Source organism: Halichoerus grypus, chromosome 6, assembly GCF_964656455.1.
Source record: "Halichoerus grypus chromosome 6, mHalGry1.hap1.1, whole genome shotgun sequence".
NCBI lineage: Eukaryota > Metazoa > Chordata > Mammalia > Carnivora > Phocidae > Halichoerus > Halichoerus grypus.
In genome coordinates this window covers 38,441,773-38,502,188 of record NC_135717.1, presented here as the reverse complement: position 1 = coordinate 38,502,188, position 60,416 = coordinate 38,441,773, and the positions used below count along the sequence as shown (strand labels likewise).

General features: G+C 58.3%; 4 protein-coding genes, 3 long non-coding RNA genes and 1 other non-coding gene across 8 annotated transcripts; 5 read left to right on the top strand and 3 right to left on the bottom strand.

The window, feature by feature from the left end:
• Positions 1-3,708: 3,708 nt before the first annotated feature.
• Positions 3,709-3,781, top strand: TRNAN-AUU (transfer RNA asparagine (anticodon AUU)). Its single transcript has one exon. It is a non-coding gene; the product is annotated as a tRNA-Asn (tRNA).
• A 6,097-nt stretch (positions 3,782-9,878) lies between these two features.
• LOC118530039 (brain-specific serine protease 4-like) lies at positions 9,879-22,188 on the top strand. The gene is made up of 8 exons (XM_078074949.1): positions 9,879-13,295; positions 13,935-13,961; positions 14,249-14,420; positions 14,659-14,936; positions 16,010-16,167; positions 16,666-18,170; positions 18,867-18,995; positions 19,215-22,188. The coding sequence occupies exons 1-6, from the start codon at positions 13,214-13,216 to the stop codon at positions 16,894-16,896; spliced, it is 948 nt and encodes a 315-aa protein (XP_077931075.1). The 5' UTR covers positions 9,879-13,213; the 3' UTR covers positions 16,897-18,170; positions 18,867-18,995; positions 19,215-22,188.
• Positions 22,189-27,078: 4,890 nt separating this feature from the next.
• On the top strand, positions 27,079-33,632 carry LOC144382304 (uncharacterized). Its single transcript, XR_013448943.1, has 5 exons — positions 27,079-28,495; positions 29,375-29,488; positions 29,683-29,766; positions 30,866-31,162; positions 32,529-33,632. It is a non-coding gene; the product is annotated as an uncharacterized LOC144382304 (long non-coding RNA).
• Positions 33,633-33,899: 267 nt separating this feature from the next.
• On the bottom strand, positions 33,900-36,024 carry ZG16B (zymogen granule protein 16B). Its single transcript, XM_036089451.2, has 4 exons — positions 35,993-36,024; positions 35,821-35,903; positions 35,427-35,526; positions 33,900-34,458 (listed from the first exon to the last, which is right to left on the bottom strand). Exons 2-4 carry the CDS (start codon positions 35,873-35,875, stop codon positions 34,101-34,103), a joined length of 513 nt encoding a protein of 170 aa, XP_035945344.2. The 5' UTR covers positions 35,876-35,903; positions 35,993-36,024; the 3' UTR covers positions 33,900-34,100.
• LOC118533972 (uncharacterized) lies at positions 34,374-42,579 on the top strand. The gene is made up of 4 exons (XR_004916452.2): positions 34,374-34,555; positions 35,531-35,662; positions 35,835-35,887; positions 39,927-42,579. It is a non-coding gene; the product is annotated as an uncharacterized LOC118533972 (long non-coding RNA).
• A 1,989-nt stretch (positions 42,580-44,568) lies between these two features.
• LOC118533916 (testisin-like) lies at positions 44,569-49,063 on the bottom strand. Its single transcript, XM_036089400.2, has 7 exons — positions 48,917-49,063; positions 48,782-48,811; positions 48,667-48,693; positions 48,310-48,475; positions 47,296-47,579; positions 45,217-45,371; positions 44,569-44,916 (listed from the first exon to the last, which is right to left on the bottom strand). The coding sequence occupies exons 1-7, from the start codon at positions 48,981-48,983 to the stop codon at positions 44,674-44,676; spliced, it is 972 nt and encodes a 323-aa protein (XP_035945293.2). The 5' UTR covers positions 48,984-49,063; the 3' UTR covers positions 44,569-44,673.
• LOC144378812 (uncharacterized) lies at positions 45,371-47,443 on the top strand. Its single transcript, XR_013448942.1, has 3 exons — positions 45,371-45,766; positions 47,173-47,238; positions 47,322-47,443. It is a non-coding gene; the product is annotated as an uncharacterized LOC144378812 (long non-coding RNA).
• Positions 49,064-52,870: 3,807 nt separating the features above from the next.
• LOC118533884 (serine protease 33-like) lies at positions 52,871-56,826 on the bottom strand. The gene is made up of 5 exons (XM_078074046.1): positions 56,706-56,826; positions 56,011-56,173; positions 55,233-55,510; positions 53,863-54,029; positions 52,871-53,140 (listed from the first exon to the last, which is right to left on the bottom strand). The coding sequence occupies exons 1-5, from the start codon at positions 56,824-56,826 to the stop codon at positions 52,871-52,873; spliced, it is 999 nt and encodes a 332-aa protein (XP_077930172.1).
• Positions 56,827-60,416: the final 3,590 nt, after the last annotated feature.

The window sequence follows — 60,416 nt, the reverse complement described above, 5'->3', positions numbered from 1 at the left end:
AGAACATAGGGCATAGTAAAAAGTAGCACAATAATTAGGAAGAGAGGTTTTTATTTGCTTTGTTTTAACGTAACTTATTTAGTTGTAGGTCTACAGAATTGTTTTTAAATAATGGCTTTTAAAGATCATGCACATTTGACAGCCAGCTTGCAAAATTCTGAAAGTTTACCCGGGGGCTCTAGGGACTCAGCACTAACGGGTGGCAGCACGCCCTCGGCTGAGCTCCCTACTTCTTGAACCGGGGCAGGTAAGAGCTGGGGGGGTTCCTGGCCTAGCGGAGGCACGCGGCCGCCGGGCAGAGGCCTCAGCTCCGAGTCCGGGGGGGGCCCCCTCCCTCCCTCCAACTCCGGCCCAGGTCCCCTTGTTCTCTCCCCGCCGCTCCCCGCCGCTCCCCGCCGCTCCCCGCCGCTCCCCGCGTAGCGGCCCCGCGCGCACACCCCCCACCCAGCAGCCTCTGCGGCCGGATGTAGGCCGGCCGCCTTCCCGGCACCCCCCGCGCGGTGGCCGCACTTCCGCCGGCTGGGGAGCCGGTCAGAGTGCGCGTCGTCCGTCGCTAGGAGTCCATTAGTCACCGCGGAGTCGCCTTGTGTTTTCCCGGGTCCTGAGTCCGGCTGGATTAGTGCGGAGGGACGAACGACCAGAGCTTCCTCCTGAGTCACCCTGAGGCAGCGGCGCCCAGGGGATGAGGCAAGGAGGCTGCCGGTGCAGGCGCGGGCGCGGATGAGGGCAGGGCCCGCGGGCGGGAAGGCCGGGGCCAGGGGGTTGCCTTCTTCTCCCGGGGCGCAGGCCCGTTCGCGTGACCGTGGGCAAGGCACTGCACCCTGCTGGGCCTCGCTTTCTGCAGCAGACGCCGGTTTTCTTCCTTGCTGGCACGCAGTGCTCCCCGGTGCAGAGACGTTCGCGCCAGCGCGGCTGCCACCGAGTCAACTGCTGACAACAGCGTCGAAACAACCTGTTGCTTGTCTTGTTCAGGAAAAGAGTTCTGAGTCGAGAGGAGGTGGGAGGGCACAGCTGAGGTATTGAGGTTTGGGACCAGTTTCAGGAGGGCTTTTGGTTGCAGGATTTAATTAGGATTGGGTAAGTCTCGGGCTACATAGTTGAGGATTGTTAGGCACAATAGTTCAGGATTTGTGGTCCCAGTGAGGTGAGGGCTTCAGTCTTGGAGCTTCAACTGTTGTTTAATGCCACCTGTTGAAAGTTGTGCGTGTTTTGTTTTTTTAAAAAGTTTTATTTATTTGAGAGAGCACGAGCCGGGGGTGGGTGGGGGTGGGGCGGAGGGAGAGAGAAGCAGAAACAGACTCCCTACTGAGCGGGGAGCCCCACGCAGGGCTCGATCCCAGGATCCTGAGATCATGACCTGAGCCGAAAGCAGAGGCTTAACCGACTGAGCCACCCAGGCGCCCCGAAAGTTGTGCGGTTTTAAATGCATTTTTGTAAAGTGGGAGAGTCAGGTTATTTGCACCTTTTGTTTCCCTGGACAGGTGTTACTGGCATGGTAAAGTCCCAATAATAGTCACGTTATTTTGCCTCATTGGGTGTGAGTCACGGTCCTTGGTTATTTGCACCCAGAGGAATCTGTATAGGGTTTGTTTGTCTGTAGAATGGGGATCGTATTGCAGGGGAAGGGGGAGGAGCTGGGCATGCCCTTAGAAGACCAGGGTTTCAGCCTGTGCTAGCCTTTCAGTATTGCAGCACCATGGGACTCATAAAAATGGCGGAGTCCTGAAAAACAATTCTTATTCTCAAATAGGAAAAGGGAGCTGCCAAATTGAAATGAATAGATCCTTAATAATATCTCGAAAGTGTTACTGTTCACCAGCCAGCTGCAACTCAAAGCCTATAGTTACCCGTCCGTTGCATTTACTCTGTAGAGAGAGGTGCTTGTGCATGTGATTGATGCCATATGGTCAGGGCTTAAGATCTTAAAATGGCCCCAGAGCATTTGACTCCTGGCCTTGTACTTCCCTGCTGCTCCCCTCTCTGAGCTCGTTTCCTCATCAGTACAGTGGGGAAGACGATGCTTTGAGCAGAGCCAGAAGGAAGTGAGGCCATGTGTTGAGTATGGTAGCCAGCTGTTGTTGGAACTGAAATCCACTTGATCCTGGAGCAGTGTCAGCCATCACGGTGGGGCTCCTCTGCATATTGTGGGTCTAGAACAGACTGAGTGCCCAGAGTTAGCAAGTTAGGAAGGACTCGGAGGGTTAACCAGGTTGGGAGACAGCAGGAGAAATGGATGGGATATTAACCACTCTACCAGCTCAGTCTAGTTTCCTCCCTTTCCTGTACTGCTCCCCACCCCTGCCTCCCCAGGACAGGTGCAGGGGCAACGTTAAACATATTCAATAACTAGTTCCAAACAATCAGAACAGGCTTGCTGGAGAGGTTTGGAGGCCCCCTGCCTCAACAAGCATTAACTTTTTTTTTTTTAAGATTTATTTATTTATTTATTTGAGAGAGAGAGCAGGGGGAGGGACAGAGGGAAAGGGAGAGAGTGTCCCTCAAGTAGACAGACTCCCCGCTGAGCAGGGAGCTTGACATGGGTCTCATGGGGCTCTGTCCCAGGACCCTGAGATCATGACCTGAGCAGAAATCAGGTCAGGAGTTGGCTGCGCAACTGACTGAGCCACCCAGATGCCCCCAGGCATAAACTTTCCAGTTGCTAGAGTTTGGGAAGGTCTAGGGGAGGGCTGGAGCAGCTGGCCATTTAGGGGCAACTGGGGCCTTAGGGAAGTGGCTATTTACCAATCCGTAGTTGATACTCAGTTTGGGCCCTATCAGCGTCCTGGCTGAAAATCTGCCTGCTTAGGGAGGTGTGGAGCTCCACTCCAGGCCCTGACGCCTGAACGACAGGGTCCTGGTGAGAGCTGGGATCTGCCAGTGAAGCCTCGGCTTCCGGGGGGTGCTCCTGGACATTTGAGCGGCATCCTCATGGAACTTTGCTAGGTTTGCAGGCCCGCCCATCTTAGACTTGGTGAAATCTTTACCCTTTCCTGTTCCTAGCTGACACATTTCCTGTCTCCTCTCTCTCTCCATACCAGTACTCCCCTCTTTCACAACACCTTGCTGGTGAATTCAGCCTTGACACCACATCATTAGCAACTGGAGAGCTAGTTCTTTCCTTAAGGGCAAGGAAGACTGAGCCTTCAAACCCTGCCAGGGTATGAGGGAAAATACTTGCATTCTATTTTTCCATGGTAAAGAAAGGGGAAAAAAAGAAATCACTACACAACTCTAGAAGAGTGTTTTTAGAAAAGAGAGTAGTTTGACAATACATATCAAATAAGTTTATGACCTAGTGATATCCCTACTAGGAACATAACTTGAGGAACTAATCAGATGTTTTTTAAGGATTTATGAACAAGGTTGTTTACTGAAGTATTATATACAACAATAAAAAGAATGTCCAGTATCAGAGGACACAGCCTTGGGTAAATTATACAGTGGAATATTACATGGCATTAACAGTCGTGTTATGAATGAATAGTTTACTGACATGGGATACCAAAATATGTTAAATTTTAAAAGCAGATTAATATAATAGCATGATTGAAATAATATAAAAAGGAAAAAATAGAATTTGCAACCTGCTTTATTAATTAAATACAAATTTGTAAACTATTTCATTTAATTAATTTATTCAACAAAATTGCCATTACATGCCAAGCACTGGGGATATAATAGACATTAAAAATGTAATTTTCAAAGGGCACCTGGCTGGCTCAGTTGGTGGAGCGTGTGACTATTGATCTCAGGGTTGTGGGTTTAAGCCCCACATTGGGCATAGAGATTATTTAAAAATAAAATCTTTTTTTTTTTATTTTTATTTTTATTTATTTATTTATTTGACACAGAGAGAGAGATCACAAGCGGGGGTGGGGGTGGGGCGGCGGCAGAAGGAGAGGGAAAAGCAGGCTCCTGGCCGAGCAGGGAGCCCGATGTGGGGCTGGATCCCAGGGCCCTGGGATCATGACCTGAGCGGAAGGCAGACACTTAACCGACTGAGCCACTGAGGCGTTCCTAAAATCTTTTTTTTTTTTAATGTAATTTTCAGAAAGGTAAAGGCATGACTTTCAAATAAATACAAAATGGGCATGTGTCAAAAATTTTAACTCATTAATGAATGAGGAAACCAAGAGGTTGTCAAAACTGGTTTAAAAGGGAATCTGAAGAGGACACATAAAGGAAATCAGGAGTGCTGAAATCTGAAAACTGGATGCAGAACTGGTCAGTATCCTACAGAGCAAGAAAACGTGATATTGAGAATCCTCTTTTTCACAGGTTGGAGGGGAAAATGTAGTGGTAAAATAGCCTAGTGGAAGACAACAGCACAGAGACCCTGTAGAATTGGGTAGCTCCAGAGGACCTGCTCTCTGTGCTCAGCCCCTGCTGGAAGCACAGCCTGTTACCTTCTTTGCACGTCTCAAAGTCTTTCACGGTTTTTCCCAACAAGCAAAAGAAGTTCCTGTCCTCATGGAACTGATCGTTCACCAAGCTAGTTTCTAACAAACATATAGTAACTTTTATAAGAGAAATGTACAGGCTGACATTGAATTTTTTCACCAAAAGGTAAAATGATTTTCCTAAGATCATCTCGGAGATTTTTTTATCAGTTAAGGAGGGAACCAGTAAGATATTAACTTGTTCAAAAGAGGGCTCAAAGCAGCACACATTTATAGTCCGGGAAGGATTGCTGAAATGAATTTGCCAACTGACGGAAACTGGCAAAGCTGTCAGGACACGGAGGAAGCAATCCATTTGCATTGGTGGGACGTGACCTGCTTTTCTAGAGACAAGAATTACTGGCCTTACTGTCTGTTTTCTGCCAGTTAAGTTCTGTCCCTACAGAGTTGTGAATAGCCTCATCAGAGACAGAGAAAGGCACACACCCCGTAAGATCAGGTCATCTCTGGAGGCGCCAGCACTGCCATCAGGGATCTCGTGTGATCTTGTTTGCCCAGGGCAGATCTTCGCACTTGTACCCCCAGGGCCGAGTAGAAGAGTCGGGAGAGAATGCCACTTGAACTAAGCCGTGGGAGAAGGTGCAGACTCTGAAGATGGGGTTAGGGCCTTCCAGGTAGATGGAAGAGCACATATGGAGGCCCTCAGAGGGCAAAGGGCTTCGAAGACAGGGAGGGCCCGTGCGGTGTCATGTGACTGGACAGGAGTGAGCCAGGAGGCGAGAAAGTGCGGGAGAGGACTGCAGGGGGCCCGTCATGCAGAGCCTGAGGGAGGAGTCTGGAGCTCCTTCCAAGCACAGTGGGCACCGGCAGAGTTTTAAAGGAGGAAGTGTCCTGCTCTAACTTGAGTTTTGTTAAACATCTCTGGTTGCTATGGGAGGAGACTGGCGAGGAGGCCGTTGCCGCGTCCAGGGCAGAGCTGATGAGCTGTGCGGCCGGGGAGAAGGGCCTGGATGCCCAGCTCATGGCTGGAATCCCCACCCCCCCCATTGGCAGCCCCCCCGCCGCCCAGACACATTGCGGCTGGTTAGGCCTTTGTGGTTCCTATGATTGATTGCAAGATGCACCTCAGCAACAACCATCAGGAAACTGGAAAAACAAAACAAAAAAACACCAGATTTGTTACTCACAAGCCCTGAAGGGGACATGGTATGCCTTAGGGCCACCCAGTGAGGTCTCGGGGAGTCAGGGAAGAGCACCAACCAGGGCTCTACCTTTACTAGAGTCCGAGCCAGAGAAGGCTGGGGTCTCACTGTTTACTGGTGAATTTAAACAAAGAGTGGGAATTAGGGTGCGGGAAGGGAGAAGTGGGGTCATTCAAAGGGCCAATTATATAGCTCACCCAGGGCTTTCCACAAGGGTAATGGACTGGCTCCTTGTCTAGTTGTAACTGGTAGCTTTGTCGTGCAGCTGGTGATACGTTTATTCCAGATGGATGTCTTTGAAATGGATGCCCTGCGATGTGCGATCCTGCTACAAATACACACTCTGGTCTCTGCCCCGCCCCCAGTGCCTGACCCAGAGCTCCTAAATCCCTTGGGATTTCCTGAGTGGCAGGGATGTCTGTCTGAGGAGGTAACTCTTGGCGGGTTCTGGATAGCTCTAGGATGGAGGCCGGTCACCAGAAAGACCAAGCCTCCAGGGGACGGGAAGGGGCTGGAGATGGAGTGAATCATCGTTCACGCCCACGTGATGAGCCTCCATGAAAATCCCTAAAGTGTGGGGTTCAGGAAGCTTCCAGGTTGGTGAACACGTCCACATGCTGGGAGCATGGCGCACCCCAACTCCACAACACGGTAGCTCCTGCATTCAGGATCCTTCCTGATTTTGCCCTATGTGCCTTTTCATCTGGCTGTTCACCTGTATCCTTTATTATATAATAAATTGGTAAACATAAGTGTTCCTTGAGTTCTGTGAGCCATTCTAGCAAATTATTGAACCTGAGGAGGGGTCCTGGGAAGCCTGGACTTCTAGCCATGTCGGACAGAAGTGTGGGTGACCTGAGGACCTACTACCGGATTGGCACGTGAAGTCCAGGGGATTTTGTGAGGCTGAGCCCTTACCCTGTAGGGTCTGTGCCAAGTCCAGTTGGTGTGTGAATTGAGTTAAATCAGAGGACACCCAGTTGGTGTCCACAGAAAATTGGAGAACTGCTTGGTGAGCAAAATCCCACACATCTGTTGTCAAAAATCATTCTGCGTGTACAGAGTAGTTTTTCCTTTTCAGTTGGATATGGGTGGGGAGGCACAGGATGAGTCTGGGATGGCTCGCCTTAGGGCTGGACCCCCCAGGCGGATGGTAGTGCTCTTTTCTGAGGTGGGGGGTTGGGGGTGTCAGGGTTCGAGGGGATGTCAAGGTCCCCTAGTTGGAGATGCCCCTCAGGAGTCCAAGTCCTCAGCACCCAGACGGGCTTAGTTGGAGATGCCCATCAGGAGTCCCAAGTCCTCAGCACCCAGACAGGCTTAAAGGATGGGCAGTGATAGTAGAAGTGGGTGCCTTATACCTTACTAGGTGCTCTGGGCCTCCCCCTCCCCCGACTCCCAGCACAGACAGGGGTCCCCATCCCAGCCGCCGCCCTATGCCCCAGAGCTGTCTGTCTTCCTGGCTGGAGAAACCACACCGACTTAACCCAGAAGCCATTCATTAGCAGTAACCAACAGTCACCCGTTGCCCTAGAGGGGTGAGGAGGAGGAGGAACGTGGTTGGAGGTGGCTCTCCACCCTGCGGGGGAGGCTGGGGCTGGTTTTCCATGCTTCCTCTCTGTAGGCATGACTCGGCTGCGCAGGTCACCTGGGGGGCTGGGTCACATCTCCGTAGGAAGCCCTGAAGGAAGGCTGGGGGGACCTGCAGCTCCCAGCTCTGGGACCAGCTCCCCTTGGGAACTGGACTGGGGCCCCTCATTCTGCACCTGCCCTTAGACGTGGCTGATCCTATGCAGCATTCACTTCCTTTCCATGAGCCCTTGGCTATGACTTCTGACCTCAAGACTGAGGTCCTGCCCCCTCTCCTTGGTCTGTGAGTCACTGATATGTCACCAAGAGTGCTGGGAGCTACCCAACCTGGTGATGGGTACCCAGCCGAGTCAGCTCAGCCAGCTTGCCCGTTGCCCTCTGCCCTTCTTCCCAGCAGGCTCCTCTGGGCCTGGCCCTGGCCCTGGCCCTTCCCAGCCCGGAGCTCCCCTCTGCTTCCTGGTCACAGAGAAGCGCAGCCCTTCCAGACCGATGTCAGTGTTGTGGTTAGAGTAGGCTCCAGTCCATCCAAGGTGGAAGGAGACATGGCTGAGTGCTGGGGAGTCTGGCTCTAGCATAGGCAGGTCATGTGGGTGATACTCGGCATGCGGGTCAGAGCTTTGCAGCGGGCCGTCTTGGGGGAAAGGCCTGTTCGTGGCCTTTGCTGATTTTGGTGGTGTAAATTGTCCCGTGCACGCCTGATTTCAGAATACGAATGTGATGTCAACCACTTGAAGACTTCCTGGAAACAACGATCGGCTCTTGCTGGCCAGTCAGAGCCCTTGGGAACACATCCCTCTAGTAAACGTGCTGTTCTAAAGGTAAACAGAGCAAAGAGGGCTCCAAGTTTACCTGTGATCTGTCAGCTTAGCCAGACACAAGGAGGAAATTCTTGTCATGGTGGTGGTGTGTGGGGGGCAAAAGAAAGGATTCTCCCCCCAACCAGAGAAGTGGTATATAGACTAGGGAGTGGAGGTAAGGGGTTCTGGCCCCCAGAGTGGACAAGCCCAGTGACATTTCTGTAGGAGGACTGACTACCTTCCTCCCCAGTGATTCGCAGCCCAGACTGATGGATTATTTTTCCATGAGAAAGGTGGGAGTCACTGAGAAAACGTGATTAGCCCTAAGAAACCCAGCGTACAGCCAACTTTTCTGAAGGAGGAAACTGTTGTGAACAAAACTTAGGAGAGTGCTCTAAGGCATGGAAGGAAAACTCTGGAGCAAGCTGACTTAGAGATGAGCCGTAGCAGAAGAGAGTAGATCAGTAAGGGATGGGGGAGCAGCTGTAAGTGTAGCCTGGAAGATGCCTGAAGGTCTTAGTGGACCACAAGAGCTAACAGTGCTTTCTATTCCAGGAAGACATCAGCCAGCACAAAGATACCTGACTCATATAATCAACACCTGGACCCTGGAAGTCCAGCATTCAAAGAGTCAGGTAGCTGGGGCTCTGCATTTAGAAAGTGTGGGAGTGAGGAAGGGTGTGGGGAATTGGGGACCCCTGAGAGAGAGAGAGAGGAAGGCTGGGCAACAAGGGGTGCTCAGCCTCCACTTCATGGAGATGTCACGAGGACAGACAATGCTGTTATAAGGTGGAGAAAGCTTTATTTCCGAGTTTTAGGTGGGACGTGGGTGTGGGCATGCCCAGACCACACAGGCCAGGGCTGGAGAGCCAGAAGATGGGGAGAGGATTCGGCGTGCTTGACACTTGAGGCTTTGGTGGAACTACCGAGTATCCCAAGACGCCATGCATGGAAGGGAGCAGGGGCAGAGCTCTGCGGCCAGGACGGGGATGGGCAGAACTGGGGAGACCGTGAGGAGCCTGGGCAGAGGCAGAGGAAAATGGGAGGCCCAGGCTGTGGGGGCTGGGCTGGGGTAGAGAGGGGGCTCTGGGTGGGACCTGGGACAGGGTTGGAGACATATGGGTTCCTAGGAGAGTTCAGGAGTGTGGTTAGACCAGAGGAAGGACATCACCAATGACGGAACACCAGCCAGTGAGCCGTGTCCTTGAGCGTCTCCAGGGCCAGCCAGCCAGCCAGGGACGAATGGTTCCAGAAAACCTTGCCTGCAGATGCGCGGCCTGGTGTTGCTCAGCCAGCGCTCACACCTGAGCAGCTGTGGCTCCCGCGCTTGTGACAGGCAGGGCGGAGGGCTGACCAGTCCTCTTCACCGATGGATAAACTGAGGCCCGGGGTGGAGGAAGGAGCTCCCGTTTAGCTGCTCCTGTGAGTGCTCTGCTCGCTCCCACGGCGGGGCGGCGGGGCCGCTGCTGTCCTGGGGGCTACCAGGGCACTGGCCACTCCCCTCTGCAGCCCAGTGTTCACAAGAGGGGGGACATTCAGATTTTCTTCCCCATTCTTTTAATTACAGTATTACTGTTTCCGCCACTGCTAAGGGTATGGCTCGGGGGCATTAAATACGTGCAGACGGCCCGCCTTCGCCTGCAGACCTTTTCCATCTTCCTGAAGGACTGTGTCCCCGCCGAACCCTAACTCCGGGCCCCTCCCTGGCCCCCAGCACCCCCTCTTCCACTTCCTGGGGCTGTGGCTCTGCGACCTCGGGGACCTCCTACAAGTGGAATCCTGCAGTATTTGTCCTTTGCCGTCCAGCTCTTGTCACAGCACAGTGTCCTCCGGCTTCCCCCACACTGTGGCAGGCATCCGGCGCTTCATTCCTTTTTATGGCTGGGTAATGAGATAATACTCCATTGGGCGGGTGAACAGGCCACACTGTGTTTATCCATTCATCCACAGATGGACGTTGGGCTGCGTCCACTTTGGGGCTCTGTGGGTCCTGCTGCTGTGAATGTGGGGTGCAGGACATGTTGGGGGCGGGGGCTCAGGCACGAGGGCCACGTGTGTCCCAGCACCCTCTGCTGAGAGCCGTCAGCTGCCCCCCGCACCCCCGAGCGCTCGCCCCTGTGCCCACGAGCTGGTTGGTCCCTGGAACAGCCTCCCCACCTCTCCCCATCTGGTTCCCTGGAGCCCAGGTCAGAGTCACCTCCACAGAGAGGCCCCCCCCGCCCTGTGCCTCCCCTTTGCCACAGCTCGAATCTGCCAGTCCCACCCAACGGAGCCTTTGCTGGTGCTGTTCTGGGGGCTGGGATGACCTCCAACTGCACCTGTAAGACTCAGCCAGAGAGTGAGCACTGGAGTGAGCACTGTCCTGAGTTCCTGACACAATGGCCACCCTCCCCCCGCCCCCGGCCCCATCCCCTTCCTGGTTTGGCTTCCCCGGGACTTCATCACCCATCAGACTAAATGATTTCTTCCTATAGTTTATCCTGGCTTTCCTCCGGCGTCCCTGACACAAGGGCCGGGGTTGCTTTCGGTTTGCTCGCTGCAGCACGCGGCAGGCACTGGCAGATTGGGGTTGGGGATGAACGGATAGCCCAGTGCCGACGTCTGCCCTGTCTGAAATGGTGGTGGCGGGCCCCTGCTTCAGGGGCAGCATGGCCAGCTCTGCAGCCCCGTGCATCCTGCGCACCTTGCTGCACATCGTCGGTGGCCCTGAGATGGCGCCACGGCCACATGGCCGGCAGGATTGCGTGCCCAGGCGACGAGGTGCCCAGCCAGCACGCCTGGCATGGCTCCAGCATACAGTAGGCGCTCCGTAAATCTTTTGTTGAACGTTGGATCACGCCAAGGTCCCCACTCTCTGGGAACCGGGGAGCCGGTCTCTAGGGCCTTGCTTAGGGCCCGTGCCAGAGTCTTCATTGGCTTTTCAGGATTTCCTGTGGCACCTGCCAGGCCCTAGCCACCCCGTCCTGGGGACAGCGACATCTCAGAACACATGCCTGCCCCTTGGGTCACCTGGGCAGTGACCCAGGTGCCAGGAAAGGCTGTTACACAGAGGACACTGGGGAGGCAGCAGTCTGGACCAGTTCGGCCCGGCAGAATCCTCCAGACTCCCCTCGCCCTTGTCCCTGACTCCTCACCATCGTCACCTGCTCCGCCGCCCAGCCCCGGGGAGATGCGTGCTGCCTGAGGATAGGACCTGTGTCTTACCCACCGCTGTGTCCCACTGTCCAGCACAGGGCCTGGCATACAGCAGTTGCCCAGTAAATGCTTATCAAATGAGCTGGGGAGGCCAACCACCGTAGTTGCAGGGAGGAAGTGGGTTGGGGGAGCCTGAGGCTAGCCATGGAGTATAGGGGTGACCCAGGATCGGGGGCAGGTGGGGAGGGGAGCACCCACAGAACCAGCCCTCACCTTGGCCTCTGTGTGAGGGTGCTCTCCAGCAGCCCTCTCCTCCCAGTCCTGGGAAGAGCGCATCAGCTGGGGGCTGTTCGGGGCGGGCGGGGTGCGACAGGGGGCTTGCCCTGATGCGGAGGGGTGGTTCTGGCTGCAGTTTAACCCCTGGCTGTCTCCTGCCCTTCCCACCAAAGCAGGTTTGGCATGGGGGGCCAGTAAAACACCAGTGATCCTTTGTGATGTCGCAGTCTCCTGGGTAGGTGGTCCGTTGCTGACTCCCGCCACCCTTCCATCCTCGGGGGGAGGCAGCAGCCTCAGGGGGCCCCCCACAGGCTGTGGGGGCAGAACATGTTGGCCAAGCTGGGGAGCTCCAGAGAGGCCAAGGTGGTGTACCCAGCGGGGTGCACTGAGGGTCGGTGTGGAGGGCCCCCACCCCTCCCAGCCCCAGACTCCCCCTCTTCTGCGAGGAGCCCTCCTTCCTGAGTCTCTGCAAGGCCCACTCCCACTTGCCCTCCAGGCCTCTGTTTTGAGGTCCTCCATTTCTGGGCAGCCTTCACTGGCAGCCCCACCAGAGTCAGGTGCCTCCTTGGGCCCCTGAGACTCCCTGCCCCCCCGCACCTAGGACCTTGGGTGAAAACTATCCATCCTCTGGACCAAGAGCCTTCCGGATCTACTGTGTCCGGACCAGTCACCTGCCTCTGGATTGAGGTTCAAATCCAGGCTCCGCTTCTCCCCCCAGCTCCACCCCTCCCCCCCAGCCCCAGTTTCCTCAGCTGCAGAGTGGGAACGGTGGTAAGGGGATTTGAGGCTGAGATGCAGCGATGCAGGGCACACCATACGCTCCCGCTGTTTCGCACCGCTTCCCAGCACCTGGCTTGTTGATCAAATGAACAAAAGGACAGAGATACACAGTGAGCCTGCGCCCCCTGCTTGGGGTGGGGGCATCACAGGAGCAGGGAGCTGAGTCAGGGAGGAACTCGTGGGAACCCCGGGTCACAAGGTCTCATCTGGTGCATCCCCAGGCTCCCTGCTCCAGTGGAGCCTCGCTGCCCTCTGACCGGAGTGCAGGGGCCAGGCTGGGCGTGGGGGTGGCACCCCAACCCTGCCCAGGCAGCCACATCAGTCAGCCACCTGGGCACCGGGCTGCCCCACCTGGGCTTCCCTGCAGTCCAGGTGAGGGGTGAGTTGTTCGTCACCGAGTGACAGGACCCACATGACAGGCGGCCACTGGGGGCCTGATTCACAGCTTTCTGGGAAGTGAGTTAACGGGATCCCAGAGCCCAGGGCTCAGTCAGGTCTCCTGGCTGAGTCATGGTGGCCCCTGGAGGAAGGAGCCATTACTGAGCCTCTGGGCAACCCCCTTTTCCCCAAGACCCTGGGACCTTAGCAAGACCCCGTACCCTAGCCTCCAGCTGCTGCAGACCCAGACTTTCCCTTCCCCTCCCAAACTGGGGACCTTTCTTAGTCAATGTCAAGGCCATTGGCCTAGATCTCTGGGTCTGGGTCCTGTTCCTCCAGGGGGTAGATCCTGGGCCCACAGCTAGAGCCAGGGTCCTGAGCCCCTAAACCAGAGCCCTGAGTCCACTCCTCCAGGGCAGAGGTAGGGGTCTCCGCTAGAGCCCCCAGTCCCCTTAACGGCTCATTTCCTCCCAGCAGTCCCAGCCCTCCTGTGACCTACAGCCCGGGTGGCAGGGACTGAGCCACTCACTTACTTGGGGGACTGGTCCAACGGCATTCCACCTCCCAGGATAAAACCTGGGGTGACCTGTAGGGAAGTCTGCACACTCCTGTCACAGGCAGGACTGCTCTCCCAGCTGTGCCCGTGCCCCCACTGGCTATGGTAGTTTCCAGAACTCCCCCAGCCCAGGGTGGGGGCTGTCTCAGGATCTTAACCCCCCTGCTGCTTCTGGCTTCTGCAGGTGAGTCCTGAGGACCTGCCGCCCCTCCTTCCTCTGCCCCCCCCCCCCCCGGGCCACCCCCTCCCTTCTCCCTACTCAGCACCTTCCCGCCCTCTCTCCCGGCCCTGCCTGCACCCGGTCTCTGTGCCTCTCCCCCTTGCCTTCTGTGCTTCTTGCTCCTCTCTGCCATGTCCTGTGGCTGCCAGCAGGACTGCAGGACGCACTGAGGCAGGCGCTGGGCAGACCTGAACAGCCTCAGCCCTCCCGTTGCTGCCCCCTCCTCCTCGTCCTCCTCCTCCCCCTCCTCCCCCCTCCCTGCTCTTGGGTCCACACGCTTCTGTTCCAGGCCTTGGGCTTGGGGTTGAGAGGGTCTTGGGCCACAGACTTGGGTGTGGGGGGGAGCCTGAGAGGGTCAGGCATGTGCTCCCCGACTCCTCCGTGAGAGGCGCCCAGGAGTTAGCCGCCCTCCGTCCTCCACCAGGTCGTGGAATGGAGCACAGGTGGTGGGAGGGTAAGGCTGCAGCTTAGAGACAGAGCCCAAGGTTTCTGTCAGCCCTGCCCAGGCTCCAGGAAATGCCCCACGATGGGGGTCTGGGGAGCTGCCCTGGACACTGGGGGGCTCCTCTCCACTGGCCTGACCCTTCGTTCCCTTGCCCTCAGCCTCCCTCCATGCTGCCAAGATACCTGGTGAGTGGGGCCGCCCTGAGTGGTGGGGGCAGGGGAAGTCTGTGTCTGTCTGGGCGGGGGGCAGGTCAGAAGGGGTGGTCGGGCAGGAGCGGAAAGCAGGCAGCCAAGGGGGCCTGGAAGGTAGAGCGGAGACTCTTGAGTAGGAGAGGGGCGCAGGGCAGGGCAGCAGCAGGTGAGAGGCGTGCAGAGGGAAGGCCAGCCTGAGGGGAGGACCAGGGAAGAACAGCATGGGGCTGGGTGGGAGGCTTGGGCCCTGGGGGTGACAAAACGTGACCCTCCTCCACCAGCACCCCCAGCCTGTGGGAAGCCCCAGCAGCTGAACCGGATCGTGGGTGGTGAGGACAGCACTGATGCCGAGTGGCCCTGGGTCGTGAGCATCCAGAAGAACGGGACCCACCACTGTGCAGGCTCCCTGCTCACCAGCCGCTGGGTGGTCACCGCCGCCCACTGCTTCAAGGGGTATGCACGCCGGTCCTGCACTTGATACCCCAGGCCTCTTGCCCCGGACCCCGGGCTCCCCACTCAGCCCCAGCCTCCTGGTCTCTGTCCAGTCTCAGGGCCTCTCAGAGAGGAGAGACCCTGCTGCTTCTTGTGGGCCTCCATAAGCATGTTGTCCCCCAGACACTCCCTGACCCTTCCCAGCACCCCCCCCCCCAGGGTTCCTGACTGACCCTACCCCCTTTCCTCTTCCTGCCAGCACTCTGAACAAGCCATCCCAGTTCTCTGTGCTGTTGGGGGCCTGGCAGCTGGGGAACCCTGGCCCAAGGTCCCAGGAGGTGGGTATCGCCTGGGTGCAGTCCCACCCTGTGTACTCCTGGGAAGAGGGCTCCCGTGCGGACATCGCCCTGGTGCGCCTTGAGCACTCCATCCACTTCTCTGAGCGAATCCTGCCCATCTGCCTGCCTGATGCTTCCATCCGTCTCTCTCCCAACATGCGCTGCTGGATTGCAGGCTGGGGGAGCATCCATGATGGAGGTGCGGCTTCTCCCTTACTGGGTGGCCAGGGGTGGCTGGGGACAGAGGCTAGCAGGCTCCTGGAGACACAGGTACAGTGGACAGCAGAGGGTAGAGGCCAGAGGCATAGCAAAAGGAAAAAGACTCTTCTGACAACAGACACAAAAGAAAAAGTGAACTGCAGCCCAGAGGTGGGAAGTCTCAGAAAGCTAGATGGACGCTTGTAGGTCTCTTCTAGTTAAAAGGGATCTGTGATGATGTTCTGGGGTGGCAGCAGCCAGATGGACGAGGCTATTAGGTGATGGAGGAAAGGCTGGAAGGAGCATGTGTTGGGCCAGGCTGACTGTGGGGGAACAGGCATCTCCTGGTGGCAGCGTGCCATAATTGCAGGCGAAATTTCCAGAAGGACGTTGTGAAAATGAAATTGTCAGACCAGGTCTGGAAAACATCATCTAGAAACACAAGGCAGATAAAGTAAGAGGCAGAGAAGCAAAAAAAGATGATAGATAGATAATGGGGGGGGGGGTGGTTAGGAGGAAAAAGTTTAAGAAAAATGATTAACCACATTTCAGAAGAATTAAGAGAAATGACCCCAGGTGCCTGGGGATCCCCCTGAGTCCGAGGTTACAGGCAGCCTCCCCATAGACATCCTGCAGGGATCCTTCGAGAACTGGAATTACGGGCTGGGGGGGGGGGGGTCTACAGACCAACCCCAGGGTCTGCAATCCCCCTAGGGTTTGGGGGACTCCTCAGGTCCTGATAATCTCCAGCATGGGGTGATCATTTATTGAACACTTCCCTGTTCCAGTCCCCGTGCTGGACAAAGCGGTGCCTGAGGCAGGACAAGCTAGGACCAGTGGTTCTAACCATTTTGTGGGCCTCAGAAAGCTCTAAAGATTCAGGATCTCAGGATGCACACTTCTGTTCGGATTCAGTAGGTCCAGAGGTGGAGTCTTGGAATTCGGGTTTTCCACAGGCATTTGGGAGAGCCTAACAGGGTTGAGCCATTAGCCTTTGAGAACTGCCTCGGAGGGGGCCGTCGGGACAATGAAGAGAGGGTTTCCCAAGCCTGATCCTCTGCTCCCTGCCCCCAGTGCCCCTGCCTCATCCCCAGACCCTGCAGAAGCTGGAGGTTCCCATCATCGACTCAGAAGTCTGCAGCCTCCTGTACTGGCGGGGAGCGGGGCAGGGGGCCATCACCGAGGACATGCTGTGTGCTGGCTACCTGGAGGGGCAGCGAGATGCCTGTCTGGTGAGCACCCCACCTTCTTCCCATCACTGCCCGCTGCTCATCTCCCCAAGACAGCTGGGACCCGCGAGTCCCCCAGATGCCTACAGAGCCAGGCCTCCATCCTTCCGGCCGTACACCAAACATCTACTGAGCATCTTGGGTGTGCCGGACCCCGCTCTCTGGGAGCTTGCCTTCTCCTGAGGAGTCCCCAGAACCAGCTCCAGCCCCATCACTGTGGCAGTGGACAGCGGGTGCTGTGACGGTCCGCACCGGGCTCGGACACTGTAAGGTCCTGGTTGCAGTTCCTACTCTGCTACCCAGGATGCCAGTGTGGCTCGGGGGCTGTGAGCGCGAAGGTGTGGCACAGAGTGCTCCTCACCAGCAGTGAGCCCGCAGGCCTGTCCTCCAGGACAGAGAAATCCGCCCCCTGAGGGAACCCCTTGCCACCTGCTGTGTTGGGTCCTGGGCTCTGTCCAGCCCTGAGCCATGTGGGTCCCTGACCTTGCCTCCTCTCCGCAGGGTGACTCCGGGGGCCCCCTCATGTGCCAGGTCGAGGGCACCTGGCTGCTGGCGGGCATCATCAGCTGGGGCGAGGGTTGTGCGGAGCGCGACCGGCCCGGCGTCTACATCAGCCTGGCTGCCCACCGCTCCTGGGTGATGAGGATCGTGCAGGGGGTGCAGCTCCGTGGGCACTCACAGGGGAACGGGCCCACTCGGGGCGCCGGGCCGTCCCAGGGCCGCGTGCATTAGGGATCTGGGGAGACCGGCGGCTGCGGGGCCCCAGCCGCCCGACCGTGCGCCTTTCCCGTGCGCCCTTCCCGCCGTTGTAAGTGAGCCACCTGCCTCTGGGGGGCGCCCGCATGCCGGCACTGCCCTGCCCGCGGGAGCGCCTTTGTTTTCTGTGTGTATATATCCGTGCTGACGATTTTTACAGTTGTTTGTAGCCCTGCCCCCATATCTTATTTATTACAATTTCAATAAATTATTTATTCTCCCGTTCCTGTTTTTCCAGGTATGGGGACATTGGGAGGCAGGGGTACACTTGGGATTAAAATGCGGGCAGGTGGGTGTGAGTTTGTCTGATGGTCCTGCCAGGGACCTAGCTGTCCTGTCCACCTGTGTTTCGTCATTCCGACCCCTGGCCTTTGCACTTCTTTCCTATGCCCCCCTCCCACCGGGAGGCCACATAGAGAGGAGGCAGGAGGCCCCCAACCTGCCTGTTGGGTTTCCCAAACGGGGCTAGCTAGGAGAAACCCGCCCATATGACAGTGGGGTGTCCCCTCCCTCTCTCCCCTGAGAACCAGGTCTCCCGGATTCGGGCCGAGGCAGCCAAGTCCTCTGCACCCCCAGGAGCTGACGCAGGAGTGACTCACTGCTGATTCTGTGAGTCGTCCTGCAAAGACAGAGCAAAACAATGAGATGGCAGGTCTCTAGGCCTGCGACATGATGGGCTTGAGTCACCTGGCCTGGGCCCACGGGGTGGGAGCCAGTCCCGGACCACGGAGGGTCTGCCAGCTAACACCCCCCTTCCCCCAGGACTGCCTTGCCCCTTCCCCCTCCTCTGCAGCCTCTTGGACCCGCCCCTCCAGCCCCCCACGTCTGGGACCCCCTCCTCACCCACCTGGGGTTCCCTGCAACCGGTGCAATGTGCGGACTGAGGGCTCTGTGGTTGGTTTCAGGAGTCTGTGAACCTGATGGTGGTTCATACAAAGAGATTGGTTCTAAAAGAAAGTCAAGAAAACAGCTAGGTCCAGTCACGCTGAAGGACTATTTACAAAGTGTCTCCAGCTAGAAATTGTCCGTGAAGCGAGTTTTTGAGAAGGCAGCACAGGGTTTTGGCTGGCTTGCTGTTTGGCACCCTTTATGGGGAGTAGCTTCAGAAACATTTGCTTGTGTTGTTTTGATGACGTTGTGTCGTTACCAGATCACAGTAGATGCCTTGGGGTTGGTTTTATAAAAAAACAAACACCACACTGGCCTCCTGCTCATCTGGGAACCAGCCTGGGGAGTGAGCGGTGACTCAGGTGAGCGCCACATCCAAATCCTGGCCCTCCCCTTCGTGACCCAGGCCCCTCCTTACCTGCCACTCCCCCTGCCCCCTCTCCCACCTTCAGCCCCCCCTCCCTGGCTTGCTGCGCTGCCTCCTCCCTCTGTCCTCCGGATGCGGAGATCTGCCAGGGTGGTGATGGTGATGTCCCTGGGACACTCGGGTGGGGGCAGGTTCTCTCTCAGTTGGGCGGTGGGCCTCCGGGGAGCTCCTGAGCGCACCCTCCTGGAGGAGGCTGAGGGCAGGCTGGGCCCCAGAGTGGGGAACCAGCACCTGGGTCCCCACCGCAACAGGATATGCAATGACTCCTTCCTCAGGGCTGGGGGGGTCCAGGAGGTGGCAAGGGAGTCAGCCCCACACCAGCAGAGAAGCCCCTTTGCTCCCAGGTTGGAGCCGGGCCCAGGAACACACCCCAAATCTGGACCACTCCGGGTGGGCGACTCACTGCTTTGGTTCCACGGACCTGCCGCCGGGGACCACAGAGCCCCTGGGCCTGCTGGTGGTCTCCTCAGGAGAGGTCCCAGGGGCCCAGTGGGCAGGAGTCTCCACCTGCTGCAGCCTCCCACACAGAACAGCCCTTCCCAGAGCTCCCCAAGGTGACAAGTGTCATTCTAGCACGAGCTGCCTTAGCTGCAGGCTACTTGGTCTGTCCCTCCACATGCTCTCTCCTCAGATCTTTAATCCTTGAGGAGACGTCCACCCCCACACCTGGGACTCCACAGCGCTGCCCCCGCGTCCAGAGCAAGTGAGCACACACACACACTGAGCCCGGCTCTTCTGTGGTGGCAACCTCCTGTGCCTGGTAAGCCCACGCCTCTCCCTTGCTTCCTCCACCATCGAGACTGGAAAAGTGAAACGCTCACTTCCACAATCTCCCCCAGAGTTGCAAGAGCCTGTGGGACTGAGTGTTGGCCCAGGAGAGGGAAGCAGATGTCTGGTGGGTGGTTTCTTGGGAAGACAGCTTTTTCCTGATAAAAGGGACCTATTCAGCTAGCATCCTTTCCCATCCTCTACCTTCTAGTCTTGGATGTCGATGTGATGCTTAAACATCAGCAGCCATCTTATCACCATGAAGTGACAAGCTGCTGGGCGGAGTGACAGCAAAGCTTCAGGAGCTGTGAGTGTGAGGATGTGGCGGGCCCACTATCCAGTCTCCCAACAGCTGCCTCCCTCCATGTGTCTGTGCTTCTAAGCCGCTGCTGGTCGATCTTCTTTTACTTGCAGCTAATTGCATTCCTAAGTGATATACCTGCTTCAAACCTCTGTTTTAGAATAGTTTTAGATTTATAGAAAACCCTTTTTTTTTTTTTACAGAAAAGTCTTTTTGTTATTGTGAAAATGGTCATGTCAGATTTCATCAATCACACACGTTTGGAGTTTTTTTCAAAGATTTTATTTTTATTTTAAATTATTTTTTAAGAAGATTTTATTAGAGAGAGAGCATGAGTGGAGGGAGGGGCAGGGGGAGAGGGAGAAGCAGGCCCCCCCGGGCAAGGAGCCTGATGTGGGATTGGATCCCAGGACCCCGGATTCATGTCCTGAGCCGAAGGCAGATGCTTAACTGACTGAGCCACCTAGGCGCCCAAGATTTTATTTTTAAGTAATCTCTACGTTCAATATGGGGCTCGAACTTACAACCCTGAGATCAAGAGTTGCACAATCCACCAACTGAGCTGGCTAGGCGCCCTGCACATTTGAATTATCTAAAGTTCGAAGGCTTTGAGCTCATCCCTGCCCACAAGAATTCTGGACCTGCAGAGGGTCCCCCCACTTAGTTTCAGGGGTCCCCAGGATGTAAGAATTTATCCAAGAATAAGTCATTTCCTTGTCTCTTTTCCTGCTTCAAGTCTCCTCATCAGTGCTGTCACCCACCAAGGCACCTGAAGGAGTCTTACCGTTGCCCCGGCTGACGGTGCCCTGGCGAGCTCACCAGCGTCCATGCCAAGTGCACCCTCCCCAAATTCCCCAGATGGCCCTGGCAGTCTGGGGTTCCACACGGAGGAGGAGAGAATGGCCTCTCCCAGCTCCAAGCCGCACCTTGCCCCCTGCACCCAGGTGGTTGTGCTCAGAAGGTCACAAGGTTGCTCGTGGACACGTCCCCTCGGGCTGTGCGTCTGATTTCCTGTCAGTCATGCATAGGCAAGCCAGGACAAATGAGTTTTCAGAGGCTCAGCGCTCTCCAACCTTACGGAGAGGGTCGTCCCTTTCACAGAGCAAAGTCCGCTTTGCAGGCTCCTCCTGGTCCCCCAGCGTGTGCACGATGGCCGCCGCCGTGCTTCCGCCCTTCTTCACCTGCGGGCGCTCACACCTGGCTTGTACCCCTGGTTTCGAAGCTCCGCGACCATCCATACAGGTGACTCCCCGAGCTCTCCCCAAATGGCCCCTGGGCCCCTCAACCTTACCGAGACCCCAAGTGAATCCTATTTTCCCCTCTGTCAGAATTTCCCATCCCAGCAAAAGGCAGGAGCCCGTCCTTCCAACAGCTCAGTTTGAAAACCCCAGAGGACGGACACCCCCACGTGCTGGCGGGGGCCCCGGGCGCCGGTGGGAACACGGCGTGGGGCGGCCTCTGCGCAAACCGGGCGACCGTTTCCCGTGCAGCTGACCGACTCCTAAAATTTACCCAAGAGGGAAGAAAACCTACAGGGACCCTGCACACAGACATTTATAGCAGCTTTATTCCGAATTGGCAAACGCACTGGAAACCCATGTGCCCTCCGGCTGGCAGTTGGAAAAACACACTGTAGGGCGCCTGTTCGGGAGACTTCTGCTCAGCAAGCGAGAGGAGCAGACCGCACACAAGGCCCGCGGACACCCAGTGCAGCACGCTGAGGGGACCAGCCAGGCTCCGGAGCCACAGGGACAGAGAGCAGATGGGTGGCTGCTGCGGGCTGTGCTGGGGGAGCTCGCGGTCGCTGAATTTTCCTGTGTGTAATTACACCTCCACCAAAATGATTTAAAAACAACACAAACATGTGGAGGCCTCCTTGCCTCCTCGCTTTCCCTCATGGTCTACATTCAAGCCATCAGCAGACCTGTTGGTTTTACTGCGTCTCGGAAATATGTCCAGATGTGTCCACTTGTTCCTGTGCTGGGCCCAGCTGCCCTCCGCACGATCCTGCATTTCAGCAGTGGCCTCCTCGCTGGGCTCCCTGCTTCTGCTGTTGCTTCAGCAGCCGCAAGACTGGCTCTCTCCAAACCTAAGTAACATGTCACACTCCCATTCAGAACCCTCTGCTGGCTTACTTTACTCAGAGGGAATGACGTTGTCCTTCTGGCCTCCCCGCCCCCTCCCCCTCGTTGCTGGGGAGCTGCAGCCACAGGGCTCCCAGCTGTGCTCCGGAACACCACAGGCACTCTCCTGCCTCAGGGCCTTTGCACCTGCAGCCTCCTCTTCTGCCACATGACTGCAGGCTCCTGCCCCCACTTCCTAGGGAACTGCACTCAGATGCTAAGTCACCATCCTGTTCACAAGAGCAGTGTTGCCTCCCTCCCCTTTTGCTTCTTTCTTTGCTCTCTTTTTTCCGGGACATTTATTACTATTTAACATACTACGTTGCAGGGTGTTTCAGTCACCCCAAAATCCTCCCTGTGCCCCTTCCTGGTCAGCTCCCCTATCCCACCTCCCGGTCCCCAAGTGACCACTGATCTTCCTTCTGTGCTTCCTAGCGTTTTAGGTAAATGGAATCATCCAGCATGTGCTGTCTTGTACCTGGCTTCTTCAGCCTCAGTGGGATGTCTTGGGGGCCGCCCGGGCTGTGGCGTGTCTTCATTGCCGGTGGTGTTCCTGTGTGTTCCCGGGAGACCACAGCGCTGAGAGCCTTCACCCATTCTCATGTTGATGGGCATTCGGGTTGTTTCTGGGTTTTGGCTATTACCCATCAAGCTGCTGTGAACACTTGGAAGTTTTTATGTGGACATATTTTCATTTCTGATGAGCCAACCAACACCCAGGAGTGGAATAAACTGTGTATGTTTCACTTTTTTTTTTTAAAGATTTTATTTATTTATTTGAGAGAGAGCACGAGACAGGGAGAGGCAGAGGGAGAAGCAGGGAGCATGATGTGGGCTCGATCCCAGGACCCCAGGATCATGATCTGAGCCGAAGGCAGACGCTTAACCAACTGACCTGGGTGCCCCTGCATATTTAACTTTTAAAGAAACCACCAACTCCTTTCCCAAGTGATTGTTATCGTCTGACCTACCTGCCAGCATCATGGAAGGTAAGGGTCCCAGCGTCTCCAATCCTCACCTCCTGATGAGAGCCCTCCTAGCCGGGGGGCCGGGACGGCCGGGGAGGGGGGTGGGCTGCCATGGTATCTCAGGTGGTCCCACTTTGCGCTTATCTGATGACTCATGGCGTGCGGCGCCTGCTCCTAGACTCATGTGCCCCTCGTATTTCTTCTCTTGTGATTTGCCTATTCAGACCTTTTGCACTTAAAAATTTTTGGTCTGATTATTGAATGGTAGGACTTCTTTATTCTGGCTGTAAATCTTTTGACAGAGCAATTACATATTGTAGAATCTCTCTTTATTTTTGTAGAAAATGTAGATATGCGTTTTATGTCTTCTTCCTCCTATTTTTTAGTTATTCATTTTTATTGTGTTTTACAGTTGTATTATTATATTTTACAAAAGTATATGCTTATGGTCTTTTTAAGGTTCCCAGAGCCGATTCCAGCATGGTGGGGGGCGGGGCTCCTCAGATACCACAGGGTGCCCAGAATTCAGCTCAGTTGTGACACCGTCCATCCAGGGACAGCGTCAGCCCCACAGGTGAGGGGCTCAGCCCACTCCCACCCCAGACGCCAGTCCCCAGTCCTGGGCTTTTGATCACAGCCATAGAGTGGAGGGTCCCTCCCCCGTCCGTCCCTCCCCTCCAGCCCTTCCAGTCCGCTAGCGCGGCTCACAGAGCTCAGGGAAACATGTACTTTCCCCGCTTATGGATGGATTGGACCATGTGAGCACAGGGGACCAGAGGCTGCCTGAGGGCCAGGGAGAGAGCAGCCCTCCCTGATGCCTTCATCTCTGACTCCCGTCACGGAAGGGACACAACTGAGTGTCCTGCCCCCCGGTTGTGGGATTGCTGACAGCGGCCCGAGCAGGTCAGGACCGCGAATGACCACAGTAGACCACGAACAAGTCGTCCTTTACCCCAGGGAGTCTGAGAAGCATTTCTCCCGCACCTGCTCAGGAGTGGTCACAGCATGTCCTGGCAGCTTGGGACAGTCTAGGGTGATGCCTGTCCTGCTGGGATTATCATTAAAAAGAAATCACAGGCCCCAAATGGTGTCACTTAGGCCAAGTCTCCCACCTGGAGTTTAACCCCTGACCTGCTTGCCTCCCCCAGAAACAGTCTTAAGCGGTGGGTGGGGGGCTTTCTGGCCGGAACCATTGAGGTCATCTGTCCCCGCAAGCCTGGCCATCCCCCAAAGAAGGTATGGTAAGCCACCTTAGACCCCTGTTCTGCCCTGGAGGGAAAGCGGCCTTGCCTGGAGCCATCCTCTCTTTCCTTCTGCTGTTCACTCCTTGCCCGCCCCCCTTCTTGTGAACAATCTCCATTTTGTACAACGCAGAGCTCCCCACGGCCAGACCCATGCATCGCTGATAAAGCCAATCCAGTCTTCACATTTACTCCATGGGATTTTGTTTCTTAATATGATCCGTGCTCTCGTAAGTGTCCCAGGAGCTGGATAAATTATGTAGTCCGCCCAAAAGTGACTCAGCTGAACCAAGGGCCCCCGGGCCCCTTGGAGCCCCCTGATTTTCAATCTCTGTCCCCCTGCCCCAGTCACCATGGCCACCAGCTGGCCACTTAGCACTGGATCTCCCAGCTCTGGCCTGTGGCACACCCGCCACCTCCCACCCTCCCTGCCAGCGAAACAGGGGCAGCCCCCAGGGGCCCTGGTAACCATTAACCAGCTTGAGGGCCAGCGCCCTCTGGCCCTGTGTCCGAAGCAGGGACACGACCATACCTGTGGGAGCCGGCTCAGTATTTGGGCATTCGCGCACCCTCTGTCACAATAACCTCCCTCGGCCTCTGTGAGGCCTGGGGGACCTGCTTTCAGTCCAGTTGGCCCACTTCGGGGTGGGGGGTCGGGCAGCCACGGTGTCCCGCATGCCCCTCCCCTCCCTGGAGGTGGCTGTCTGGAACATTCCAGGGAGGAGTTCAATGTCAGGAGCTTGGGGCTGACTGGACTCGTGAGCCCTGGTGGAGGGAGACGACAGGGCAGACGGGATGGTCCTGAGGCATCGGCCCTCCGGGGGCCAGACCAGCCCCAGCAGCCTCCTGGGAGCTGAGAGCCGCCTGCTGCCCAGAAGGCTTGCTGCCTCAGCCACACACCCTGGGAGCTCGGGAATGTTCCCTGGCCCTGCGGAGTGGCCCTCAGAGCCTCTCCTCTGCTGTCCCTCCCCCACCCCCTCCCCTCTGCCTCCTGGGCCCTGCAGAGTCCCACAACTTTCTCTCGCTCATCACTTCCCTGTGCTCTTTTGCTAAACTCTCCAGCTCGTCACTCTTCACGAGGACCCTCACTTCAAAGTCCCTCACTTCCTCAGCCTCTGTGCTTCACATTTGATGATGGCCATTTCCCAGCGTGAGCCCAACCACCCAGGAGCCGCAACTCACTGCCCTGGGCCGTGGTGCCATGCAGCCCTGTCCCCGGGGCCTCCTGCCCCATGTCCGTCTGTGTGTGTGTGCGCGCGCGTACACGTGTGTGTGCACTGGACAGGTCTGTGTGTGCTCGGGGAGCCCAAACATTCAGGGCGGTAGGCAGTGAGACTACTCAGCTCCTGCCCCCAGGGGCGACTCCCGAGCCCCCTCCCCTCCCAGCCTCCCACCTCTGCCAAGGCCAGTGAGAGGGAAGGAGCCCGAACCAGCAGCCAAATTCACAGGGAGATTTTCCCAGCCGGCCACAGGACTGCAGCACAGACACAAGCCTCTTTGTCTTCTGTGCTTTGGGCCCCCCCAGAGGTGGTATGTGGGGAGGATTTAGAAGACTGACCTTTCTGATTAAAACGCTCCACCCGACCTCCACTGACTGCAGCAGACAAAGGAGGTTCTCTTGTGCCTGGTGTGGGGGAGGGGTGTGGGTCCTGGTGCCTGGTGTGGGGGAGGGGTGTGGGTCCTGGTGCCTGGTGTGGGGGGAGGGGTGTGGGTCCTGGTGCCTGGTGTGGGGGGAGGGGTGTGGGTCCTGGTGCCTGGTGTGGGGGAGGGGTGTGGGGCCTGGTGCCTGGTGTGGGGGAGGGGTGTGGGGCCTGGTGCCTGGTGTGGGGGAGGGGTGTGGGGCCTGGTGCCTGGTGTGGGGGAGGGGTGTGGGGCCTGGTGCCTGGTGCGGGGGTGGGGGGGCCCCCTGCCCTGAGGAGGCGGGGTGGGATGCTAGCATGGAGGATATTCATTACCTCCTTAGCCCCTAGTTGTCGTGCATACCCCTGCACAGCTGAATGTCTCTCAGGGGCACTCCCCACCCATGACTGATGAGTCCGTGGACTCTGGCAGGCCCTGGGGCTAGTGACACCTCCCAGAGACAAGTTAGGGCCAGGAGCCACACAGCTCAGTGTTGTATAAGAAGAAACAGTTGGTGGCCAACACGTAGCGTCTGCTGGGGTTGAGCTGGTACATGGATAAGGAAGTAGTTATATTTACTCGAATGTTCCTGAAGGCTGACTTTGGCACAAAGGCCAACTCTGAGGAGCAGGAACCGGGTACAGGTTAAACAGTCCCTTCAGCTGGCCCCTGGGTTCAGGTCTGGCATGGACCTCATCTCTGAACTTGTCGTGAGTCACTGAGAAGAAATTCACAGGTAGTGGAAACCAGCCTGCGAGAACCCCGTGCCGTGGAGTGCTGAAGCCCTGGGCACGTGGGGCGCGGGGTCCCCCAGGAAAACGGGAGCGTAGTGCCCACCCCGCAGGTGTGTGCCGGGGTTGAATGAGGGAAGGCTTGTGAAGCCACCGAGCATCAGGCCTGGCCCCAAGCAGGTGCGTGACGGATGTTAGCATTCCTCCATGCATCCGTCCACCCCCTTGTTCCGGGAGAAAGATCCGTACTGACAAGCGTGCACACAGCACGAGCTGCACTTGGAGGCCGGTGGCCTTCAGCACAGAATTGCTCATCACCATGGAGACCGGTGCACCCTGACCCTGCCCGGCGCCGGAGCCTCAGCTCACACACGACCCCCTGCAAACACCTGGGGCTGTTTCTCTCGGCTCTCCTGTCATGTTTCAAGTTGCCCCTGGCAACTTTTCTTTCTGGAACCCTCTCGTCCTCAGACAGGTTCTCTCTTCCCTAACGCCAGCTTCTGTCGCCAGGTGTCCTATTTATCAAACTTAACCCTTTTACATGCCTAAATCCATTTTTTTTTTTAAGTTTATTTTTCAGTAATCTTTTTTTTTTTTAAAGATTTTATTTCTTTATTTGACAGAGAGAGACACAACGAGAGAGGGAACACAAGCAGGGGGAGTGGGAGAGGGAGAAGCAGGCTTCCTGCTAAGCAGGGAGCCCGATGTGGGGCTCGATCCCAGGACCCTGGGATCATGACCTGAGCCGAAGGCAGACGCTTAACGACTGAGCCACCCAGGTGCCCCTATTTTTTAGTAATCTTTACATCCAATGTGGGGCTTGAACCCATAACCCTGAGATTAAGCATCACACGCTCCTCCGACTGAGCCAGCCAGGCACCCTTGCCTAAATGCATTTTAAAACCCTGGAAGTTGGGGCGCCTGGGTGGCTCAGTCAGCTAAGTGTCTGCCTTTGGCTCAGGTCATGATCTCCAGGTCCCAGGACCGAGTCCTGCATCGGGCTCCCTGCTCAGTGGGGAGACTGCTTCTCCCTCTCCCACTGTAGCCCCCCTGCTTGTGCTCACTCTGTCTCTCTCTAATGAATAAATTTAAAAAAAAAACCTTAAAAATAAATAAATAAAACGAACACTGGAAGTAGATACATCGAAATGCTGACAGTGGATATCTCTGGGTAACGGGACTTCTTTTCAGTATAGCTCTCTATTCCCTAATTCCTGCAGTGTACGTGGATGACTTTGGTAACAGGAAAAAATATTATACAATTACATTTCATGGAAGAGTTGATTACGATTTCTATTCCCTCTCCCCCGGCTGCCAGTTTTTTGCCATTTTGGGAGCATCTGAAATGTCTTTAGTCTCTTCATCGAAGGACTTTTGCATCACGGTAGCAGGGACATTCCAGACTTCAAATGAGAAAGTTAAGGCCTCAGAGAAAATCCTTCTTCCCCAGAACAGGCACACCGGCGTGCACTTCTGCCCCGAAGCGTGAGCCCAGGCCGGAGCAAATGGAGCAGGGAATGGGCTGGAGTTCTCCTTTACTGAGTTGTCAGCGAGTCACTAGATCCTCTCTTCACCTCACACACCAAGGTAACAGCCAGAAGGAAAAGGGAGGTCAGTATAAAATACCAAACAACTGGGCAAAGGTTTGGTGTGAGACAGCCCAGAGGAAGACAAGGGAGCTGGTAACAGATGCAGAAAGACGCCCAGGAGCGGCAGTGACCGGGTGGCCTGTCGGAGGCCGACAGTGCCGAGTGTTGGCACGAGCGTGGAGCACCTGGAGGGCTCGGGCACAGCTCTCGGGAATTCAGAACCTTGGAAAGCTGTCTCGCCATTTCTTCTAAACTTAAACCTACACTGACGGTGTGAGTCATCGATCCCACGGTGAGACGTTTGCCCAGGATGAATGGAGACAGATATGTCACAAAAATTCATGCACGCACGTTCACAGAATCTTTATTCCTAATGGCTCAAACAGCCCCCGTGTTCGTTGGCCGGTACGCGGATAGATAACCACTGCTCAGCGGTAGAAGGGGAAGGAACTGGTGAAGTACAGATCACACAGACGAACCTCCGAACCCTAACGCTGGACGAAAGAAGCCAGACACAGAGGAGCACATACCATCTGATTTCGTTTATTTGAAATTTTAGAAAAGACAACACCAATTTATAGTGACCAAAAAACAGATCAGTGATTCTCTGGAACTGCATTTGGGAGGAGATGGACTCCAGGGGCCCTGCGGGGGTGACAGAAACTTCCTTCATTTTGAGTGTAGTGGTAGTTACACCGGTGGATGTTTGTCAAATTTTTATCAAACTTCACTATGAACATAGATGCGTTTTACTGTGTGGACAGTGTACCTCCAGAAAACGGAGTGGGAAACGAAAACAGGAAAACTCAAAAAGAGTGCAGCTGACCCTCAACACCGTTGCGGGCCCGTGACCTAACTAGACAAAACCGTGAACGGACACAATAGCAGGAAGCAGACTTCTCTGCGCAGCGTGTCTAAGGTCAGTCAGACCAGTGAGGAGGTATCGGGAGTGAACGCTTCGTGGGTTTGGGGTCCGGGGCTTCCGTCGCAGTGATGAGGAACGTCTGGGGCTAGATGGTGGTGCTGATACCACACGGCACTGCTCCGGCGCTAAATGTCGCGGCGGTCTATACTTTAAAATGGCTTAAAGGGCAAACCCTATGTGTATCTTACCACGATAAAAATATCCGCCAGCCTCGTACAGCAGTGAATTGATGTGGAAAACATCACAGAACACCTCCTTTGCTGGAAAGCCCCAGAACAATGGGGTCCGGGGTCAGGGAGCGGGAGCCCAGAGACGATACTCTGTGCCCAAAGGCACGCCGGGGTGGGGGCTCAGACCTCCAGCTCTGAGGTTTGGAGCTCCAGGGAGATGGACCCCACTCTGGACCCCCATGAGACTCACGTGGGGTGAAAGGGAGAGGTGCGCCCCTCAGAGAGTGGGGTGCAGGACAGACCACAGCACCTAGCCCGTGGTTCTCAGCCTTGGCCTACTGCATTTTGGGGCCAGAGAGTTAGGTTTTGCGCATGTGTATGCGGGGGCTGTCCTGTGCATTGGATATGTACCAATGTCTCTTGTCTCTATCCCCTCAAGGTCTGGACACCTACCCAGTTGTGACAACCCAAAATGTCTTCTTACATGGGCAGAGGCCCCTGGGGGCACCACTGACCCCAGGAGGGAACCACTGCTCTAAGCAAAGGGGGTTGGTCCTAGCCTTGGGAAAATCCGTGGCCCTCTCCATAAAACTGAGTCCCCCGTGACGGAGAGTCTCCCCAGGGGCAGGGTGGGCCTGCCCGGCCTGCAGGAGCTGCCCGTCTATAAAACACAGCTTCTTACCAAATCACCCTCTGTCACCAGAGGAATCCCTGTGATCAGCTGGTTCTCTTGGATGGGTCCCTGCAGCCTCCTGACCGACACAAGGCCCTGGAAAAGGCATGCGAACCCCTCGCTGAGGACCCTGACGTCTGGCCGGTAGGGACGTGCTAGCTGGCTGTGGGTTTCCGGCTCCTCACCCACGAGCACAGGTTTGGGGCTCTGTTCGGGCCTGGGCCCATGTTTGCCTGGGGATCCCTGCTCCACCGTGTGGAGGGCCCCACCTATTAGTTCCCCCCCTGGGGTCCTAGTTGGCTCATCTGTAAAACAGGGCAAACATCTCTTATTCTCAGTAGGAGCAGACGAGATGGTGGCCCAGCACTCGGCTCGGTGATCGGCCCATGGTGACAAAGAAAGCTCGGGCCGCCTGATGGCAGGTATAGGCCCTGGCCTCGGCCAGACCCGCTCCTGGCCCTCCCTCCTTCCTTCCAGGAAGCTGCCTCAGGGAGGCGGAAGGAAGGGACCTGAAAGGGCAGCCAAACCCACAAAAGGGTTTCCAGCCTGGGCCTCGGCCTGTGGAACCACAAGCCCTTTGTCTGCCTCCTCTTGGTGCCCTTTTCCCGAGAGCTGCTCGCCTGAGGGCTTAGCTGGCGGTTCTGGAGGCCCTGCCCTCTGCCCCCACCCCTGGCATCCCAGCAGCCCAAGGGGAGTCTCTCCCAGGCCTTGGGGGGAGCTGCTCATCACCCCGGCCACCTCCCTGGGTTGGCTGCCCCTTCCCCTCAGCTAGAAGTGCCGGGGTGGGAGTGCCCGGCACATCCCACGGGGACGAATGGGTTGTGCCCCTGGGTGGGCGCATTGGATCAAGCTAATGGTGCACGTGGCCGCAAGCTGGGAGACCTTCGGGAGAACCAGGGCCAGGGAAAGGGCAGAAGCTGGATGGGAGTAATGAGGAGCCCGGGGGCGCCCAGAGCCGGGTGGCAGGTGTCCCTCCTCTAGCATCTCTATGCGGGGGGGGGGGGTGGTAATGGGCAGCAGCGGCAACAAGGGTCATGCTCAGAACTTGTCCCTGGGATTGAGTCTGGCCTTGGCCACTAACTCCCTGAGTGACCTCGGGCAAGGTGCTAAATGCATCTGCGGCTGATTCTTCAGCTGTAAGATGGGAATAAAGCAGGGATGTGATGCCCGAGTGCTGGGACGGCAGGTGTTTTATGAGTCCCTGGATGGTGCAGCGGGGAGGGGACCGCTTTTAGAGGGAACCTAAAAAGAGCTTAGGCAAGTCCACCCAAAGGCAGAAGAAGTGGGGCCTCCTCACATGTTCTTCTGCTCTAGGCAGGTGCTTCGGCGTCTTGCCCCCTTGAGGCGCGCATCTCAGGCAGGGCCTGTCTGCTTTCTTCCTCCCCACGTGCCCAGGGCTGTTGAGGGCTGGGGGAGCCCCAGCATTTAGGATGTAGTTATACTTTAAAAAAATGCAATGTTTGATATTTACTTCAGTAAAAAATTGTTTATCTGAAATCCTGAAATTTGTTTATCTGGCAGCCCTCCTTGAGAGCAGGAATGAGCTGGGGTTAGGAGCAGCCTGGAGCTGGGCTGGAAGACCATCGGGCCATCTCTGTCTCTTTTCTGCTGTTCTGTGTTCATCGGTCTTCCTCTCCCGCTCGAGAGTGAAGGCTGAAGCTGGACACGGCTGCCCCGTGGCTCCTGGGGACACGTGACAACACGGAGCACACGCAGGGCCTGACTTGCCCGTCTCCGGCTAAGAATAACTGCTGCATCTTGGGCCAAGGCCCATCTCTGGTCCACCGGGCTCCGTGCGGCTGCCTCAGCCTCACCCAGGTGCGCTGGGGGAGGGGTAGTGGTGAGCGGGCACCCCCTGCAGGTGGAGGGCCCGGTGGGAAAGCTGCCCCCCCGCACCCCCTTTGAGTCTTGCTCCACCAGTAAGGCATGAGGCCTTGTCCATGAGGCCTGTCCCGGCAGCTGGTACGGAGGGGGAGGGAGCAGTCCTGAGCTCGGGTCTGAGGACAGGTGGACGGAGCGCCTGTCCAGGAGACCGACGTGTGCTTTCTGAGCGGGGGCGCCCCAGCCACTGGAGGGCTGTTCCACAAGGGGAAGAGCTGACCACTTCTGAGGGACGAAGCTGGGTAGACAGCAGGAAGGACTTCCTAGCTGGGGGGGGCGTAGAGGCCAGGCAGGTGTTGAGGGAGATGGTGGTTTGGGAAGCCCGCCTCCTTCCTGGCATCCAGCAGAGGTTTGGGGCTCCCCACACCCCACAATACGGGGCCTCCAGAGGCCACATGCCGGTGTTGGTGCTGTGGATAGGCAAGCACGTCACCGCGGGGGCCACCAGGCGCCTGCCCCAGGCACCTGCGCTGGAGCACCCCCAGGGCACCAGGCCACCCCCCGGGCACCCAGCCTCAGGCTCCAGAACGCAGCTCCCATCCGCCCCGCTGACGGCCCACGCAGTCTCTCCTGCCTCTCGGAACCGGCTTCATGTGGGGACTGACCCGAAGGAGCTGTGACCTCAGGGTCCCGCCCTGGTGACCAGACAGCCAACGATGACCCATGACCCACGTGCGGATGGCCACTCAAGGAGGCCACCTGCTGGGTTCTGACAGGGGCCTGTATCCCCTGGCCCAGAGATCAGGTGACCCCGGGCTGGTACGAAAGGCCAGGCCAGAGCGCCCCTGAGTGCTTGTTAAATAAGGGTTCACACAACTGAACCCGCATGGTCCCTGTCACCAAGGGGAGTGGGCCCTGGGTGCCCCAAGCCCCCTCGCCCCGGTTCTGGCCCCCTGTGGTGCACTATGCAAGTCTCCACAGCGCCGGGGTGCGGGCCGCCCAGGCAGGGCTCCGTGAGGAAGAGGCACGCAGTGCTCGCCGGGGGACTATGCAGCACTTCCTGGGAGCCGGCTCACAAGCCAGGGACTGTGCTTTGCACTCAGTGGGCACGACTGCCCTGAGCTGGCCCCTTACCCACCTCTTCCTCCTCTTCCTCGGTTCCCCACCCATCCTCCTCTCTTCCTGTCTGATCCTGGCCACGAGGCAACGACTGCTCTCCCTCTTCAAGCTGACACTGTCCCATTTCTGACCATCCTCATGGCCATACGGGGTGGGGGGTGTTGGGAGGTAGGGTCCCCCCTTGAAGCTGCCAGCCTGTGAAAGTGGTCAGGAGTCTCATACTGAAAACAGATTTTCCTGTTAGCGGTCCAGGGGCAAGAAGTGATACACTGGAGCTCGCCCTTGGGCCCAGGAGAGCAACCCCCAGCTTCTCCACGACGCCGGAGGAAAACAGCTAGATGCGCTCATCACAATGTGTCCTCACGTGTGTTCTCCAAATACCCTTTACTACGACAGATCACGTGGCACGTCTGAAAACAGCCATAATTTTGAAGTTGGGACAAGTGTGAATTTCAAGATATTTGGGACAACTGTCATCGTCAAGGTCACGGGCACTGCTGATGAGCTGGGTGAGGTCACACTCACATGTGAAGGAAACACAAAATTTCCAGTAGAAAACAATGAAAATAAACAGGTGACTTTTTTTCCCCCCAGCCAAGTTCGTGGATTCTCTGAAAGTTGCCCATGGACCCCAGGTGAAAACCACAAAATGGGTCCCAACCAGCATTTAAAGGATAAGAAGCAGAACAGAGAAAAATGTCAGCATGTGTCTGGGGTTCCCAGCCCAAGCAAACCCCAGCCTTCCCACTTGCTGCTGTGGGACCCAGGCCAACCCGCTGGGCTCTCTGTGCCTCAGTTTGCTCATTTTCCAGATAGGAGCCACTGAAGGCCCGTGCCCACAGGGGGCAGTTCAGGTGCAGCCGGACCCAGCACCCCGCACCAGCAGCCAGCGTTTGGCTGTGTGCGTGCTCGGTGGCAGGGTGCAGAATGCATCTTCCCGCGGCCACTGCCCTGATGTTTGCAAGCCTTGTCGCTGGAGGTCCCTGGGACTCAGATTCCGGGCTCGGGTTGGGGCTACAAAGAACGGGCAAGGTCTCGGGTCTGCATTAATTCCCCAGGCTGCTATCACAAATCACACCTCCCGGAGCCCTGTCTTCAGCTGCCTCTGGCCCTCGCCTTCGCGCACACTGGTTGCTCTGCCCAGAATGCCCTCCTTCCCTTGTCTCTACCGGACCAGGTCTCCCTCCGCCTTCAGGCCCAGAAGCTGCCTCCTTCAGAAAGGCTTCCCTGCAGCACAGCCCCATCGCCCTGCCTCTACGCAGGTGCCCACACACGATGCCCTACATGTGTCCCCGTCAATGGAGAGGCCACCACCTGCTTCTGCCTCCACCCCCTACAGGGTGCCCTTCAGCTGGACACCTGGCCTCTTTTAACCATGAGTGCCCGGGGGAACCCGGGCCCTGGCAGATGTGTGCTGAGCGAGCGAGGAAGTGAATGGCTGGGCTTCCCTGAGGCCCGTCACATACTCAGAGAAGACCGGGACTGAGCCTGGGCTGTCAGAGGCCAGCTGGATGGGCTTGGGGGAGGGGCGGGGTGGAGGGTGACCTGGGAGCCCAGACTCCTCAAAGATGCAAGATCTTTGAGGCCCAGGATCTGCCCAGGCAGAATCCCCGAGGCCTGGGGCATGGGACCCGCTCCTTCCTCACCCTGCACCTCCACCCCAGAGGCCTTGTTTCCCCCCCCCCCCCAGCTGGGAAAGCTTTGGTCACACCCTGGACCCAAGAACCACACCTGGACACACCATTCTTGCAGAAGCTTTATTTATTGGCGGATTCTAATTTGAGGCCCAGACTCAGCTATTCTCAGCCCCCTTGGCTCAGCTGGAGCACCACGGGTCTCTAGTACTGTTTGGTTCAGTGGTCCACTCCTCATCCTCTAGAGGGTAGTCCCACTCAAAGCAGAGGCCCGAAAGGCCTAAAAACTTATGCTGGCCACAGATTCCCGTGAGCACCTTCCCGTCCTCACTGGGGGAGACGATGAAGGTGTTGCCACTTTCCTTCCCAAAGGTGGCATAGCGCCCTTGATCTGTGGATATGATCAGGGACCGGATAAACACCCTGTAGGAGCCATAGATCATTTGGATGTGTTCTCCTGGCTGCAGGATGAATTCCTGGGTAGTCCCACCTGGGGCGCCAAACACTGTGCTCCAGGACACGCCACATCTCACCTGGATACTGGGACACAGGAAGAGTTGGAGGCCCAGAGCCAGGCTGACCCACCACTCCCCGGGCACTCGATCCCCCTGCAAGGACAGCAATCCTGTCATGACAGGTCAGCGGCCCCACCCCGTGGACAGAGGTGCTGCTCTCAGACCCCCGCTCTGATGTTTTTGGGCTCTGTGAGCTTGGGCTCATTACCCAGCCGCTCCGGGCCTCAGTTTCCTTATCTGAAAAGTGGGAGTGGTTTGGGGGGGCAGGCAGCGAGATCATTCGTAAGGGGACCCTCAGGTGGTGCCGGCCGCTCTCACTGCACACAGTGGGGAGCTGTCCCCAGCCCAGCTTGGACTTTGAACCCCAGCTACCGGCAAGACCAGGTCACAGGCCTTAGAAGCAAGCGACTCCCACAGTTACCTGGGGGAGTTCCACTAGCTCTGCTCATCGGGGCTTCCCTGTTCCCCCCACACGCCTCCTCCCCCCGGCCCTGGCCACACTGTGTCCCCTGAGGCACCTGCTGCCCTCCCCAGGACCCTGGGCGTGTAGAGCACAGGTCCGCCCGGGCGTGGAGCTGCGGCCCGGCTCTCTGCCTCCAGGCATGTCTGCTGACTGGTGTTCTGCCTGCAGTCCTTTTTGACCTCACTGCCTTTCCTCTGACCCTCCCCTGGACAGACCACCCCCTGCGTTCCCCATCGGGCATCTGGGACTGAGAGGCTGTTTGGCATTGAAGGGAGAGAGGAGGGAGAAGCATCACCTACCCCTCTTTTTAGGTCAGCCCAGGAAGCCAGGCAGGACTTGCGGACAGGATGGAAGGGGCTGGTGGGCCGGGGAGGACGCGCAAGGACAGGGACAAACAGGAAGGTGGTGGCTGGTGGCTCCAGAACTCCCAGGGTCATCAGGAGACCAGCGCAGGTACAAGGGGACGAGGTGCGAAACCCCCCAGTTCCCGAGGCTGTGGTGACAGGGCTCCGGGCCCCGCTCCTACTCACCTCTTCACCAGGCCCAGGAGACCCACAGCCACCCGGATTCCGGTGATTTCACAGTCGCTGGAGGTGCTGAAATATTTGCCTCCTCCTTCTCCATACATCTCTAGATGGACGAGGGGACCGGGTGGGGAAGAGAAGAGCACCACAGGCTGAGGTGGAGTGTATCCCTGCCCCGAACTAGACGTGGCCCTCCAGGCAGCCGGCGCGGTCCCAGGACTGGAGTCGGTCTGTGGCGAGGGGTGAGCGTGCCCCTCCGGGGAACGGGCTGGGGCAGGGGTGAGCGTGGCCCCCCGGGGGACGGGCTGGGAGGGGTGAGTGTGGCACCCTGGGGGGACAGGCCAGGAGGGCCGGGGTGAGCGTGGCCCCCGGGGTGGGGGGCAGACCCAGCCAGACTTACGCTTTGCCCAGCAGGTGGTGCTGCACAGGAGGGCGAGAGTCAGCCACAGCAGCATGGCCTCTGGATGGTGAGTCCCAAGGCTCCTGGAGGGAAGAGGGCAGGCCACTGACTCTGAGGGGGCCCCCGTCGGACCTCGCCAGGCCCCTTCGTGGGAGGGGAGCGCCGCCCGTACCTGTCCACGAGAGCCCGTCGCCCAGTCCTGGCGGCGCGGCGTCTTGTGCCTGGGTGCTCTCCGCCCGGCCCTTTATACCCACCCCATCCCCGTGGGCCCCCATCCAGAAGGAAGGAAGTAGGGCCACCAGGGCAACAGGAAGGAATTGCGGTCGGCTCTTCCTGGGGGAATCCCAGAGGCATCCTGGGGGAGGCTCCCAGGCGCACTGTGTTTATTGTCTTGGGCTCATGGCCTGCACAAAACAGGACAGTGACAAGCGTTTCTCTGCCACCTCCAGGTCTCTCCCCTCAGCACCTGGACTAGAATGGGGGGTTGCTGGGAGTCCCCCCAGCTTGGCCAGACAGGCCTCCACCCCCCGGGGAGCTACAGGCCAGGTGCCCACAGGGGCTCCTGCCTTGTGCACAACCGGGCCCAGGACCTTATTCAGGCCTGTGTGGAGCTTGGTGTCTCGTGGGCTTCCAGGAGCTCAGGCCAACCCTCAGAGAGAGCTGGACTGTGTGCCCGGCGCCAGGTTTAAGAGACACCCAGGGGTTGGCGCCCCGTGCTGTGTCACTTGGAAGACAGTGACAATCTTTGCGCCCAGAGCAGATGTAGCTGGGACGGGCCGGCCTCAACGGTAGTGCTCCCCGGGGTTGGCTGGGGCATGACCGGGCACAGAGGGTCGGAGAGAGGGCGATTCTCTAGGCCAGTGCCTCTGGGGGCTCCTGGGGTCAGGCCTAGGTGTCAGACTTACGTGGGAGGTAACGGGGGACTTTTCAAGGGCTGCAGGTCTGAGGCTCCTGCCGGTGCTGCCGCTGGAGCCAGACTGGGTCCAAATCTTGGCTTCCCTGCGTGTGAGGCGTGCTGTCCAGGGAGCTCCCACCACCCCAACAGATGGTTGGGTCATCTTTTGTCCGCGAGCTGGGATAGAGCCTCCTCGTGGGTGTTATGAGAATTCAGGGATCCTTCTCCTGCAAGGGCCTGAGCACCCGGGTCTCACCCGTGCTGCCAGGTGGGCAAGGTGGTTCTGGGCCGTGTCCTTTGAAATTGCAAAAGATGGGAAACAGCACACTTGTCCATTTGGGGGGCAGTGTTGGCAGCGCCAGGGAACACTCTGAGGGCGCGAGGAAGGAGGGATGCACGGCCCAGGAGCCAGGCTGGGTGTTCAGGAAGGTCCCATCTGGTCACAAGAAGAGGGTGCAGAGAACGGCCTCCTGTGCGCACAGACCCACTCTGGAAGCACTGGCTCACCTACTGGTTTCACTGGGATGGCAGTGTTGGGGGACTGGGGACGGGGCGGAGGCCCTGTCTACACCCCGCCGAGGTATCTGGGCCAGGGGTTAGCAGAACCCTGGGGAGCACCCCACCCCCACCCATTGTAGCACAGCCCGGGAGCTGAGAACACTTTTTACAGTTCTCAGTGGTTAGAAACAATTCAAAAGAATAGCACTTTGTGACACATGAAAATCCTGTGAAACTCCGATGGCATTGCCCATGGATAGTGTTCCAGGCACACAGCCAAACCCATTCACGTCACCCCACAGAGCTGAGCAATTATGACACTTTGTGACCCAGAAAACCTGCCCCGTGTATCCTCTGGCCCTTCACCCACAAAGTCAGCGATCCTGGAGGCTCCCTGGTCCCCACTCTGGAAGAGAGGCAGCCCATCCACAGCATTTACCAGCCAGCCCTCCGTGGGGAGAGCACAGAGCTGCTTTGGACGTGGCCCTTCCTTCCTGGCCTGCGCTGGTCTCTCTGGAGAGGCCCCTTAGGGCTCAGGCACCCGCCACTGACTCATGTTGAAAGCTAAGGGCTCCCCACCTGGCCTCCCAATGCTCCTAGCCCCTCCCAGAAGCCCTCGGGCCCACTGAGGGAAGGGACAGGGGCAGCCAAACCCCTCCAGAGGCCCCAGAGCCTCCTGTGGGGTGGAGGTGGCAGAGGCCTTGACAGGCGCGGCTCTGGAGGAAGGGCCTGGAGGCTGCACAAAGGGGGCTCTGTTCCTGACCCCCTCAACCGCTGGGCACTTTTGCGGGTCTTGCTGCCAACTCAGGTGCCTTCTTCCTAGTGCCAGGCTGGCCAGGCTTGGCACCCAGAAGGAGGGTCTGTGTGAACCGGAACTCCAGGGAACACTACCTGGGGGAGAGGGGTAGAACCCCGGGGAGCACTACCTGGGGGTGGGTAGAACCCCGGGGAGCACTACCTGGGGGTGGGTAGAACCCCGGGGAGCACTACCTGGGGGGGGCAGAACCCCAGGGGGCACTACCTGGGGGGTAGGCAGAACCCCGGGGAGCACTACCTGGGGGGGCAGAACCCCGGGGAGCACTACCTGAGGGGGCTGGCTGCAAGAAGAGCCAGTTGCTGCCCAGATGACGGGGGTGCCAGGACGTGCCCAAAAGCACACACGAGGTGCATCTTCGGAGGGCAGGAGTATGGTTATAGCAGGGGCACCCGTACACACGTGCGCGCACACAGATGCATCCTCGAGGACGCACGGCTGCCCAGCTGCCCCGACACACGGGGCCTTGCACACGACCTGCACGGACGTACACTCATGCACACCTGCAAGGGGGCCCCTTTCAGGAGCCCTGCCCCCTCATCCTCCCTGGCCCAGTGCTGGCCCTGGGGAGACTCAACACAGGCCCTTTGTCCCTCAGGATGAGGGCTCCCCAGGAGGGGATTTGCAAGGCCATAATCCCCCCATGGGCTTGGCCCAGACCTCACTCTGCCAGGAGCTGGAACAATGCGGCCTTCTCCCAGCAGAGGTGAGGGGCTGGGTCAGGTCTCCCTGCTCGCTGGATGTGGGCTTTCAGGAGACCCCTGTGTGCTCTGAAGCCTGTGGGCCTCGAATTCTCATTGATGCCACGCTCTAAGCTAAGCATTTTCCCCCACTTCTCCCCAGAGAAATGCAACACCTATTTTGGAAAATCAGGACACCCAACCACACATTTTGTCTAATCTTTTATGTAATTAAAATCCCATGGGGCACCTGGGTGGCTCAGTCGGTTGAGTGTCTACCTTCGGCTCAGGTCATGATCTCAGGGTCCCGGGATCGAGCCCCGCATCGGGCTCCCTGCTCAGCGGGAAGCCTGCTTCTCCCTGTCCCACTGCTCCGCCCTCCGCTCGTGCTCGCTTGCTCAAATAAATTAATCTGTATTCAGCCCAAAGTCTCTAAAGGAGAACATTTTCTTGCTTCTTCCAGTCTCTGGTGGCTGTCTGCCGGCCTGGGCGCTTCTCAGCTCGTAGCTACACCCCTGCAGTCTTTCCTCCTCCCTCACCTGCGCCGCTCCCCGTGTCTATGGCTTCTCTTTTCCTGTCTCTGTAAGGACAGCCGGTGTTGCATTTATGGCCCATCCTATCCAGAAGCGCCTCAAGATCCCTACCTTAATTACATCTGCAAAGACCCTTAGTCCAAATAAGGCCCCATCAGAGGTTCTGAGAGGACATATCCTTTGGGGGGTGCCACAATTTAACCCACTACAGGGCATTACCCAGCCAGCCCGAGGCTCTGCTGGGAGCCTCTCCTGAACCCCAGAGCTACTGTGTCCCACCTCCAAGTGTCCAGAACCCCACCTCCAGGCCCACTGAGGCCCCAGCCTCATCATCTCATGCCTCTCTGCTTTGAGAAGCCTGCCGCATAGCTGGGGTCCAACACTCTTAGAGAAGGATTCCCTTTGTAAACGTCTCCTTGTTCCCTGGAGTTCGGAGGCACGTGTGTCCGGGCCCCCACCCTGACCCACACCCTACCCATCCTTCCACGTGCCTGTCCTAGAACCTGCCTTTCCAAACAGACTTCTGAAACAATATTCGAACAAAACTACGGTTACTTCCAGGTAAGGGGATTTAGGACATTTTCCTCTTCCTCCCCTGTCCTTTTTTGTATTGCTTTGACTTTTATTTTTTGGTAAGACTGTACCACTTTTACAAACTGAGAAGCATTTTGTTTGGTTTTTTTAAGATTTTATTTGACAGAGAGCACAAGCAGGGGGAGCAGAAGGCTGAGGGAGAGGGAGAAGCAGGCTCCCCGCTGAACAGGGAGCCAGATGGGGACCCCATCCCAGGACCCCGGGATCATGACCTGAGCCGAAGGCAGACGCCTAACTGACTGAGCCCCCCACACCTCTGAGAAGTGTTTTTTTTAACTTGTAAGTTTATAAAGGATATAAAAGTGGACACCCTCAGGGTCAAAACAGGGTGGGAGATGGGTCCCTCTTCCTTTGTTGGAGGAGTGTACTGGAGTCCTCCTCGTGGTTTAAACTCCTTTGAAAACATGAAGCCCATTTGACTAAAGCACTGCACCCATAGAAACATTAGCCGAAAAAATGATTAGGAACAGGTGCCGAGATTTATAAGATTACAGAAAGATGTCGTTTTGTTTTAAGTAGGCTGCATGCCCAGTGCAGGGCCCAACGTGGGGCTCGAATTCACGATCCTGAGATCAAGACCTGAGCTGGGATCAAGGTAAGTTGGATGCTTAACCGACGGAGCCACCCAGGCGCCCCAAAAATGTCATTTGTAATGACATTTGTCAACAACCTAAATGTCCAGTGTTCAGAAATTGGTTCAAAGTTGGGTTCTGGTGATCTTTAACAGTTTCTTCTTTATGCTCCTTTTGCGGACTTGTATTTTCTAAGGAGAATGCATTATTTTTAGAATCACCATCATGAGGCTATTTTTACGATACAAACAAGTCTGGCTCTGCAACAGAACCACTTCACCCATTATCTTAAACAGCTGTCCGGAGCAGCAATGTCTGTCAGGCTGGGAATGAGCCGCCCCGGGCAGGGTGTGTGCGAATTCTTCAAGCGACCACCTGCTTCTTGCATGCAAAGGAGACCAGCCTGCGCGGTGGGCAGACCTGTGGATGCGCGGCTCTGCACCTGGCCATCAGACTCCATAAGGGAGAGACCCCCTGGGGGTGTAGAGAAGGGATCCCGCAGACACAGAACGGGGCTAATGGCAACGGGGAGGCGGTGGGCGGGCCGGGGTCCTCATCCCATGCAAATAAGTATGGGGAAATAAACATTGTTTCAGGCCCCTTAACTCACCTGCATGTTCAGGTACCTGCTTATTTAGCAAACATCCATTGAGGGACCAAGCACCTGTGCCCTCCACTCCCCTCTAGAGGAGCCCCTGGGCAGCTTGGGCGGGGAGCCTGCAGCTCAGCAGTGCCCCCTTGCGTCAGAGGGGGCACACAGCAGAGAAAGGTGCTGAAAGACCTGAGATTTTACTGAAGAAAAATCCACCCCAGGAGATGAAGGGTATCAGATCAGGGAGGGACTGAGGGAACGTCCAGGCCCCGGCTTGGCCCTGGAGACGTGGAGCAGTGTCTTACAAGTCTCTTCTGAAATTCCCCCAAAACGAGGGTTCCATGGTCAGGTCAGTTTGGGGAACGCTGGCTAATTTTGGACCTTGAGTTTGCTGCCCTCACCCCTAACGCTCCTGATTGTCCTTTTTCTCTTCTTTCCAGGAGTAGAAACGGGACTTCAGTGCCTTATTTCTACCATTTTGCCATCTCTTATTTATTCTTCCTTGCATCCGTCCCCTCATCCGCCCTCGTCCTAGGCCACCGCTCTTACTGCTGCTTCTGATTCCTTCCAGGTTTCAGGACCCCTGGGATGACACCGGTTGCACCCGGGCAGTCCAGGATAACCTCCCCATGTCACGCCACTGGCTCAGCCACGTCTGCAGAGTGTCTTTTGCCATACAGAGTGACGTACTCGGTCTCTGGAGATCTGGACGCTGACAACCTTGGGCTCGGTTCTGTTCCCCACCGCAGGGACCTCCCTCAGGAAGGGCAGGCGGGAGGTCACCTTCGTAAGCCGTCCTGCCTGAGAATGACATCGTGTTGCCCTCCCGCTTGACTGGCTGTTAGCAGGTCTAGAATTCAAAAACCGAAATGACCTTTTCTCAGATAATCTTGGAAGACCCTGCAGCACCACCTTCTAGCTCCTATTCCAGAATCTTGATAGCATTCTATTGTTGCGTTTGTCCGTGGAAGTGGCAGGCAGGACCCCTGCAGGGACCCTGCCACCTCCTGTCGCCCCTCACCCCTCGTGAGGTTTGAATCTGCATCCACAGGAGGCTTGAATCTGCATCCACAGAGCCTCCATATGCTTGAGAAAATGTCACTTGTCCACACACCCAACCAACTGGATTCTTGTTTGGTTTTTAAATACACTTACTGGTTTTGTTTTCTGATTACAGCACAATAGGAAAGGGGTAGCGAAGGAAATCTGGAAAAGGCTAAAAGTGATGGTAATCGCCTAGATGGCCATCACCTGGGGGTGACAAGTGTTGATGCTCTGGTGTGTCCCTAGTCGCACCCGACTCTGCACACACTATAAGATACACGAAGCTCTGGACTGTGATTACAATCAGAACCCGTCAGAAATACTTCACTTTCTCCATAATTATTCTTGTTTACATAAGGGAAGTAATAAATCTTAGTGGCTACCTAAAATATCTGCTCTGGCTTCTACAACTTTTTGGAGAATAAGAAAAAGAAAGGAGAAGGAAAAATACATTGTTGGCACCACCCACAATATAAGTGAAAAATAATCACGAGTCTAATACGCTAACATTTACTCTATAAAAACTATGCTTAAAAAGTTTTGATTCCAGGGGCTCCTGGGTGGCTCAGTTGATTAAGTGTCCGACTCTTGATCTCAGCTCAGGTCTTGATCTCAGGGTTGTGAGTTCAAGCCCCACAATGGGGTCCACACTGGTCGTGGAGCCTATGAAAGGAAGGAAGGAAGGAAAAGAAAAGAAAAAGGAAAGGAAAAAAGAAAAAAAATCTTGACTCCAAAGTAAAGATGTCCTCGAAGATGAAAGTTGCAGGTTTAACTGTCTCCATGAACTCATCACAAGGGAAGGCCCCTCTCGTGGCTGCTGGGAAAACATGCGATGGGACGTTGGTCACTCACGGTCTGGCGACTCCCCACCCAGCCTCCATCTTCCTCACCAGACAGGCCTGCCATGTCCCCACCATGCACGTCCTCCCCAGCAGTCAGAGAGACTCCAGCTGTCCACAGCATGGTGGCACGCCCTGATCCAGCTCTGGAGGGACAAGCAATTCCACTGGCCACCAGCTCAGGCCCACTGGTCAGTGACCGGGTCCCAGCAGCAGCTGGTGCAGGGCACGTGAGCCCAGGCGCACAGGGCCACTCTCTGTGGCAGGGTCGTGTCCTCCAGGGAAGACAGCTGGGAGCGTGAACGCCGAAGGCGGCAGGGACAGGGGGTGGAGGGGTGATGAGCCCCGAGTGGCCCGCCTGAAGCTGCCAGTTCCCTTCCCAGGATGGCTGAGAGTGCTCACCATCTCCGGCCTATCTCAGGAGAGCAAGGGTGGGGGACACCACGGGGTGAAGGAACCAGGGACCCAGCGCTGCCCCACGATGACCCCCCTGGGGCGGAGTGTCGATGGTCCCCTGGGGCTCCCTTCCACCCTGGGCCCGGAAACGTCCAGTGTGGCCTGTGCCACAGGAGGGGGTGGCCAGACCTCCCGGAGCCCGTCACTGATCCCGGGTGGGGCTGTGGGGTGTCTCCACCATGAAGGGCACAGGGCTGCGTGGTCATTGCTGGGCCAGCGCAGGCTCCGGGACCGCCCATGCAGGAAGGTACGGCCACGGCCAGTTAGTGACAAAGGGAGAGCCGGCCTGAAGGACCCTAATGGGTGTGATGAGCAGATGACAGAGTGGAGGGAGTGACGTCTCAGATGAGGCCTGGAGGAGAGCGGGGCTCAACCAGGAGAAGGGGGAACATTCTAGACCAAGGAAACGGCACCTGCAAGGACCCCAAAGGCCAGAGCCGGTCACACAGGCGCCATGTAAGTGTGGGGGAGCCTCACGAGGGGTGAGGGGCAACAGGAGGTGGCAGGGTCCCTGCAGGGGTGGGGTGCCCGGCCTGGCCAGGAGCCCAGGAGCACCGGGAAGCCGCTGGCCCTGCTGCGTGTGGCGTGGGGGAGGGCAGGAAGGAAACAAACGGGGCGCCCGCACCTGATGCAGCGGTGGCCTCTGAGGGAGCTGGTGAGACAGGGAGCAGACAGGGCCTCCTGCCTGGCGGGAAGGACTTTGGTCTTGTTTGTGGCAGCCCACCAGCGTCTGACCACTCCCCCCGTTTGGGGAAGCAGAACCCCGTTCCAGCCTTCTTCCCAGGATCACGGGTGAGCAGGGAGGTTTGCTTCGCGGGTGCCGAGGCGCCGCTGTGGTTTCTCACGGGCTCCAGTGGGACTGTGCCTCAGTTGCCCACAGCGGGAACCTCCTCACTGGGGCTTCCTGGTATCACCTCCCAAATCAACTTCCCACACCCCAGTCCTGGTCCCAGGTCGGCCTCGGGGACGGAGGCCAGACCAGGAGTGTCTGGTGGGGGGGCCCCGAGCACCGAGGGGTTCAGGACGTTTCCTCCCGGCACCCCTGTTCGTCTCCCCAGGGGCTACTAATGTCCTCCCATAAATTATCTTTCTGACTCAACTAACCCGAGGGGGTCCTGTGGCTTGCCCCCCAAACCTGAATAGTGCGGACCGCTGGAGCAAGATTTAGGAGTTAGGGAGTGCTGCTGGGGTGTCTGGGTGTCCAGGGAGCCCCCCGGGGCCACAGAAGGCTCTGCAAGGCACAGACTCCAACATGCAAACGTGTTTATTAGCAAAGGAACCCAGGGGGACGGGGCTGGCTTAGCAGACGGGCCCACTCTCCCGGGCTCTGCAGGGCTCAGGCCAGCTGCAGGAGGGAGGCAGGCCAGAGCAGAGGGAGGAGGAGCAGGGGCGGGCAGGGGGCTGGCCTGGGAACGCCGGGGCTGCGGGCCAACAGCATCCGGATCCAGTTGAAGTGCCTACTGACGTTGGTGTAGACACCCGGCCGGTTGGGCCTCCCGCAGCCTGATCCCCAGCTCACGATTCCAACCTGAATCCACAGCCCTTTCTTTTCACAGGCCAGGGGTCCACCTGAGTCACCCTGGGGAGCAGCACGGGTGAGCCAGGCCTGGGGCGGGGCCCGAGGGGCCAGTGGAGAGGCGGGGACAGCAGGGGGGGCTGTGGGGAGCTGGGCAGACTGGGTGCAAATCCCACCCCCCACCCCGGAAGTGAACAAGCCTCAGTTTCTGCATCTGCAAAGTGGGGCAATAGTGTCTACTCTCTGGGGTGGACACAAGGACCAAATGAAGTACAGGGATACAGGTGACTCTCAGGCCTGGGGCTGGGGTGGGGGGCTGCCAGGCCCCAGAAGCCCCTGGTTGGGCTGGGGAGGGACACTCACGAAGCAGGCGTCCTTGCCACCTTGGACATGGCCGGCACAAATCATGTCTCCCCAGATGTCAAGGCGGAAAGCAGGCTGTGTGTAGAGGTAGTTACAGATGGCAGTGTTTATGATGCCGACCTGCACTTCCTGGAGGATGTAGGGGGATGGCAGCACTGCAGTGGGGGGCAGAGAAAGATGGCCCCCTGAGCCTCTCCTCTGTCATCTGGTCAGGAGGAACAGGCCACGGGCTGGGGGAGAGGGTCCCTGGGGCCAGCACCCAGCACACTGTGGGTGATGGCAGGCTGCCAGAGCCCATTCCTGAGATCTGGCGTTCCCCACCCACCCCAGCAGGCAGAGGGCAGTCCTCCTGAGCCAGCCAGCAGCCCTGGCACACGCCCAGGGGGCGGGGCCCGCACAGCTGAGCCGCGGGAGGCTCAGTGGTCTGAGCAGCTGGGGCAGCCCGCGGCTTTCCTCTCCTCACCCAGCCGGGGCCTTCCAGAGCGGCAGGATGAGCTCTCAGGGCTCCGGGGCCCTCAGAGGACACAGTGCCACCACGACCCTCTTTCAGGTAAGGAAAGATTCGGGGGAGGACTGTCCTTCCCGTCCCTCCCTCCACCCCACCCCCCCGGGGCCCCGCAGAGCACCAGGGAAGTGCCCGAGCCTGCTGTGAACCCAAATCCGTTCAATTCCTCAGGCCGAGCCACAGCTGAGCCAGGGGCCGGCCACAAGGCTAACACCCAGAGCCGCCGTGAGGGTAGAGCCTCCTGTCAGCCCCGCACCCTGCCACCCTCCCGCATGAACCGCTTCAAACCTCCGAGCCGCCCTAGCAGGTGGGAGCGATCATGACCCCCAGCTACCCACGAGGCGGCCGAGGCACAGCGCTGCGCGATGCCTTGCCCCAGGTCTCCGAGCCAGCACGTGGCCGAGCTAAGCTTTACACCTGCACGACGGTGGGGTCCAAACGTCACCTCCTACCTGCCAGAATGAGGGGGAGCTTGGGGCTGGACGGGACTACCTGTCGGCCCGGGGTCAGGGAGTCTGCTGACTGGGCCCCTTGGCTCACACCCATTCGGCCCTTTGGGCCAGAAGAGTTGTGTGGTAGGGACACTTTATCCAGCTCCTTCCGGGAAATGGAAAGGACCCCAACTCTAGAGGAAGGCAGGGCTAGTGTTGATTTAGTGTTGATTTCTCTACCCCCTCGCCCCCCCCGCCAATTCCAGATGTGTGACCTTAAGGACACATTACCCTCTCGGCCAGTGAGCCCTAGCCTCTCCACTGACTCTTTCAGGGGCCTTCGGGCAATTTCCCCGCCTCTCTCACTTTCCTCATCTATAAAGCCGGTATAAAAATGTTCCCAGCCTCATTCAGAGGTGAGGTCCAGAAGGAAGAGAGACCTCACCCTGCTCATTCCTCAGTCTCGAGAGCCCAGAACAGAGCCAGGCACAGAGCACGCAGCCGGGAGCTTTCTCTGCTGTTGCTGCTGTGGGAAGGGGTGCTGCAGGAGTGGGCCGGGCCAGGGAGCAGTGTGGGGGGCAGTCCAGGCCCAGGGCACCTCTGGGGAGGCTGTGCCCAGCAGTTTCGGGGAATTCATGGCGAGAGATATGCAGGTGGCACTTCATGCTGGCCCAAGGACCCCCAGACAGCGGGGTGGGGAGCCAAGGATTACGGATGGCTTGAAATTGCCAGGACAGAGTAATGGGCTCAGTGCTCCAGGCAAGGAAGCAAGGCAGGTAGACAGAGAAGGTGTGGGAGAGCCAGGGTCAGGATGGCTGGGGGCTGGGTGAGCACCCGTGCTGAGGTGGAAAGAAGGCTTGGCCCAAGGCCTTCTGAGGCCCTCCCACAACCCCAGCACCGCTGCAGTCTGGGGGGTGCAGGCCCGGGCCCAGCTGGGCTCCCTCTCACTGCGGCTCCTGGCTCACAGTCTCTGGAAGGGAGAGGGAAGCGGCTGTGAGGACAGAAGTCTGTCCCTTCCAGGGGGAGCAGGAGCGGACAGCAGGTGAGGAGACAGTGCTGAGCGGCCCCAGCTGCGCACAGACCCAGGTGCGGATGCAAGAGATGGTGGAGCGTGAGGCCCCGCCCCCCTGCCCCCAGCCTCACCCTGATCTTCTTGGATGTCCCCCCAGCCGGTCACCCAGCAGTCGGTCCGGTTCTGGAACTCGGAAGAGGAGGTCAGAACACAGATGGGCTGGATGTACTTATTGTAGGTGACAGAGGAGGACAGCTTCAGCAGGGCGATGTCATAGGATGAAGCCCCCAGGTACATGGGGCTCAAAATGATCTCCTCCACACTGTACCGGTTGTAGTAGGCCTGCAGATTCCAGAGAGACGGCGAGGCAGACAGCTCCCCGAACTGGACCGACCACTCGAAGGGATCACTGTGCCTGGCAGGGACGATAGAGCAGGCAGGGGTCTTTAGAGGAGGCCCGGCCGGAACACACCTGATGTCTTGGGGACTGGGGGCAGCAGGGTGCCTCCCCCTGGGGCCTGATCTGGCCAGTCACTTAGCCAGCCTGTCACCTCCCACAGCTGTCCTAAAAAAACAATGAACAGATGCACAGGACCAGAGCAGGTGGAAAACTCCACCACCACCTTCGCCACAGGCCAGGCTCTGTGCCCAGCACTTCCCCACCTCCTTCCACCCCCTGGTACGCCTCCACCAGGACGTGGGACGAGGAAGGGGACGCCTGGTGCTGCCATCTGGGGAGAAAAGAAGACAGAAAAGAACACGACACGGGGCGCCTGGGTGGCTCAGTCGTTGAGCGTCTGCCTTCGGCTCGGGTCATGATCCCGGGGTCCTGGGATCGGGCCCCGCATCGGGCTCCCTGCTCAGCGGGAAGCCTGCTTCTCCCTCTCCCACTCCCCCCGCTTGTGTTCCCTCTCTCGCTGTGTCTCTCTCTGTCAGAAAATAAATCTAAAAAATCTTTAAAAAAAAAAAAAGAAAAGAACACGACACAAAAGTGCGTGCGAAGGTTCTGAAGCACGTTCTAGAAGAAGGGGAACGAGGTTTTCCTCACGTGGCTGCAGCTGGGCCTGGGGCTCAGGAGAATCCGAACCCAGAGGGCGCACAAGACCCGGCCGGCCAATCAGTGGGCCGCCGGCCCCCAGACTCACTTTTCGAAGCAGTGCGCGGCCGTGAGCACCCAGCGGCGGTTCAGCAGGCTCGCCCCGCAGTGGTGGGAGCCCCATAAGCGCAGGCTGCCCTGCCACGGCCAGCGCCCCAGCTCCGAGTCCTTTCCGCCCACCACGCGCGTCGAAACGGTTCGTTGGCCACAGGGCCCTGGGACGGACAGACGGACACGCGGCTGAGCGGCAGGACCCCGCCCTCCTGCGCGAAGGGAAGGGGCTCCCCTTCCGGGACGGGGAAGGGCGCGCGTCGGGGGTCGCGCCGCAGGGGGACCAGGGGACCCCGGGACCCTCCCCACGTGGTCCGCGGGCGCCCGCCCCTCCCCCCAGGGGCCCGGCAGTTACACGTGAGCAACGACGAGTTCTCGAAACCTGGGCGGAGGAGAGGAGAAGATGAGGCGCCCTCTGCGCTGCGGCTCAGGGGCCCCGCGCGGGGAAGCGCGCGTCCTGGGCGCCTTACCTGCAAACAGCTGGTCCTGATCCTGAAACTCTGGGGGGGCGGGCGGGAGGGTGAGCTCCGCCCGGTCTGCGCGCGCCCCAGCCGCCCCCCCCCCCAGCAGCCCGACGCCGGCCCGCGGCCCCCGCCTGAGCTCACCCTGCCTCCCGAGCTCCGCTCGCACCAGCAGCTGCACCAGCAGCAGCGCCCCGACGCGCGCGCCCATGGCCTCGTCTCCCGCCGCGTGGCGCCCCCTCTGCTTCCGCCCGCTCGGGGGCCCGGCCGGGGCGCCCCCTGGGGGAGAGGGAGCGCCCGCCACGCCGGCCCACACCTCCCCCCTCCCCCCCGCCTCGCCCCGGGCTGGACCTCTCCGGGTGCGGGGGGAGGGGGGGGTCCTGCCGTCGGGGAACGTCGGACCTCACTGCGCCGCCGGCTTGAAGCTTCGACTCGGCCGGGGTCCCCCAAGCCCACCGTGCGCCCACACGGTCCTGCTTGTGGGCGACCCTGGGGTCCTGGCCGCCGCCGCCCCGTTGCCCCCCAGTTGCCCCCCGTTCCTCCACGCACCCCGTCGTCCGGGAAGGGCCAAGGCCGGCCCACAGCCGGGACTCCCCTGAGAACACGTTAACACGGCCTCCCTGAGCGCCCGTTGGGGGCCTGGCAGGATGGGTCTGAGCCAAGAAAAGAAGATCCCTTTCTTCTTTTCTTGGGGAAATGGTGGTCTCGGGTCTTGTCCCTCCCTGAGCCCACAGCCAGGCTAGTCGCTGCCAACCCAGGCTGTACCCTGGTGGCAAGCCCCAGCCCTCCTTATCCTCCTCCGATTTAAATTTTGGAGGTTGAAACTGCCTTTTGCAAACTTTCTTTCTTGCCTGGGGTCCTTGGGGGGACAAATGGCCTAAATGAGAGAGACACCACGAGGTTATCCATCCCAGAGTCCCTGTGACCAGTGACGCTCTCAATGGGGCTTCTGGAAGGACTGCCTTGTTGGTGCCCCTGTCTGTGTCCTGAGCACTACCAGGGATGTGGTGGGATTCACAAAGTCATGAGTTTGCCAGCACTGGCTTCTGGGGCCCCTCCAGGCGGCCGGGGGGGGGCAGTCTGGATAGGCAGGGGTGTCCCTAGGTGTCCACTCTGTGGGAGCCCTGGTCTTGGGCCTAGCCCAAGTTCAGCTGGGCCTGGTGGCGAGTGGCCAAGGGGTCAGGCGCTGGAGACGGGCGCAGGCAGAGTCAGCACCCTCCCTGGAGGACCAGGAGGAGAGCTCCCTGTGGTGCCCTTGGCCAGGCACATCAAGGGCGCCGCTAGTGAGAGACTCTGGGTGCTGGGTGACCACGGAAACTTCTCCAGGGATTGAAGCTGGCCTGTCACCTCACCCCGTTGACTTCGTACACTGGTGTGCCCCCCATCAAGTCACCTGCAGAGTGAGGGGCGGCGGGCATGGGCTCAGCCAGGTGGACTCAGGGACAGAACAGGTCCCTGTGGGAGGACATGGCTGGGTAGGGCCTGGGTCTCGAGGCATGGCAAGGGAGCAAGATTTTCGCTAACACGCTCCGCCTCTGTGGCCCTTGGCACCACAGCACTTGTAACTGGCCAGTCTCCTGTGAGCTCCCTGCGGCTGGGGCCCAGCGTGGCACATCGCCCAAGTCGGGTGCCCCCGACGGCCTGCTGGTGCTGCACGGAGAGCCCAGAGGATCGCTCCAGCTGCAGGTCCAGGCTCCCCCCAGCCCTCAACAGCCCCTCTGACCACCTCCCCCCAAATCCTGTCCCCTCCCCAGCTGTCTTTTCCTAGTGAACTCCAAGCTTGCTCCAGCCTGGGGTGGCCTGTCCCTGCAGACTCCTCTCCCGGATGGTCACATGGCAGTCTTCTTGGTGGCGTTCAGATCTTGGTGTTAACGTCACCCCTCAGCCAAGCTTTCTCTGCTCCCTTCCCATCTGCAGCGAGCTCCACGCCCCCCTCCCGCCCCCCTGACTGTCCGTCTCACTGCCCCCCCTGCATTTTCTTCCTAGAAGTTAGCAATATGCAAAATGACGTTTGGTCACGTGTGCTTCTGGCTGTTGGCCTCCAGGGCCCGTGTGTGACAGGCTTGGTGTATGTGGAACTGAAGGGTTGACGGAGAGCCAAGGAAGGGAGGGGTAGAAGGAGAACAGGTAGAAAAGGAGGGATGCAGATTGGCGGAGCGTCTCTCGGGAGGGGCTCTGGCTCTCCAGGTCCCTGTTGTTGCCGCCCGAGAGGGCCTCCAGGTCTCCTGGCCCGGGAGCAGTGGCGTGGAGGAGCAACGGGGGGACGTCAGTGGCCCAGGAGTGGCCCTGACCATGCGCTTCATCAGGTGTCCCCTCCGTGCTCCTTGGGGATCGCGAGGCAGGGTGTGCAAGGCTCAGGGAGGTCCCGGAGACCCCTCCAGGTAGGCGAGGGGACAGCACGTCCTCCTCTCCCTCCCCCATGCATGCTGCCACACTCGCTGCCACCCCCCGAGGTGCCCGTAGGGGAAGCACCCGGAGAAGACGAGCAGCAGCAGTGGTTGCACCTGCACGAGGGGCTCGCACTCCTCCCTGGTGTGCCCGGCTGGCACGTGTTGGATACGGGCAGCGTCTGGGGCCTCGGGGCCGTGGTGACGGCAGCCATGACCCTGATGATCAGCCCGTAGCTGTGGGTGCCAGATGATCTGGCTCAGGCTCCTCTCCCCGCCACCCCCGGGCGGGCACTGCAGGGGGCCTGCTCTAACACCCGGGGCTCGGGGCTCGGGGCTCGGGCCGTCCTTCGCCACAGCCCCCCGTCCTACGTGCACAGTTGCTCCCCGTCCTGGAGAGGCCCAGGGCTGGCTCTCTGGCCATCGGGAGACAGCCCTGACAGGGACAAGCAGGCCCTGTGCATCCAGAGAGGGCTCCGGAGAGGGGTGCGGGGTTCCGATGGGCTCGGCAGCAGGGACAGGGGACGCTGTGCAGAAAGCGCTGGAGGGGTGGGTGGGGGCTGCCGAGGGTGAAGGGTTCTCCGCATGCTGCCTGGGGGGTGGGGTGGGGTGGGGGTAAGGGGGGGGCACTGAAGGGTGTGACCACTCGGCTCACCTGTGGGCGGGAGAACCAGGCATGGGCCGGGGTGGGCGCTGTCCCAGGACGGAGGTTGAGGCTCCCACCAGAACGGGCTCAGCCTGCCTTCCTGTCCTCCCATCTCCTGCCCCGGATGTAAACAACCCGCCTGCCCCGCCCCTGCCCGAGGTCCCAGCCCTGTGCCCCGTCCTCCCGCTGCCGCTGCCAGCTCACACATCTCCATTGGGTCCCAGGCTCCCCTGGAGAGGCAGGCTTGGGAAAGAGGGAGCGAGGGGGACAGCAAGTTCAGCCTGACTCTGAGCCTTCGAGGCTCACGCCTGGGGTGGATGGATTCGCCCCCAGCCCTGCCCTGACCCCAAGATGTGTTGCTCTGCCACCCACTGAGCCTAGGGACAGGGCTGCCAGAGCGAGTGTGCTCGGCAAGCCCTGGAGCTTGATGCCCTCGGCCTCAGTTTCCCTATCTGAAAAACTGGAAATAATAGTACCGTGCGCCTCTCAGAGCTGCTCTGAGCATCCAGGGGTACCCTGGGGGGAAAGCTCCGGCAAATGGGAGATGTCGTCCTGGACCCTCTCTGGGGCCCGGAGGCACAGGGAGGAATGTCCTTCCACCGGCCAGCTTCTATTTATTGCCTCTCAGATAAGACAGGACTGCAAAGGCACCAGCACCGCACGGGGGGCTGGAAACCCCAGTTCCAAGAGTCCCCCAAAGCCCCAGAGGAATCCCCGAACGTGCGTGCACCCTGGGACTCAGACTTGGATGGTGGGTGAGGAGCAGGACAACCAGGCTCTGTCCCCAGGGGTTCCCAGGCTGACAGGGAAGGTGAGGGCAGCTTAAGGCCTATGGGGGACATGAGAAAGGTGGGGCTGGGCTGAGGGCCGTGGGGTCTGAAGTGGGGGAGATGGGGGGAGGGGAGGGGCCAGAGAAGGTCCCGGAGGGTGGAGGCTGGGGAGGGTGGTGGAAGGCAGCCATGCAGGGGGGTTTGGGGAGGGGTCTCCTGCCAGACGCTGGCAGACAGCAGAAAAAAGGCCTCTGTTTACATTGCAGAGGCCGAGTCTGCAGGGCTGTCTGCCCGGTTAGGCAAGCCCCAGGGACGCAAGCGTGTCCCCCAGCAGCCCCAGAACCAACAGCACGGTGGGGACGAAGAGCCCAGCAAGGTGTGGAGAGGAGTTTTCCATGTCTAGGTCTGAGCTCTGGATGGTGCTGGCAATCCACGTGGTGTACATGCTGACGTTGATGTAGACTCCCGGCCTTTTGGGGAGGCCGCAGTCAGACCCCCAGCTCACGATGCCTGCCTGGGTCCAGACTCCATCAAGGTTGCAGACCAGGGGGCCCCCGGAGTCACCCTAGGGAGAAAGGAGGAGTCTGGAAGCGTAGGGCCCACGAGGGGAAAGGAAGTTCCCAGGGGTCTCCCCAGAGCCACCAACCTCCCTTCAACACGGCTAGCTAGGTCTAGTGGATGGAGGATTGGTGGGTTGGATGTTTCTGGAAGGCAACAGAGGTCTGGGAATTCGGGGCAAAATCTCTGGCAGATGGGAGAAGCAGTGCCAGGGGAATGCTGTGTTCTCTAAATACGACCGTGCGTGTCAGAGTAAGGGCTCAGGGGGCATTTCTGTGTTGCTAATAATGCTGTTTGCTTCGTTTTGGATGAAAAAGTCTGTGATAAAACAATACTAAGAGGGCGCGTGAGATAAAGCATCTTTTGCTTATAAAAGCAGACAAGGAAAGACGACACCAACTCAGCCCAGAAGTGACCAGCTCCTCAGGACAATCTGCTCAGAGGCCCTGAGGTTCTTTTTGGGAAAGAAAAAAAAGACATTTCTGGCCCCCAAAGAAAAGCTTTAGGGATGGGGATATGGTCACAGTTTGCTTAAGCACTTTTGAAGTTTTTCACATTCTGATAATATTGATATGATACATTTAAAGGGAGACAGGGTGTGAGAACATGCTTTTCTATTTGAATTGACTCTGGTATTTAAAGCAACGTTGCCCTCCTCCACCGGGGGGGGGGGGGTGCTGGGGAGTGGACGATCCTGCTCCCTCCCCCCCACTGGGATGGCTTGCTCACCCCGCAGGCGTCTTTCTGGCCACTCTCGAAGCCGGCACAGAGCATATCCTCAAGGATGATGGGCAGCTCAATGGGCATGTCCGAGTTCTCGTGGTAGTAGGCGTCACAGGTCTGGGCGTCAATGAGGGGCAGCTGCAGCTCCTTCAGGGTGAAGGGTGGGGGCAGTGCTGGGGTGGGGACCAGAGCGGTGCTCAGACGGCAAGCGGCCACCTGCTGGCCCTCTGCCCACCCGTCCCTGCACTCCCACGCTCAGCGGGACTGATGACAAGAAGCCGTTCCTTGTCATTTCTGCATGCCACTCCTCGGCTTCTCGAGGATCTGAGGATCTGGGGCCTGCGTTGGTGTCAGGAAACCCTGACACAGGAGCCGGGGGTTGGGGGTGGGGGGCAAGGTGAGCCTGTGTTGAATATTCAAAACCCGAGGAAGAGCTGTCCCCTTCCTCCGTCTGGCAGGGCATGCGCGGAGATGTGGAGCTCCCCTAGGGCGTGGCTGCCCTCCCAGGCCTGGGGTTGGGGGGTGGGGGGGTGGCAGGGGACACAGAGACACAGGGGAGAGGCCGTGTGAAGATGGGGGCAGGCTGGGGCTTGCAGCCACCAGCCGAGGGACTGCCACCAGGTGCCACCTGACGCTCAAAGGAGCAGGGAGGATCCCGGCCCGGCCAACACCTCGACTTCAGACCCGTACTGTCCTCAACTGTGAGAGCCTACATTTCTGCGGTTTGAAGCCCCCAGGCCTGTGCCTGTTTGTCGTGGCGGCCCGGGCCCCCAATGCCAGGCAGTCGTGCTGATGGGGACAACTGGCCGCCGCCCCGTGTTCCCAGACCTCACTCCTGCCCCGCCCTGTGGGACGCGCCTGCAATGCCTCATCCCCCGCACGAGGTTAGCACTGGAGTCTCTGCTTGTCACAGGGGGAAGCCACAGCCCAGCGAGGCCGGTGGGGGTCACCCAGCCCGCATGGAGGCCAGGCAGTCGGGCCCTGGCTCCCGCGCCACGAGGGCAGGGGTGACGTGTGGCAAATCCTCCAGCCAGATAAGGGCCGCCAGCCCTGGCGCGTCAGAAGGGTCTGGGCCCCAGGCTGGGCCAGCATTCCAGAGCCCTCAGCTGGGGCTGGCATTCCTCCTTGGGGTACTGCATGCTGGGAGGGCAGACTGGGGACCCGAGGGAGGGTCTGGGGTGGCAGGCTGCTCATTTGTGGTTGTGGCAGTATTTCTGTGGCTCCCCTCTGCTGTGCCCTCACCAGTGTGTGCAGGCTCCACGTCCACCCTTTATGAGTGTGGTGGCAGGTGCCAGAGGAGAGAGGGCCCTAGGGAGGCCCTAACAGCCCTGGTCCCCACCTGCCCCCTCCCCTACCCACCCCACGGGTGTCCTTACGTTGATTCAAGTCGACGTTCCCCCAGCCGGTGACCCAGCACCAGGTGCCTTGACCCAGGGGGTCTCCAGGTTTGGGGAGGCAGACTGGAAGGATGAGGTCACTGAAGGTGACAGGGGAGGCCAGCTGCACCAGGGCGATGTCCCCTCTGTTGCTCTCCGCCGAGTACTCTGGGTGGGTGATGAACTGGGCCACGGCTTGGAGCTCCTGGGGCTCCCCGGCCTGGGGGTAGGAGGAGAGGGAGCCCAGCAGCACGACGTAGGCAGACAGGGGCTGCTTTCTGGAGGTGGGAGAGTCCAGGGGTCAGGAGACCCAGGGTCTCATGGGTGGGGGCCAGGGGCCATCTTGATTTGAGGGTCCTAACATTATAGACAGACAACTTTGCAAGCGGAGCACGTGCCAGAAACGAAAAGGACCCCGTTTATTCCTCAAGACACCCCTACACGGACCCCACCGCCCTGTCTGGTGAGTGTGAAACAGGCTTGAGAGGCAGTCACTGCCGCCCAGCTGCTGAGCAGTGGACTGGAGGCCTCAGCTTCTCAAGAGATCCCCATAGGGGAGCCTTTGGTCTCTGGGAAATGAATCCCTTCTTAGGAAGTAGCCAGTGGGAATGGATAAGTGACTGGTGGATAAGTGACGCCCCAGGAGCATATTTCCCCCATCTAATGCAAGATGCGCCGAAGGCTGTGGTTTAAATGGGGAAAGGAGGGTGTTGGTGGGGGGTGAAGTGCTGGTCCTGGCTACCCCCGGCTCCCACCTGTGCCCCTGGAAGATACTCACTGGTGGAAGCAGTGGGCTGCTGTCAGCACCCAGTCCTCAGCGATCAGGGAACCCCCACACACGTGCTGTCCATCCTCCCTCAGGCTGACCTGCCACGGCCACTGGCCCGGCTTGGCATCCTGCCCCGACATGATGCGGCCTGACACGCGTGGGCGTCCACACACTGCAGGGGGAGCCCATGGGCCGGCTAGGCGTGGTCCCGTCTCGCTCCCCGGCCCCGTAGACCAACCCTCCTAATCCCTGCCGCTCATGGGTTGGCACCTGCTCCCTCCTCGGGCTCTACAAGGTGGAATTCCTTGTGATGTAGGACCCTCCGCTTGAGGAAAGGACTTGGTGGCCCTGGGGGGGGGCGGTTTGCACAGCAGCTGAGTTGGGGGAAGTGGGAGCTGGGGGCCTGGGTGGTTATTGCAGGCTCGGTGGGAAGAGGGGAGTTGTGAGCCGCTGGTCTGATGCTCCTGCCTGCCGCACAGTGCGCGCCGCGTCATCTGCGCCTGGCCGGTGGAGGCGGTGAAGGTGCGGAGGTCTGGGGGGTCCGAAGGAGAGCCCCCTCCCGACCTCTGGGGTCCTTAGAGGACCTGCCCGGGCACAGGGCATAAGGGGCAGGGAAGGCATTACACACCCCTCTTGATCTGCCCCCAACACTCAGGCTCTCTCTCCTGCAGTGCCTGTCCCCCCCACCCCAGTATCTGTCCTACCTGAATCCAGCCTTATGGCACAGGCATTGGGCAGGGAGAGGTTGGCTGGGAGAGCGGGGGTGCTCTCCTGGAGGGCCACGGGGAGGAGGGAGAGTAGGATGGCAGTAAGGGCCAGCTCCATGGTGTGCTCCAGCCACCACTTCCGGGGGCAGAGTCCTCAGACACTGAGGAGCAGAAGATGATTGCCATATAGCCCAAGTGCCGGGCTTGCCCCAGGGTGGGGCTGACACCTCCCCGCCTCGTCCTTGAGACTCGGCTCCCATACTGCTCCTGGGCCCAGGGTCCTTGGCCTTCTCCACCTCTATGGCAAGACCCTCAGGACGTTCCCTCCCCTGCCCTGGTCCCAGCATCATAGCACCCACCCCCCCCACCACATCTGGGACACTTACTGTGTGCCGGCCGTGTGTCAACCATGCCCCGGCCTCCTGGCTATTAGGGTCCCCATCTTACAGCAGAGGAAGTGAGACTCCCGTGGTTGAAGGACTTGCCCGAGGCCCGACAGGTGACAAAGCCAGATATTTCTACTTTGTGCTCTGTGTCACAGTGCCTGGTGCACCGGGGGGGGGGGGGGGGGGGCGCGCGCGGGGACTGCCGACCCTAGGACACACTCCACTCTGCTCCCTCAGCTGTTTGTTTTCACCCTGGGGCTCTGAAGGGCCTAAGGTGGGGCCAAGATGCCCGGAGAGTGAGAAGGGACCCATTATTCAAGGAGGTGGAACACCTGGACAGCCACTGCCCTGCGCCAGCCTTACCTCCATGGAGCTGTGTGGCCAAGAAAGCAGAGCTGAGCAGCCTGGGCACTGGGGGGAGGAGGGATGCAGGACACTTTCCCTGATTCCTAAGTTTTATCCATTTCTCAAGAAGTACCCATCCTTTTTTTTTTTTTTAAACATTTTATTTATTTATTTGACGGAGACAGAGACAGCGAGAGCAGGAACACAAGCAGGGGGAGTGGGAGAGAGAGAAGCAGGCTTCCCGCCGAGCAGGGAGCCCGATGCAGGGCTCGATCCCAGGACCTGGGATCATGACCTGAGCCGAAGGCAGTCGCTTAACGACTGAGCCACCCAGGCGCCCCAGTACCCATCCTTTCTGATGCCCCAGTCAACCTAGCCTACAGGCACCTCCCCCTCCAAAGGGCTCATGGGGGGCATGGTGGATCTCTGAGCAGCCGCAAATACTTGATTTATGTCAAAATCATGTTCAGTGAATACTCTGGTGTTACTGCTTTTTCCATCTACCAGATCTCTTGATTTCTGAGAAAAATGTGTATTTATTTAGAACTTTTTTTTTTTTTTTTGCTTTATGTATTTCAAAGCTCTGTTGTTGGGGGCATAATCTTTTCAGTGGCTTGTAACTTGTGTCAATGTAAAATATCCCTGTATTTCATTCTTTTTTTTTTTTTTTTTTTTTTTAAAGATTTTTTATTTATTTATTTGAGACAGAGAGAATGAGAGAGAGAGAGCACATGAGAGGGGGGAGGGTCAGAGGGAGAAGCAGGCTCCTTGCTGAGCAGGGAGCCCGATGCGGGACTCGATCCAGGGACTCCAGGATCATGACCTGAGCCGAAGGCAGTCGCTTAACCAACTGAGCCACCCAGGCGCCCTCCCTGTATTTCATTCTTAAGACTCCTAGCCCTGGGGCACCTGGGTGGCTCAGTCAGTTGTGTCTAACTCTTGATTTTGGCTCAGGTCATGATCTCAGGGTTGTAGGATCATGCCCCGGGTCAGGCTTCATGCTGAGCATGGAACTTGCTTGAGATTCTCTCTCTCCCTCTCCTTCAGCCCCTCCCCCCACTTACTCTCATGCTCAAATAAATAAATAAATAAATAAAATCTTAAAAAAAAAAAAGGGCACCTGGGTGGCTCAGTCGGTTGAGCAGTCTTGATTTCAGTTCAGGTCATGATCTTGAGGTCATGGAATCGAGCTCTGCATTGGGCTCTGCGCTCAGTACAGAGCCTCTCTCCCTCTACTCCTTCCCCTGATCTCTCTCTCTCTCTCCCTCTCTCTCTCCCTGAAATGAAGAAACAAGATAATGCACAGCCTTGTGCTGTGGTCAGAGTATGTGTGCCCCCCACCCCTGACAAGTTCATATGTTGAAATCTGTATGTTGAAGCCCAGGGTGATGTGTTCAGAGGTGGGGCCTTTGGGAGGTGATGCGGTCAGGAGGGTGGAGCCCTCACGAGTGGGATCAGTGCCCTCATAACAGAGACCCAGAGAGCTCCTTCACCCCTTCTGCCGTGTGAGGGCACAGTGAGGAGGTAGCAGCTGTGAACCAGGAAGCAGGCTCACCAGACACCTTGACTTCAGACTTCCAGCCCAGGAACCATGAGAAAGAAATGCTTGTTATCTGTAAGCCACCCAACCACTTTATGGTATTTTGTCATAGCAGCCCAAGTGGATGAGGTCACCCAGCAAAGCATTTGACTCAGAAGGGATGTCACATTCCTCTTCCTCCGTGTGGGCTCACTCCATCCCTTGTTTCTGCTGAGCTCGTGTTAGGAACGTACAGAGCGGCAGAGAGACTGCTCACCTGCAGCCTTCCAAGCTAGGCCAATTCACACTGCTGGGAACGCACGGCCTGGCTGGTGGTCTGCTGACTTGCTGGGCCATCCAGGGCCCCGCCTCGCCTTTATTCTCAACCCTTGATTTTATTTTACTTAAAACACTTATTGCTATGGAAAAATTTAAGTATACACAGATTAGAGGAGAACAGGAAACACTTATGTCTGTCACCCAGCTTAGAGGACTGTCAGTGTGGAACCGACCTCGTGTGTCCCCCCGTGTCAGCACTATTTTCTCTCATGCAATCTTTGTAAATTTTTGCTCTAAGTTCTGAACACGTTTCTCTACTTTATCTTCAAATTTGCCAGTTCATCCTTTAGCTACATCCATTTTACTATTCAGCCCTTGCCTCAAACGATTTCTCTCAGGGGCATTTTCAACCCTTTCTTGTTCTCTGATTGCTCTTTTCCTGGGCAATTCTTGTTTCGTGTTTACAAACACCCTCGAGGAGCTTTCTGAGGATAGCAGCTAGGATCCTCCAGGTTGTCTCCTGTTCCATGTAATGTTCCATGTAATCTCTGGTTTTCCTTGAAGACAGTTCACTTTATTCAAATAGATCGTCCTGGTGCACGTATGGATTTCTCGTCCTGGTGCACGTATGGATTTCCCGCCAGCGGTGCTTTGTCCTTGGTTGTTGTGCGGTAATAACAGTAAGGGGGCAGCGAACAGACCTACGACACTCCCGCGCTGCACGGGCCAGAGAAAGAACTGGCCCTCCGCCAGCTCTTAGGAAATCACCTCCGAGCCTTCGGAATGTCTTGCTTAACTGAAGCCTTGTGCCCCTGCACTTAGTTAATGCTAATAGCGCGACTGCGGGCCACGCACAGGGCCGCACCGCATCCTCGGGACCTCCGGAGGCGCGGAAGTCTGCGCACTAAGCCTCCGCACAGGGGCTCCGTGCTTACCCGCCGGAAGCCGGTAATAAAACCTCACAGGTGAGCGTCCCCAGCTGGCAGAGCTCACGAGTGTTGTCACCCGTCACTGCTGGGAGAACCGAGCTCTGCCCGTCTGACTCCGCTGTGAAGGGGAAGCCAGAAGCTTCCACCCGGTCTCCCCTGGCCTCACTACCTTTTGCGTTGGCTGAGGCTTCCGGTACCACTGCAGCGGGCCCCAACCACGAGCGTAACAGCTTCGAGTTCTGGGAGACCT

Excerpts from the sequence above, each read along its gene's own strand:
- LOC118530039 (XM_078074949.1), top strand. The coding sequence starts at position 13,214 with ATGGTAGTTTCCAGAACTCCCCCAGCCCAGGGTGGGGGCTGTCTCAGG. Across the intron at positions 13,296-13,934 it reads GCTGCTTCTGGCTTCTGCAG|CCTCCCTCCATGCTGCCAAG; the intron begins GTGAGTCCTGAG and ends CCTTGCCCTCAG. Across the intron at positions 14,421-14,658 it reads GCCGCCCACTGCTTCAAGGG|CACTCTGAACAAGCCATCCC; the intron begins GTATGCACGCCG and ends TCTTCCTGCCAG.
- ZG16B (XM_036089451.2), bottom strand. The coding sequence starts at position 35,875 with ATGCTGCTGTGGCTGACTCTCGCCCTCCTGTGCAGCACCACCTGCTGG. Across the intron at positions 35,527-35,820 it reads CACCACCTGCTGGGCAAAGC|AGATGTATGGAGAAGGAGGA; the intron begins GTAAGTCTGGCT and ends TCGTCCATCTAG. Across the intron at positions 34,459-35,426 it reads CTCCTGGGCCTGGTGAAGAG|TATCCAGGTGAGATGTGGCG; the intron begins GTGAGTAGGAGC and ends CCTGTGTCCCAG.
- LOC118533916 (XM_036089400.2), bottom strand. The coding sequence starts at position 48,983 with ATGGGCGCGCGCGTCGGGGCGCTGCTGCTGGTGCAGCTGCTGGTGCGA. Across the intron at positions 47,580-48,309 it reads GCCGCGCACTGCTTCGAAAA|GCACAGTGATCCCTTCGAGT; the intron begins GTGAGTCTGGGG and ends CGTCCCTGCCAG. Across the intron at positions 45,372-47,295 it reads GGACATCCAAGAAGATCAGG|TGCTGCCATCCCCCTACATC; the intron begins GTGAGGCTGGGG and ends CCCCCACTGCAG.
- LOC118533884 (XM_078074046.1), bottom strand. The coding sequence starts at position 56,826 with ATGGAGCTGGCCCTTACTGCCATCCTACTCTCCCTCCTCCCCGTGGCC. Across the intron at positions 54,030-55,232 it reads GAACGTCGACTTGAATCAAC|CACTGCCCCCACCCTTCACC; the intron begins GTAAGGACACCC and ends TCCCCACCCCAG. Across the intron at positions 53,141-53,862 it reads GCCAGAAAGACGCCTGCGGG|GGTGACTCCGGGGGCCCCCT; the intron begins GTGAGCAAGCCA and ends CTTTCTCCCTAG.